We start from the raw sequence: 67,902 nt of genomic DNA on the forward strand, positions 1-67,902 counted from the left end.
GGAGAAAAACAACGGCTGTGCGTCTCTGTCGGCTTGATTCAGTTTAATGCAAGTATTCATTCTCCTCCTGGAAAATACAGCTTGCGAAAGATGAAATACAATTCTTGGCTTTTCTGGGTGAGTGCAGAAGAAATCCTGCCGGCTGGCAGAAGAATTCCAGCCTTTTTTACTCTTTAACCAGAAACTTGCGAATGATACAAAGCAAGCGGGGTGCGTTTCTGTGCAGCTGTTAACTGAACAGCTGCTGCTTCAAGCCCACCCAGGGCTCATTCCGATTTCAACATCATGCCCCCTGAAGGTAGACTGGATTTCTTTGCGAAGCATTCACCTTTTGGACGTTTCAGGAAAGGTGCGTGTCGATGCCAGACTTGAAAAGCTTTCCATACAAAGAAACAACATAGTGCTTTTGATTGATGGGAAACGGCAAGAGCGGTTTGAGCAGCTCCGGCCTCTCAACCGCTTTACAATGTGATCGGCACCTCGGTAGCCAGTTTAGAAGGCTGAAAAGGATGCTGGAAGCACAGCGACGTTCTAAAACCAGCGCTTGAAAAGCATCTGCATACATAAAATGTCCATTTCCCCAAAGCTGAATCTGCATCTTCAGAAGATTGTCAGCTATACGTTTTCGTTCTTTGTTTCCTTTTTTTACGACAAGCTTTCGAGAAATGAACTGTCTATTGTGATGAAGGCTGCATTAGAAATTGTGCATCTAGCTTAGTTCAATGAAATCGGGAGGTGCACCTGTCTCAAGCGGATGGCTCTTTGCAGGCACACTACGGAAACCTGCGGGCGCAAGTTGGGAGAAGTGACTCTTGCAGAGTGTTGAGCTTCGAGAAGAGGGCTCCGCTCAGGAAGATATTTCCACATGTTGAAGAGTCGCTTTTCGCCCTTTCTTTCCCACATTTTTCCAGTGCGGTTATTGATCGCGTTCAAAATGTTTTCCCAACGTACGTGTTACCTGCAAAATCACAGTGAAACTGTTATGGCGAAAAGATTCCTAATAGTTATTGTATTAGAATAGCTCTCCAATTTCTTAGCCTTCGTACACGCAATGTTTAAGGAAACGCTAGAGTAAATGAAACTGTAAATAGACAGGAGCTCTTCTTAGTTTTCATACAAGTTATGATGGCTGCAGCTCCTATCTGCGTCCGGGTGACCGGAGCCAAGGGATTATCTGCGGAACCTCTGATTTATCTCTCGGGCAAGGAGCTAGATACGCCCTTTTCATCTCGGTTTGATCGCACCTGTGCATTAAAACGCAGTGCTCGGTACCATCGAGGTGTAAGAGGTTCAAGGATGAGCGGGAAACTTTGTTAATAAGGAGACGGGCACCGCCCAACGTGGGGCTCGAACCCACGACCCTGAGATTAAGAGTCTCATGCTCTACCGACTGAGCTAGCCAGGCGCCGGTGGAGCTGGTGGTTAACTTGTCCCTGTTGACGGCAATTTGACAAGGTATACTTCCTGGCTTTTCATCATGTGCTGACCGGATTCGAGAGTAGCACACCCTGTTCTTTGTTGATTACTGTACCTCCAGCAGCGCAAATGTCAGTAATCATTGAAATGTACGACCTACAATCTCCTCAGCATGCCCGCGTGGACTCCTCAGTGATCATCCTTCTACGTTCTGCTGTAGTTTTCATGCAAGTGAAAACCGTGCTCCAAATAACAGCGGCACAGTTGTATCCTGCGGTAAGCATTCTTCTAATTCCATCGTTTTGCTCCAGGTAAAAGGTAGCGCATCATAGTGTTGATATTCCAAGGTTTCAGAGTCCGTATTGGATGGCTTGGATGCAGACATCGCTCAGAGCTCCCAGTATGATTTTCCCGAGTTCAGTTTTGCAGTGTTTTAGTGCTTTACTACTTCCAGTGGGCCTTTGAATGCTCTGCTAAGTAGAGACGTGACATAATTACTAATGCGACCGAGTGTGCTGGCTGTTCCTGGTTCGTAATGATTAACGCGAGAAATCAATATAAACATAACTGCTTCGATTTCGAGGTTCAGTTGAAGCTTTCAAAGAAACTATCAAAGACCTCAGAACAACCGAAGACACATTTGGTCATCTCCGTATTGGTGAAGATTAAAGAGTCCCGCAAGTGTCAAGCTTGCACAAACACACACGAGAGAGAAACTCAGGACAGAATTTAAAGAAAGGGAGATGCAGACTATTTGAAGGCACTTTGCTAACCCAATGGCATGCTTAGGAATCGTGCATAGGACACATGTAGCAGAGGATGGTTTCGATCCATCGACCTCTGGGTTATGGGCCCAGCACGCTTCCGCTGCGCCACTCTGCTGACGGCCTCTCTGCGTGTGGCGCACAACTGCTCTTTTTATTTCCTACATAAGTGATGAAAGTTGAAAGTTTCAACGACAAACGCAGACGTCACTTTGAGCGCTTGGTGTTGTAGCACAAATCATCACATGCTGCTCTACACTGGATTATAAAAGCCGACACATTTTCCAAACATTTTAATGCTGGAGTCACACTGTAGTATTAATAACAGTGCGATACTCGAGGAGCGTAGTGGGATCGCGGTGGCTCATCAGACCGCCCCGGGACAGGGGGTCCGCGTCAGGATGGCCGAGCGGTCTAAGGCGCTGCGTTCAGGTCGCAGTCTCCCCTGGAGGCGTGGGTTCGAATCCCACTCCTGACAAAAAGCTTGCTCAGTGCCGTCTCCAGTCGGGTGCAAATGGGTGCAAATGGGTGAAGCAGCCTGACGCAGGGAACGTGCGCCGATAGGCGTAGGTGTATCCCCTGCCTCTTCCGATTTAGCTCGTGCTCCATAGGATAGAAGCGGATGCTCTGGCTTTTTGACTCGAATATAACCTGATCACAACAGAAGGCCGTGCAGCCCAGTGCTGGTTTAAGAATGCCTCGTGTCTTCAGGCCCCTATTCCTTCAGGTTTCCCCTTTGGAACAGTCGTCCGAAAAAGACGGGAAAGGAAAAGCATGTAAGCTCCCACACACTGCGTTAGCATTAGCGGTTGGAATCTGATGGGAGAAAAGCAACCTGGCTCGCCGTCAAGCAATCCATCCCTGGTCTCCCACGTGACAGGCGGGGATACGCACCACTATACTAACGAGGAGCGCTTGCTTGGCGCTTGAAGACACTTCCTCTTGCGGCTACTACTGTTTCCGGTTTCGTCTTTTCTTTTCATTCCTCCCAGAGGAGCGCATGAAAACGTTTCCATCTGCGCCATCCTCACCCCTCCAATGCTATGGTCCCTGCTCCTCCTGGTGCACTGCAAACACTCATTCAGCCGGTTCTTTCAGTTTGAATAATTAGGTCTTCAAAGGCTGGAAGTAGGGCGCAAGACATGCCAATGCCAAAAGCGTGGCTGTGTGCTTCCAGCTGTGAAATGTCACTGGTGGATGTTGAAGACATTACTTCCAAGGCAGCAGGTCCAAGCGATTTAGCGTTTGTACAAGAAGCAGGAAGAGAGAAACAGCACTCCGCCTTTTTCTGGGCAGGCCGAAGCGACAGGAGAAGGGCGCCGTAGTCGGCAGGATTCGAGCCGACGCGGGGAGACCCCAATGGCTTTCTAGCCCATCGCCTTAACCGCTCGGCCACGACTACAGGGAGCGCCGCCGCCGCCGGCTTGCGATCATTTAACACGGAGGGCGAGGCGGCGGAGGTAACCTTTTTCAATGTCGCTCTCCGTTTCCCCAGAAAAAAAGCCAAATGACATGCTAGCACTCGGACACCCTTCAGAAGACTGAAGGGTGGCTTAAAGCTGGAAGGATTAGGTCTCCCCGTTCCGACGCGACAATCGAACTTCCTTAGGCAGAGAGAAAGCAACATCGAGGAGCGTCAACAAGACTTTAGAAGCTGCGCCACACGCCACTTTCAGTCGCAGACACAGCAGTTTTAAAGGCAGGAATCGCCTTTGCGAACGCCATGAGAAACAGAACGCAAGCTCAGGTCCTGCGGTTTAACAAACAGCCACGGCTTTCATGCGACTGGACATTTCTTTTCTGGAGCGAATTCACTTTCAACTTCAAGAAATTCACACAACTTGCGAAATACGAAATACAAATCTGGCTCATCGCTGCACAAGAAATACCGCCGGCTGGCAAGAAAATGACAACGGTGTTTTTCCTTAACGAAAAACTTCCCATGGAGAAAAACAACGGCTGTGCGTCTCTGTCGGCTTGATTCAGTTTAATGCAAGTATTCATTCTCCTCCTGGAAAATACAGCTTGCGAAAGATGAAATACAATTCTTGGCTTTTCTGGGTGAGTGCAGAAGAAATCCTGCCGGCTGGCAGAAGAATTCCAGCCTTTTTTACTCTTTAACCAGAAACTTGCGAATGATACAAAGCAAGCGGGGTGCGTTTCTGTGCAGCTGTTAACTGAACAGCTGCTGCTTCAAGCCCACCCAGGGCTCATTCCGATTTCAACATCATGCCCCCTGAAGGTAGACTGGATTTCTTTGCGAAGCATTCACCTTTTGGACGTTTCAGGAAAGGTGCGTGTCGATGCCAGACTTGAAAAGCTTTCCATACAAAGAAACAACATAGTGCTTTTGATTGATGGGAAACGGCAAGAGCGGTTTGAGCAGCTCCGGCCTCTCAACCGCTTTACAATGTGATCGGCACCTCGGTAGCCAGTTTAGAAGGCTGAAAAGGATGCTGGAAGCACAGCGACGTTCTAAAACCAGCGCTTGAAAAGCATCTGCATACATAAAATGTCCATTTCCCCAAAGCTGAATCTGCATCTTCAGAAGATTGTCAGCTATACGTTTTCGTTCTTTGTTTCCTTTTTTTACGACAAGCTTTCGAGAAATGAACTGTCTATTGTGATGAAGGCTGCATTAGAAATTGTGCATCTAGCTTAGTTCAATGAAATCGGGAGGTGCACCTGTCTCAAGCGGATGGCTCTTTGCAGGCACACTACGGAAACCTGCGGGCGCAAGTTGGGAGAAGTGACTCTTGCAGAGTGTTGAGCTTCGAGAAGAGGGCTCCGCTCAGGAAGATATTTCCACATGTTGAAGAGTCGCTTTTCGCCCTTTCTTTCCCACATTTTTCCAGTGCGGTTATTGATCGCGTTCAAAATGTTTTCCCAACGTACGTGTTACCTGCAAAATCACAGTGAAACTGTTATGGCGAAAAGATTCCTAATAGTTATTGTATTAGAATAGCTCTCCAATTTCTTAGCCTTCGTACACGCAATGTTTAAGGAAACGCTAGAGTAAATGAAACTGTAAATAGACAGGAGCTCTTCTTAGTTTTCATACAAGTTATGATGGCTGCAGCTCCTATCTGCGTCCGGGTGACCGGAGCCAAGGGATTATCTGCGGAACCTCTGATTTATCTCTCGGGCAAGGAGCTAGATACGCCCTTTTCATCTCGGTTTGATCGCACCTGTGCATTAAAACGCAGTGCTCGGTACCATCGAGGTGTAAGAGGTTCAAGGATGAGCGGGAAACTTTGTTAATAAGGAGACGGGCACCGCCCAACGTGGGGCTCGAACCCACGACCCTGAGATTAAGAGTCTCATGCTCTACCGACTGAGCTAGCCAGGCGCCGGTGGAGCTGGTGGTTAACTTGTCCCTGTTGACGGCAATTTGACAAGGTATACTTCCTGGCTTTTCATCATGTGCTGACCGGATTCGAGAGTAGCACACCCTGTTCTTTGTTGATTACTGTACCTCCAGCAGCGCAAATGTCAGTAATCATTGAAATGTACGACCTACAATCTCCTCAGCATGCCCGCGTGGACTCCTCAGTGATCATCCTTCTACGTTCTGCTGTAGTTTTCATGCAAGTGAAAACCGTGCTCCAAATAACAGCGGCACAGTTGTATCCTGCGGTAAGCATTCTTCTAATTCCATCGTTTTGCTCCAGGTAAAAGGTAGCGCATCATAGTGTTGATATTCCAAGGTTTCAGAGTCCGTATTGGATGGCTTGGATGCAGACATCGCTCAGAGCTCCCAGTATGATTTTCCCGAGTTCAGTTTTGCAGTGTTTTAGTGCTTTACTACTTCCAGTGGGCCTTTGAATGCTCTGCTAAGTAGAGACGTGACATAATTACTAATGCGACCGAGTGTGCTGGCTGTTCCTGGTTCGTAATGATTAACGCGAGAAATCAATATAAACATAACTGCTTCGATTTCGAGGTTCAGTTGAAGCTTTCAAAGAAACTATCAAAGACCTCAGAACAACCGAAGACACATTTGGTCATCTCCGTATTGGTGAAGATTAAAGAGTCCCGCAAGTGTCAAGCTTGCACAAACACACACGAGAGAGAAACTCAGGACAGAATTTAAAGAAAGGGAGATGCAGACTATTTGAAGGCACTTTGCTAACCCAATGGCATGCTTAGGAATCGTGCATAGGACACATGTAGCAGAGGATGGTTTCGATCCATCGACCTCTGGGTTATGGGCCCAGCACGCTTCCGCTGCGCCACTCTGCTGACGGCCTCTCTGCGTGTGGCGCACAACTGCTCTTTTTATTTCCTACATAAGTGATGAAAGTTGAAAGTTTCAACGACAAACGCAGACGTCACTTTGAGCGCTTGGTGTTGTAGCACAAATCATCACATGCTGCTCTACACTGGATTATAAAAGCCGACACATTTTCCAAACATTTTAATGCTGGAGTCACACTGTAGTATTAATAACAGTGCGATACTCGAGGAGCGTAGTGGGATCGCGGTGGCTCATCAGACCGCCCCGGGACAGGGGGTCCGCGTCAGGATGGCCGAGCGGTCTAAGGCGCTGCGTTCAGGTCGCAGTCTCCCCTGGAGGCGTGGGTTCGAATCCCACTCCTGACAAAAAGCTTGCTCAGTGCCGTCTCCAGTCGGGTGCAAATGGGTGCAAATGGGTGAAGCAGCCTGACGCAGGGAACGTGCGCCGATAGGCGTAGGTGTATCCCCTGCCTCTTCCGATTTAGCTCGTGCTCCATAGGATAGAAGCGGATGCTCTGGCTTTTTGACTCGAATATAACCTGATCACAACAGAAGGCCGTGCAGCCCAGTGCTGGTTTAAGAATGCCTCGTGTCTTCAGGCCCCTATTCCTTCAGGTTTCCCCTTTGGAACAGTCGTCCGAAAAAGACGGGAAAGGAAAAGCATGTAAGCTCCCACACACTGCGTTAGCATTAGCGGTTGGAATCTGATGGGAGAAAAGCAACCTGGCTCGCCGTCAAGCAATCCATCCCTGGTCTCCCACGTGACAGGCGGGGATACGCACCACTATACTAACGAGGAGCGCTTGCTTGGCGCTTGAAGACACTTCCTCTTGCGGCTACTACTGTTTCCGGTTTCGTCTTTTCTTTTCATTCCTCCCAGAGGAGCGCATGAAAACGTTTCCATCTGCGCCATCCTCACCCCTCCAATGCTATGGTCCCTGCTCCTCCTGGTGCACTGCAAACACTCATTCAGCCGGTTCTTTCAGTTTGAATAATTAGGTCTTCAAAGGCTGGAAGTAGGGCGCAAGACATGCCAATGCCAAAAGCGTGGCTGTGTGCTTCCAGCTGTGAAATGTCACTGGTGGATGTTGAAGACATTACTTCCAAGGCAGCAGGTCCAAGCGATTTAGCGTTTGTACAAGAAGCAGGAAGAGAGAAACAGCACTCCGCCTTTTTCTGGGCAGGCCGAAGCGACAGGAGAAGGGCGCCGTAGTCGGCAGGATTCGAGCCGACGCGGGGAGACCCCAATGGCTTTCTAGCCCATCGCCTTAACCGCTCGGCCACGACTACAGGGAGCGCCGCCGCCGCCGGCTTGCGATCATTTAACACGGAGGGCGAGGCGGCGGAGGTAACCTTTTTCAATGTCGCTCTCCGTTTCCCCAGAAAAAAAGCCAAATGACATGCTAGCACTCGGACACCCTTCAGAAGACTGAAGGGTGGCTTAAAGCTGGAAGGATTAGGTCTCCCCGTTCCGACGCGACAATCGAACTTCCTTAGGCAGAGAGAAAGCAACATCGAGGAGCGTCAACAAGACTTTAGAAGCTGCGCCACACGCCACTTTCAGTCGCAGACACAGCAGTTTTAAAGGCAGGAATCGCCTTTGCGAACGCCATGAGAAACAGAACGCAAGCTCAGGTCCTGCGGTTTAACAAACAGCCACGGCTTTCATGCGACTGGACATTTCTTTTCTGGAGCGAATTCACTTTCAACTTCAAGAAATTCACACAACTTGCGAAATACGAAATACAAATCTGGCTCATCGCTGCACAAGAAATACCGCCGGCTGGCAAGAAAATGACAACGGTGTTTTTCCTTAACGAAAAACTTCCCATGGAGAAAAACAACGGCTGTGCGTCTCTGTCGGCTTGATTCAGTTTAATGCAAGTATTCATTCTCCTCCTGGAAAATACAGCTTGCGAAAGATGAAATACAATTCTTGGCTTTTCTGGGTGAGTGCAGAAGAAATCCTGCCGGCTGGCAGAAGAATTCCAGCCTTTTTTACTCTTTAACCAGAAACTTGCGAATGATACAAAGCAAGCGGGGTGCGTTTCTGTGCAGCTGTTAACTGAACAGCTGCTGCTTCAAGCCCACCCAGGGCTCATTCCGATTTCAACATCATGCCCCCTGAAGGTAGACTGGATTTCTTTGCGAAGCATTCACCTTTTGGACGTTTCAGGAAAGGTGCGTGTCGATGCCAGACTTGAAAAGCTTTCCATACAAAGAAACAACATAGTGCTTTTGATTGATGGGAAACGGCAAGAGCGGTTTGAGCAGCTCCGGCCTCTCAACCGCTTTACAATGTGATCGGCACCTCGGTAGCCAGTTTAGAAGGCTGAAAAGGATGCTGGAAGCACAGCGACGTTCTAAAACCAGCGCTTGAAAAGCATCTGCATACATAAAATGTCCATTTCCCCAAAGCTGAATCTGCATCTTCAGAAGATTGTCAGCTATACGTTTTCGTTCTTTGTTTCCTTTTTTTACGACAAGCTTTCGAGAAATGAACTGTCTATTGTGATGAAGGCTGCATTAGAAATTGTGCATCTAGCTTAGTTCAATGAAATCGGGAGGTGCACCTGTCTCAAGCGGATGGCTCTTTGCAGGCACACTACGGAAACCTGCGGGCGCAAGTTGGGAGAAGTGACTCTTGCAGAGTGTTGAGCTTCGAGAAGAGGGCTCCGCTCAGGAAGATATTTCCACATGTTGAAGAGTCGCTTTTCGCCCTTTCTTTCCCACATTTTTCCAGTGCGGTTATTGATCGCGTTCAAAATGTTTTCCCAACGTACGTGTTACCTGCAAAATCACAGTGAAACTGTTATGGCGAAAAGATTCCTAATAGTTATTGTATTAGAATAGCTCTCCAATTTCTTAGCCTTCGTACACGCAATGTTTAAGGAAACGCTAGAGTAAATGAAACTGTAAATAGACAGGAGCTCTTCTTAGTTTTCATACAAGTTATGATGGCTGCAGCTCCTATCTGCGTCCGGGTGACCGGAGCCAAGGGATTATCTGCGGAACCTCTGATTTATCTCTCGGGCAAGGAGCTAGATACGCCCTTTTCATCTCGGTTTGATCGCACCTGTGCATTAAAACGCAGTGCTCGGTACCATCGAGGTGTAAGAGGTTCAAGGATGAGCGGGAAACTTTGTTAATAAGGAGACGGGCACCGCCCAACGTGGGGCTCGAACCCACGACCCTGAGATTAAGAGTCTCATGCTCTACCGACTGAGCTAGCCAGGCGCCGGTGGAGCTGGTGGTTAACTTGTCCCTGTTGACGGCAATTTGACAAGGTATACTTCCTGGCTTTTCATCATGTGCTGACCGGATTCGAGAGTAGCACACCCTGTTCTTTGTTGATTACTGTACCTCCAGCAGCGCAAATGTCAGTAATCATTGAAATGTACGACCTACAATCTCCTCAGCATGCCCGCGTGGACTCCTCAGTGATCATCCTTCTACGTTCTGCTGTAGTTTTCATGCAAGTGAAAACCGTGCTCCAAATAACAGCGGCACAGTTGTATCCTGCGGTAAGCATTCTTCTAATTCCATCGTTTTGCTCCAGGTAAAAGGTAGCGCATCATAGTGTTGATATTCCAAGGTTTCAGAGTCCGTATTGGATGGCTTGGATGCAGACATCGCTCAGAGCTCCCAGTATGATTTTCCCGAGTTCAGTTTTGCAGTGTTTTAGTGCTTTACTACTTCCAGTGGGCCTTTGAATGCTCTGCTAAGTAGAGACGTGACATAATTACTAATGCGACCGAGTGTGCTGGCTGTTCCTGGTTCGTAATGATTAACGCGAGAAATCAATATAAACATAACTGCTTCGATTTCGAGGTTCAGTTGAAGCTTTCAAAGAAACTATCAAAGACCTCAGAACAACCGAAGACACATTTGGTCATCTCCGTATTGGTGAAGATTAAAGAGTCCCGCAAGTGTCAAGCTTGCACAAACACACACGAGAGAGAAACTCAGGACAGAATTTAAAGAAAGGGAGATGCAGACTATTTGAAGGCACTTTGCTAACCCAATGGCATGCTTAGGAATCGTGCATAGGACACATGTAGCAGAGGATGGTTTCGATCCATCGACCTCTGGGTTATGGGCCCAGCACGCTTCCGCTGCGCCACTCTGCTGACGGCCTCTCTGCGTGTGGCGCACAACTGCTCTTTTTATTTCCTACATAAGTGATGAAAGTTGAAAGTTTCAACGACAAACGCAGACGTCACTTTGAGCGCTTGGTGTTGTAGCACAAATCATCACATGCTGCTCTACACTGGATTATAAAAGCCGACACATTTTCCAAACATTTTAATGCTGGAGTCACACTGTAGTATTAATAACAGTGCGATACTCGAGGAGCGTAGTGGGATCGCGGTGGCTCATCAGACCGCCCCGGGACAGGGGGTCCGCGTCAGGATGGCCGAGCGGTCTAAGGCGCTGCGTTCAGGTCGCAGTCTCCCCTGGAGGCGTGGGTTCGAATCCCACTCCTGACAAAAAGCTTGCTCAGTGCCGTCTCCAGTCGGGTGCAAATGGGTGCAAATGGGTGAAGCAGCCTGACGCAGGGAACGTGCGCCGATAGGCGTAGGTGTATCCCCTGCCTCTTCCGATTTAGCTCGTGCTCCATAGGATAGAAGCGGATGCTCTGGCTTTTTGACTCGAATATAACCTGATCACAACAGAAGGCCGTGCAGCCCAGTGCTGGTTTAAGAATGCCTCGTGTCTTCAGGCCCCTATTCCTTCAGGTTTCCCCTTTGGAACAGTCGTCCGAAAAAGACGGGAAAGGAAAAGCATGTAAGCTCCCACACACTGCGTTAGCATTAGCGGTTGGAATCTGATGGGAGAAAAGCAACCTGGCTCGCCGTCAAGCAATCCATCCCTGGTCTCCCACGTGACAGGCGGGGATACGCACCACTATACTAACGAGGAGCGCTTGCTTGGCGCTTGAAGACACTTCCTCTTGCGGCTACTACTGTTTCCGGTTTCGTCTTTTCTTTTCATTCCTCCCAGAGGAGCGCATGAAAACGTTTCCATCTGCGCCATCCTCACCCCTCCAATGCTATGGTCCCTGCTCCTCCTGGTGCACTGCAAACACTCATTCAGCCGGTTCTTTCAGTTTGAATAATTAGGTCTTCAAAGGCTGGAAGTAGGGCGCAAGACATGCCAATGCCAAAAGCGTGGCTGTGTGCTTCCAGCTGTGAAATGTCACTGGTGGATGTTGAAGACATTACTTCCAAGGCAGCAGGTCCAAGCGATTTAGCGTTTGTACAAGAAGCAGGAAGAGAGAAACAGCACTCCGCCTTTTTCTGGGCAGGCCGAAGCGACAGGAGAAGGGCGCCGTAGTCGGCAGGATTCGAGCCGACGCGGGGAGACCCCAATGGCTTTCTAGCCCATCGCCTTAACCGCTCGGCCACGACTACAGGGAGCGCCGCCGCCGCCGGCTTGCGATCATTTAACACGGAGGGCGAGGCGGCGGAGGTAACCTTTTTCAATGTCGCTCTCCGTTTCCCCAGAAAAAAAGCCAAATGACATGCTAGCACTCGGACACCCTTCAGAAGACTGAAGGGTGGCTTAAAGCTGGAAGGATTAGGTCTCCCCGTTCCGACGCGACAATCGAACTTCCTTAGGCAGAGAGAAAGCAACATCGAGGAGCGTCAACAAGACTTTAGAAGCTGCGCCACACGCCACTTTCAGTCGCAGACACAGCAGTTTTAAAGGCAGGAATCGCCTTTGCGAACGCCATGAGAAACAGAACGCAAGCTCAGGTCCTGCGGTTTAACAAACAGCCACGGCTTTCATGCGACTGGACATTTCTTTTCTGGAGCGAATTCACTTTCAACTTCAAGAAATTCACACAACTTGCGAAATACGAAATACAAATCTGGCTCATCGCTGCACAAGAAATACCGCCGGCTGGCAAGAAAATGACAACGGTGTTTTTCCTTAACGAAAAACTTCCCATGGAGAAAAACAACGGCTGTGCGTCTCTGTCGGCTTGATTCAGTTTAATGCAAGTATTCATTCTCCTCCTGGAAAATACAGCTTGCGAAAGATGAAATACAATTCTTGGCTTTTCTGGGTGAGTGCAGAAGAAATCCTGCCGGCTGGCAGAAGAATTCCAGCCTTTTTTACTCTTTAACCAGAAACTTGCGAATGATACAAAGCAAGCGGGGTGCGTTTCTGTGCAGCTGTTAACTGAACAGCTGCTGCTTCAAGCCCACCCAGGGCTCATTCCGATTTCAACATCATGCCCCCTGAAGGTAGACTGGATTTCTTTGCGAAGCATTCACCTTTTGGACGTTTCAGGAAAGGTGCGTGTCGATGCCAGACTTGAAAAGCTTTCCATACAAAGAAACAACATAGTGCTTTTGATTGATGGGAAACGGCAAGAGCGGTTTGAGCAGCTCCGGCCTCTCAACCGCTTTACAATGTGATCGGCACCTCGGTAGCCAGTTTAGAAGGCTGAAAAGGATGCTGGAAGCACAGCGACGTTCTAAAACCAGCGCTTGAAAAGCATCTGCATACATAAAATGTCCATTTCCCCAAAGCTGAATCTGCATCTTCAGAAGATTGTCAGCTATACGTTTTCGTTCTTTGTTTCCTTTTTTTACGACAAGCTTTCGAGAAATGAACTGTCTATTGTGATGAAGGCTGCATTAGAAATTGTGCATCTAGCTTAGTTCAATGAAATCGGGAGGTGCACCTGTCTCAAGCGGATGGCTCTTTGCAGGCACACTACGGAAACCTGCGGGCGCAAGTTGGGAGAAGTGACTCTTGCAGAGTGTTGAGCTTCGAGAAGAGGGCTCCGCTCAGGAAGATATTTCCACATGTTGAAGAGTCGCTTTTCGCCCTTTCTTTCCCACATTTTTCCAGTGCGGTTATTGATCGCGTTCAAAATGTTTTCCCAACGTACGTGTTACCTGCAAAATCACAGTGAAACTGTTATGGCGAAAAGATTCCTAATAGTTATTGTATTAGAATAGCTCTCCAATTTCTTAGCCTTCGTACACGCAATGTTTAAGGAAACGCTAGAGTAAATGAAACTGTAAATAGACAGGAGCTCTTCTTAGTTTTCATACAAGTTATGATGGCTGCAGCTCCTATCTGCGTCCGGGTGACCGGAGCCAAGGGATTATCTGCGGAACCTCTGATTTATCTCTCGGGCAAGGAGCTAGATACGCCCTTTTCATCTCGGTTTGATCGCACCTGTGCATTAAAACGCAGTGCTCGGTACCATCGAGGTGTAAGAGGTTCAAGGATGAGCGGGAAACTTTGTTAATAAGGAGACGGGCACCGCCCAACGTGGGGCTCGAACCCACGACCCTGAGATTAAGAGTCTCATGCTCTACCGACTGAGCTAGCCAGGCGCCGGTGGAGCTGGTGGTTAACTTGTCCCTGTTGACGGCAATTTGACAAGGTATACTTCCTGGCTTTTCATCATGTGCTGACCGGATTCGAGAGTAGCACACCCTGTTCTTTGTTGATTACTGTACCTCCAGCAGCGCAAATGTCAGTAATCATTGAAATGTACGACCTACAATCTCCTCAGCATGCCCGCGTGGACTCCTCAGTGATCATCCTTCTACGTTCTGCTGTAGTTTTCATGCAAGTGAAAACCGTGCTCCAAATAACAGCGGCACAGTTGTATCCTGCGGTAAGCATTCTTCTAATTCCATCGTTTTGCTCCAGGTAAAAGGTAGCGCATCATAGTGTTGATATTCCAAGGTTTCAGAGTCCGTATTGGATGGCTTGGATGCAGACATCGCTCAGAGCTCCCAGTATGATTTTCCCGAGTTCAGTTTTGCAGTGTTTTAGTGCTTTACTACTTCCAGTGGGCCTTTGAATGCTCTGCTAAGTAGAGACGTGACATAATTACTAATGCGACCGAGTGTGCTGGCTGTTCCTGGTTCGTAATGATTAACGCGAGAAATCAATATAAACATAACTGCTTCGATTTCGAGGTTCAGTTGAAGCTTTCAAAGAAACTATCAAAGACCTCAGAACAACCGAAGACACATTTGGTCATCTCCGTATTGGTGAAGATTAAAGAGTCCCGCAAGTGTCAAGCTTGCACAAACACACACGAGAGAGAAACTCAGGACAGAATTTAAAGAAAGGGAGATGCAGACTATTTGAAGGCACTTTGCTAACCCAATGGCATGCTTAGGAATCGTGCATAGGACACATGTAGCAGAGGATGGTTTCGATCCATCGACCTCTGGGTTATGGGCCCAGCACGCTTCCGCTGCGCCACTCTGCTGACGGCCTCTCTGCGTGTGGCGCACAACTGCTCTTTTTATTTCCTACATAAGTGATGAAAGTTGAAAGTTTCAACGACAAACGCAGACGTCACTTTGAGCGCTTGGTGTTGTAGCACAAATCATCACATGCTGCTCTACACTGGATTATAAAAGCCGACACATTTTCCAAACATTTTAATGCTGGAGTCACACTGTAGTATTAATAACAGTGCGATACTCGAGGAGCGTAGTGGGATCGCGGTGGCTCATCAGACCGCCCCGGGACAGGGGGTCCGCGTCAGGATGGCCGAGCGGTCTAAGGCGCTGCGTTCAGGTCGCAGTCTCCCCTGGAGGCGTGGGTTCGAATCCCACTCCTGACAAAAAGCTTGCTCAGTGCCGTCTCCAGTCGGGTGCAAATGGGTGCAAATGGGTGAAGCAGCCTGACGCAGGGAACGTGCGCCGATAGGCGTAGGTGTATCCCCTGCCTCTTCCGATTTAGCTCGTGCTCCATAGGATAGAAGCGGATGCTCTGGCTTTTTGACTCGAATATAACCTGATCACAACAGAAGGCCGTGCAGCCCAGTGCTGGTTTAAGAATGCCTCGTGTCTTCAGGCCCCTATTCCTTCAGGTTTCCCCTTTGGAACAGTCGTCCGAAAAAGACGGGAAAGGAAAAGCATGTAAGCTCCCACACACTGCGTTAGCATTAGCGGTTGGAATCTGATGGGAGAAAAGCAACCTGGCTCGCCGTCAAGCAATCCATCCCTGGTCTCCCACGTGACAGGCGGGGATACGCACCACTATACTAACGAGGAGCGCTTGCTTGGCGCTTGAAGACACTTCCTCTTGCGGCTACTACTGTTTCCGGTTTCGTCTTTTCTTTTCATTCCTCCCAGAGGAGCGCATGAAAACGTTTCCATCTGCGCCATCCTCACCCCTCCAATGCTATGGTCCCTGCTCCTCCTGGTGCACTGCAAACACTCATTCAGCCGGTTCTTTCAGTTTGAATAATTAGGTCTTCAAAGGCTGGAAGTAGGGCGCAAGACATGCCAATGCCAAAAGCGTGGCTGTGTGCTTCCAGCTGTGAAATGTCACTGGTGGATGTTGAAGACATTACTTCCAAGGCAGCAGGTCCAAGCGATTTAGCGTTTGTACAAGAAGCAGGAAGAGAGAAACAGCACTCCGCCTTTTTCTGGGCAGGCCGAAGCGACAGGAGAAGGGCGCCGTAGTCGGCAGGATTCGAGCCGACGCGGGGAGACCCCAATGGCTTTCTAGCCCATCGCCTTAACCGCTCGGCCACGACTACAGGGAGCGCCGCCGCCGCCGGCTTGCGATCATTTAACACGGAGGGCGAGGCGGCGGAGGTAACCTTTTTCAATGTCGCTCTCCGTTTCCCCAGAAAAAAAGCCAAATGACATGCTAGCACTCGGACACCCTTCAGAAGACTGAAGGGTGGCTTAAAGCTGGAAGGATTAGGTCTCCCCGTTCCGACGCGACAATCGAACTTCCTTAGGCAGAGAGAAAGCAACATCGAGGAGCGTCAACAAGACTTTAGAAGCTGCGCCACACGCCACTTTCAGTCGCAGACACAGCAGTTTTAAAGGCAGGAATCGCCTTTGCGAACGCCATGAGAAACAGAACGCAAGCTCAGGTCCTGCGGTTTAACAAACAGCCACGGCTTTCATGCGACTGGACATTTCTTTTCTGGAGCGAATTCACTTTCAACTTCAAGAAATTCACACAACTTGCGAAATACGAAATACAAATCTGGCTCATCGCTGCACAAGAAATACCGCCGGCTGGCAAGAAAATGACAACGGTGTTTTTCCTTAACGAAAAACTTCCCATGGAGAAAAACAACGGCTGTGCGTCTCTGTCGGCTTGATTCAGTTTAATGCAAGTATTCATTCTCCTCCTGGAAAATACAGCTTGCGAAAGATGAAATACAATTCTTGGCTTTTCTGGGTGAGTGCAGAAGAAATCCTGCCGGCTGGCAGAAGAATTCCAGCCTTTTTTACTCTTTAACCAGAAACTTGCGAATGATACAAAGCAAGCGGGGTGCGTTTCTGTGCAGCTGTTAACTGAACAGCTGCTGCTTCAAGCCCACCCAGGGCTCATTCCGATTTCAACATCATGCCCCCTGAAGGTAGACTGGATTTCTTTGCGAAGCATTCACCTTTTGGACGTTTCAGGAAAGGTGCGTGTCGATGCCAGACTTGAAAAGCTTTCCATACAAAGAAACAACATAGTGCTTTTGATTGATGGGAAACGGCAAGAGCGGTTTGAGCAGCTCCGGCCTCTCAACCGCTTTACAATGTGATCGGCACCTCGGTAGCCAGTTTAGAAGGCTGAAAAGGATGCTGGAAGCACAGCGACGTTCTAAAACCAGCGCTTGAAAAGCATCTGCATACATAAAATGTCCATTTCCCCAAAGCTGAATCTGCATCTTCAGAAGATTGTCAGCTATACGTTTTCGTTCTTTGTTTCCTTTTTTTACGACAAGCTTTCGAGAAATGAACTGTCTATTGTGATGAAGGCTGCATTAGAAATTGTGCATCTAGCTTAGTTCAATGAAATCGGGAGGTGCACCTGTCTCAAGCGGATGGCTCTTTGCAGGCACACTACGGAAACCTGCGGGCGCAAGTTGGGAGAAGTGACTCTTGCAGAGTGTTGAGCTTCGAGAAGAGGGCTCCGCTCAGGAAGATATTTCCACATGTTGAAGAGTCGCTTTTCGCCCTTTCTTTCCCACATTTTTCCAGTGCGGTTATTGATCGCGTTCAAAATGTTTTCCCAACGTACGTGTTACCTGCAAAATCACAGTGAAACTGTTATGGCGAAAAGATTCCTAATAGTTATTGTATTAGAATAGCTCTCCAATTTCTTAGCCTTCGTACACGCAATGTTTAAGGAAACGCTAGAGTAAATGAAACTGTAAATAGACAGGAGCTCTTCTTAGTTTTCATACAAGTTATGATGGCTGCAGCTCCTATCTGCGTCCGGGTGACCGGAGCCAAGGGATTATCTGCGGAACCTCTGATTTATCTCTCGGGCAAGGAGCTAGATACGCCCTTTTCATCTCGGTTTGATCACACCTGTGCATTAAAACGCAGTGCTCGGTACCATCGAGGTGTAAGAGGTTCAAGGATGAGCGGGAAACTTTGTTAATAAGGAGACGGGCACCGCCCAACGTGGGGCTCAAACCCACGACCCTGAGATCAAGAGTCTCATGCTCTACCGACTGAGCTAGCCGGGCGCCGGTGGAGCTGGTGGTTAACTTGTCCCTGTTGACGGCAATTTGACAAGGTATACTTCCTGGCTTTTCATCATGTGCTGACCGGATTCGAGAGTAGCACACCCTGTTCTTTGTTGATTACTGTACCTCCAGCAGCGCAAATGTCAGTAATCATTGAAATGTACGACCTACAATCTCCTCAGCATGCCCGCGTGGACTCCTCAGTGATCATCCTTCTACGTTCTGCTGTAGTTTTCATGCAAGTGAAAACCGTGCTCCAAATAACAGCGGCACATTTGTATCCTGCGGTAAGCATTCTTCTAATTCCATCGTTTTGCTCCAGGTAAAAGGTAGCGCATCATAGTGTTGATATTCCAAGGTTTCAGAGTCCGTATTGGATGGCTTGGATGCAGACATCGCTCAGAGCTCCCAGTATGATTTTCCCGAGTTCAGTTTTGCAGTGTTTTAGTGCTTTACTACTTCCAGTGGGCCTTTGAATGCTCTGCTAAGTAGAGACGTGACATAATTACTAATGCGACCGAGTGTGCTGGCTGTTCCTGGTTCGTAATGATTAACGCGAGAAATCAATATAAACATAACTGCTTCGATTTCGAGGTTCAGTTGAAGCTTTCAAAGAAACTATCAAAGACCTCAGAACAACCGAAGACACATTTGGTCATCTCCGTATTGGTGAAGATTAAAGAGTCCCGCAAGTGTCAAGCTTGCACAAACACACACGAGAGAGAAACTCAGGACAGAATTTAAAGAAAGGGAGATGCAGACTATTTGAAGGCACTTTGCTAACCCAATGGCATGCTTAGGAATCGTGCATAGGACACATGTAGCAGAGGATGGTTTCGATCCATCGACCTCTGGGTTATGGGCCCAGCACGCTTCCGCTGCGCCACTCTGCTGACGGCCTCTCTGCGTGTGGCGCACAACTGCTCTTTTTATTTCCTACATAAGTGATGAAAGAGTTGAAAGTTTCAACGACAAACGCAGACGTCACTTTGAGCGCTTGGTGTTGTAGCACAAATCATCACATGCTGCTCTACACTGGATTATAAAAGCCGACACATTTTCCAAACATTTTAATGCTGGAGTCACACTGTAGTATTAATAACAGTGCGATACTCGAGGAGCGTAGTGGGATCGCGGTGGCTCATCAGACCGCCCCGGGACAGGGGGCCCGCGTCAGGATGGCCGAGCGGTCTAAGGCGCTGCGTTCAGGTCGCAGTCTCCCCTGGAGGCGTGGGTTCGAATCCCACTCCTGACAAAAAGCTTGCTCAGTGCCGTCTCCAGTCGGGTGCAAATGGGTGAAGCAGCCTGACGCAGGGAACGTGCGCCGATAGGCGTAGGTGTATCCCCTGCCTCTTCCGATTTAGCTCGTGCTCCATAGGATGGAAGCGGATGCTCTGGCTTTTTGACTCGAATATAACCTGATCACAACAGAAGGCCGTGCAGCCCAGTGCTGGTTCAGGTTACCCCTTTGGAATTGTCGTCCGAAAAAGACGGGAAAGGAAAAGCATGTAAGCTCCCACACACTGCGTTAGCATTAGCGGTTGGAATCTGATGGGAGAAAAGCAACCTGGCTCGCCGTCAAGCAATCCATCCCTGGTCTCCCACGTGACAGGCGGGGATACGCACCACTATACTAACGAGGAGCGCTTGCTTGGCGCTTGAAGACACTTCCTCTTGCGGCTACTACTGTTTCCGGTTTCGTCTTTTCTTTTCATTCCTCCCAGAGGAGCGCATGAAAACGTTTCCATCTGCGCCATCCTCACCCCTCCAATGCTATGGTCCCTGCTCCTCCTGGTGCACTGCAAACACTCATTCAGCCGGTTCTTTCAGTTTGAATAATTAGGTCTTCAAAGGCTGGAAGTAGGGCGCAAGACATGCCAATGCCAAAAGCGTGGCTGTGTGCTTCCAGCTGTGAAATGTCACTGGTGGATGTTGAAGACATTACTTCCAAGGCAGCAGGTCCAAGCGATTTAGCGTTTGTACAAGAAGCAGGAAGAGAGAAACGGCACTCCGCCTTTTTCTGGGCAGGCCGAAGCGACAGGAGAAGGGCGCCGTAGTCGGCAGGATTCGAGCCGACGCGGGGAGACCCCAATGGCTTTCTAGCCCATCGCCTTAACCGCTCGGCCACGACTACAGGGAGCGCCGCCGCCGCCGGCTTGCGATCATTTAACACGGAGGGCGAGGCGGCGGAGGTAACCTTTTTCAATGTCGCTCTCCGTTTCCACAGAAAAAAAGCCAAATGACATGCTAGCACTCGGACACCCTTCAGAAGACTGAAGGGTGGCTTAAAGCTGGAAGGATTAGGTCTCCCCGTTCCGACGCGACAATCGAACTTCCTTAGGCAGAGAGAAAGCAACATCGAGGAGCGTCAACAAGACTTTAGAAGCTGCGCCACACGCCACTTTCAGTCGCAGACACAGCAGTTTTAAAGGCAGGAATCGCCTTTGCGAACGCCATGAGAAACAGAACGCAAGCTCAGGTCCTGCGGTTTAACAAACAGCCACGGCTTTCATGCGACTGGACATTTCTTTTCTGGAGCGAATTCACTTTCAACTTCAAGAAATTCACACAACTTGCGAAATACGAAATACAAATCTGGCTCATCGCTGCACAAGAAATACCGCCGGCTGGCAAGAAAATGACAACGGTGTTTTTCCTTAACGAAAAACTTCCCATGGAGAAAAACAACGGCTGTGCGTCTCTGTCGGCTTGATTCAGTTTAATGCAAGTATTCATTCTCCTCCTGGAAAATACAGCTTGCGAAAGATGAAATACAATTCTTGGCTTTTCTGGGTGAGTGCAGAAGAAATCCTGCCGGCTGGCAGAAGAATTCCAGCCTTTTTTACTCTTTAACCAGAAACTTGCGAATGATACAAAGCAAGCGGGGTGCGTTTCTGTGCAGCTGTTAACTGAACAGCTGCTGCTTCAAGCCCACCCAGGGCTCATTCCGATTTCAACATCATGCCCCCTGAAGGTAGACTGGATTTCTTTGCGAAGCATTCACCTTTTGGACGTTTCAGGAAAGGTGCGTGTCGATGCCAGACTTGAAAAGCTTTCCATACAAAGAAACAACATAGTGCTTTTGATTGATGGGAAACGGCAAGAGCGGTTTGAGCAGCTCCGGCCTCTCAACCGCTTTACAATGTGATCGGCACCTCGGTAGCCAGTTTAGAAGGCTGAAAAGGATGCTGGAAGCACAGCGACGTTCTAAAACCAGCGCTTGAAAAGCATCTGCATACATAAAATGTCCATTTCCCCAAAGCTGAATCTGCATCTTCAGAAGATTGTCAGCTATACGTTTTCGTTCTTTGTTTCCTTTTTTTACGACAAGCTTTCGAGAAATGAACTGTCTATTGTGATGAAGGCTGCATTAGAAATTGTGCATCTAGCTTAGTTCAATGAAATCGGGAGGTGCACCTGTCTCAAGCGGATGGCTCTTTGCAGGCACACTACGGAAACCTGCGGGCGCAAGTTGGGAGAAGTGACTCTTGCAGAGTGTTGAGCTTCGAGAAGAGGGCTCCGCTCAGGAAGATATTTCCACATGTTGAAGAGTCGCTTTTCGCCCTTTCTTTCCCACATTTTTCCAGTGCGGTTATTGATCGCGTTCAAAATGTTTTCCCAACGTACGTGTTACCTGCAAAATCACAGTGAAACTGTTATGGCGAAAAGATTCCTAATAGTTATTGTATTAGAATAGCTCTCCAATTTCTTAGCCTTCGTACACGCAATGTTTAAGGAAACGCTAGAGTAAATGAAACTGTAAATAGACAGGAGCTCTTCTTAGTTTTCATACAAGTTATGATGGCTGCAGCTCCTATCTGCGTCCGGGTGACCGGAGCCAAGGGATTATCTGCGGAACCTCTGATTTATCTCTCGGGCAAGGAGCTAGATACGCCCTTTTCATCTCGGTTTGATCACACCTGTGCATTAAAACGCAGTGCTCGGTACCATCGAGGTGTAAGAGGTTCAAGGATGAGCGGGAAACTTTGTTAATAAGGAGACGGGCACCGCCCAACGTGGGGCTCGAACCCACGACCCTGAGATTAAGAGTCTCATGCTCTACCGACTGAGCTAGCCGGGCGCCGGTGGAGCTGGTGGTTAACTTGTCCCTGTTGACGGCAATTTGACAAGGTATACTTCCTGGCTTTTCATCATGTGCTGACCGGATTCGAGAGTAGCACACCCTGTTCTTTGTTGATTACTGTACCTCCAGCAGCGCAAATGTCAGTAATCATTGAAATGTACGACCTACAATCTCCTCAGCATGCCCGCGTGGACTCCTCAGTGATCATCCTTCTACGTTCTGCTGTAGTTTTCATGCAAGTGAAAACCGTGCTCCAAATAACAGCGGCACAGTTGTATCCTGCGGTAAGCATTCTTCTAATTCCATCGTTTTGCTCCAGGTAAAAGGTAGCGCATCATAGTGTTGATATTCCAAGGTTTCAGAGTCCGTATTGGATGGCTTGGATGCAGACATCGCTCAGAGCTCCCAGTATGATTTTCCCGAGTTCAGTTTTGCAGTGTTTTAGTGCTTTACTACTTCCAGTGGGCCTTTGAATGCTCTGCTAAGTAGAGACGTGACATAATTACTAATGCGACCGAGTGTGCTGGCTGTTCCTGGTTCGTAATGATTAACGCGAGAAATCAATATAAACATAACTGCTTCGATTTCGAGGTTCAGTTGAAGCTTTCAAAGAAACTATCAAAGACCTCAGAACAACCGAAGACACATTTGGTCATCTCCGTATTGGTGAAGATTAAAGAGTCCCGCAAGTGTCAAGCTTGCACAAACACACACGAGAGAGAAACTCAGGACAGAATTTAAAGAAAGGGAGATGCAGACTATTTGAAGGCACTTTGCTAACCCAATGGCATGCTTAGGAATCGTGCATAGGACACATGTAGCAGAGGATGGTTTCGATCCATCGACCTCTGGGTTATGGGCCCAGCACGCTTCCGCTGCGCCACTCTGCTGACGGCCTCTCTGCGTGTGGCGCACAACTGCTCTTTTTATTTCCTACATAAGTGATGAAAGTTGAAAGTTTCAACGACAAACGCAGACGTCACTTTGAGCGCTTGGTGTTGTAGCACAAATCATCACATGCTGCTCTACACTGGATTATAAAAGCCGACACATTTTCCAAACATTTTAATGCTGGAGTCACACTGTAGTATTAATAACAGTGCGATACTCGAGGAGCGTAGTGGGATCGCGGTGGCTCATCAGACCGCCCCGGGACAGGGGGCCCGCGTCAGGATGGCCGAGCGGTCTAAGGCGCTGCGTTCAGGTCGCAGTCTCCCCTGGAGGCGTGGGTTCGAATCCCACTCCTGACAAAAAGCTTGCTCAGTGCCGTCTCCAGTCGGGTGCAAATGGGTGCAAATGGGTGAAGCAGCCTGACGCAGGGAACGTGCGCCGATAGGCGTAGGTGTATCCCCTGCCTCTTCCGATTTAGCTCGTGCTCCATAGGATAGAAGCGGATGCTCTGGCTTTTTGACTCGAATATAACCTGATCACAACAGAAGGCCGTGCAGCCCAGTGCTGGTTTAAGAATGCCTCGTGTCTTCAGGCCCCTATTCCTTCAGGTTTCCCCTTTGGAACAGTCGTCCGAAAAAGACGGGAAAGGAAAAGCATGTAAGCTCCCACACACTGCGTTAGCATTAGCGGTTGGAATCTGATGGGAGAAAAGCAACCTGGCTCGCCGTCAAGCAATCCATCCCTGGTCTCCCACGTGACAGGCGGGGATACGCACCACTATACTAACGAGGAGCGCTTGCTTGGCGCTTGAAGACACTTCCTCTTGCGGCTACTACTGTTTCCGGTTTCGTCTTTTCTTTTCATTCCTCCCAGAGGAGCGCATGAAAACGTTTCCATCTGCGCCATCCTCACCCCTCCAATGCTATGGTCCCTGCTCCTCCTGGTGCACTGCAAACACTCATTCAGCCGGTTCTTTCAGTTTGAATAATTAGGTCTTCAAAGGCTGGAAGTAGGGCGCAAGACATGCCAATGCCAAAAGCGTGGCTGTGTGCTTCCAGCTGTGAAATGTCACTGGTGGATGTTGAAGACATTACTTCCAAGGCAGCAGGTCCAAGCGATTTAGCGTTTGTACAAGAAGCAGGAAGAGAGAAACAGCACTCCGCCTTTTTCTGGGCAGGCCGAAGCGACAGGAGAAGGGCGCCGTAGTCGGCAGGATTCGAGCCGACGCGGGGAGACCCCAATGGCTTTCTAGCCCATCGCCTTAACCGCTCGGCCACGACTACAGGGAGCGCCGCCGCCGCCGGCTTGCGATCATTTAACACGGAGGGCGAGGCGGCGGAGGTAACCTTTTTCAATGTCGCTCTCCGTTTCCCCAGAAAAAAAGCCAAATGACATGCTAGCACTCGGACACCCTTCAGAAGACTGAAGGGTGGCTTAAAGCTGGAAGGATTAGGTCTCCCCGTTCCGACGCGACAATCGAACTTCCTTAGGCAGAGAGAAAGCAACATCGAGGAGCGTCAACAAGACTTTAGAAGCTGCGCCACACGCCACTTTCAGTCGCAGACACAGCAGTTTTAAAGGCAGGAATCGCCTTTGCGAACGCCATGAGAAACAGAACGCAAGCTCAGGTCCTGCGGTTTAACAAACAGCCACGGCTTTCATGCGACTGGACATTTCTTTTCTGGAGCGAATTCACTTTCAACTTCAAGAAATTCACACAACTTGCGAAATACGAAATACAAATCTGGCTCATCGCTGCACAAGAAATACCGCCGGCTGGCAAGAAAATGACAACGGTGTTTTTCCTTAACGAAAAACTTCCCATGGAGAAAAACAACGGCTGTGCGTCTCTGTCGGCTTGATTCAGTTTAATGCAAGTATTCATTCTCCTCCTGGAAAATACAGCTTGCGAAAGATGAAATACAATTCTTGGCTTTTCTGGGTGAGTGCAGAAGAAATCCTGCCGGCTGGCAGAAGAATTCCAGCCTTTTTTACTCTTTAACCAGAAACTTGCGAATGATACAAAGCAAGCGGGGTGCGTTTCTGTGCAGCTGTTAACTGAACAGCTGCTGCTTCAAGCCCACCCAGGGCTCATTCCGATTTCAACATCATGCCCCCTGAAGGTAGACTGGATTTCTTTGCGAAGCATTCACCTTTTGGACGTTTCAGGAAAGGTGCGTGTCGATGCCAGACTTGAAAAGCTTTCCATACAAAGAAACAACATAGTGCTTTTGATTGATGGGAAACGGCAAGAGCGGTTTGAGCAGCTCCGGCCTCTCAACCGCTTTACAATGTGATCGGCACCTCGGTAGCCAGTTTAGAAGGCTGAAAAGGATGCTGGAAGCACAGCGACGTTCTAAAACCAGCGCTTGAAAAGCATCTGCATACATAAAATGTCCATTTCCCCAAAGCTGAATCTGCATCTTCAGAAGATTGTCAGCTATACGTTTTCGTTCTTTGTTTCCTTTTTTTACGACAAGCTTTCGAGAAATGAACTGTCTATTGTGATGAAGGCTGCATTAGAAATTGTGCATCTAGCTTAGTTCAATGAAATCGGGAGGTGCACCTGTCTCAAGCGGATGGCTCTTTGCAGGCACACTACGGAAACCTGCGGGCGCAAGTTGGGAGAAGTGACTCTTGCAGAGTGTTGAGCTTCGAGAAGAGGGCTCCGCTCAGGAAGATATTTCCACATGTTGAAGAGTCGCTTTTCGCCCTTTCTTTCCCACATTTTTCCAGTGCGGTTATTGATCGCGTTCAAAATGTTTTCCCAACGTACGTGTTACCTGCAAAATCACAGTGAAACTGTTATGGCGAAAAGATTCCTAATAGTTATTGTATTAGAATAGCTCTCCAATTTCTTAGCCTTCGTACACGCAATGTTTAAGGAAACGCTAGAGTAAATGAAACTGTAAATAGACAGGAGCTCTTCTTAGTTTTCATACAAGTTATGATGGCTGCAGCTCCTATCTGCGTCCGGGTGACCGGAGCCAAGGGATTATCTGCGGAACCTCTGATTTATCTCTCGGGCAAGGAGCTAGATACGCCCTTTTCATCTCGGTTTGATCACACCTGTGCATTAAAACGCAGTGCTCGGTACCATCGAGGTGTAAGAGGTTCAAGGATGAGCGGGAAACTTTGTTAATAAGGAGACGGGCACCGCCCAACGTGGGGCTCGAACCCACGACCCTGAGATTAAGAGTCTCATGCTCTACCGACTGAGCTAGCCGGGCGCCGGTGGAGCTGGTGGTTAACTTGTCCCTGTTGACGGCAATTTGACAAGGTATACTTCCTGGCTTTTCATCATGTGCTGACCGGATTCGAGAGTAGCACACCCTGTTCTTTGTTGATTACTGTACCTCCAGCAGCGCAAATGTCAGTAATCATTGAAATGTACGACCTACAATCTCCTCAGCATGCCCGCGTGGACTCCTCAGTGATCATCCTTCTACGTTCTGCTGTAGTTTTCATGCAAGTGAAAACCGTGCTCCAAATAACAGCGGCACAGTTGTATCCTGCGGTAAGCATTCTTCTAATTCCATCGTTTTGCTCCAGGTAAAAGGTAGCGCATCATAGTGTTGATATTCCAAGGTTTCAGAGTCCGTATTGGATGGCTTGGATGCAGACATCGCTCAGAGCTCCCAGTATGATTTTCCCGAGTTCAGTTTTGCAGTGTTTTAGTGCTTTACTACTTCCAGTGGGCCTTTGAATGCTCTGCTAAGTAGAGACGTGACATAATTACTAATGCGACCGAGTGTGCTGGCTGTTCCTGGTTCGTAATGATTAACGCGAGAAATCAATATAAACATAACTGCTTCGATTTCGAGGTTCAGTTGAAGCTTTCAAAGAAACTATCAAAGACCTCAGAACAACCGAAGACACATTTGGTCATCTCCGTATTGGTGAAGATTAAAGAGTCCCGCAAGTGTCAAGCTTGCACAAACACACACGAGAGAGAAACTCAGGACAGAATTTAAAGAAAGGGAGATGCAGACTATTTGAAGGCACTTTGCTAACCCAATGGCATGCTTAGGAATCGTGCATAGGACACATGTAGCAGAGGATGGTTTCGATCCATCGACCTCTGGGTTATGGGCCCAGCACGCTTCCGCTGCGCCACTCTGCTGACGGCCTCTCTGCGTGTGGCGCACAACTGCTCTTTTTATTTCCTACATAAGTGATGAAAGTTGAAAGTTTCAACGACAAACGCAGACGTCACTTTGAGCGCTTGGTGTTGTAGCACAAATCATCACATGCTGCTCTACACTGGATTATAAAAGCCGACACATTTTCCAAACATTTTAATGCTGGAGTCACACTGTAGTATTAATAACAGTGCGATACTCGAGGAGCGTAGTGGGATCGCGGTGGCTCATCAGACCGCCCCGGGACAGGGGGCCCGCGTCAGGATGGCCGAGCGGTCTAAGGCGCTGCGTTCAGGTCGCAGTCTCCCCTGGAGGCGTGGGTTCGAATCCCACTCCTGACAAAAAGCTTGCTCAGTGCCGTCTCCAGTCGGGTGCAAATGGGTGCAAATGGGTGAAGCAGCCTGACGCAGGGAACGTGCGCCGATAGGCGTAGGTGTATCCCCTGCCTCTTCCGATTTAGCTCGTGCTCCATAGGATAGAAGCGGATGCTCTGGCTTTTTGACTCGAATATAACCTGATCACAACAGAAGGCCGTGCAGCCCAGTGCTGGTTTAAGAATGCCTCGTGTCTTCAGGCCCCTATTCCTTCAGGTTTCCCCTTTGGAACAGTCGTCCGAAAAAGACGGGAAAGGAAAAGCATGTAAGCTCCCACACACTGCGTTAGCATTAGCGGTTGGAATCTGATGGGAGAAAAGCAACCTGGCTCGCCGTCAAGCAATCCATCCCTGGTCTCCCACGTGACAGGCGGGGATACGCACCACTATACTAACGAGGAGCGCTTGCTTGGCGCTTGAAGACACTTCCTCTTGCGGCTACTACTGTTTCCGGTTTCGTCTTTTCTTTTCATTCCTCCCAGAGGAGCGCATGAAAACGTTTCCATCTGCGCCATCCTCACCCCTCCAATGCTATGGTCCCTGCTCCTCCTGGTGCACTGCAAACACTCATTCAGCCGGTTCTTTCAGTTTGAATAATTAGGTCTTCAAAGGCTGGAAGTAGGGCGCAAGACATGCCAATGCCAAAAGCGTGGCTGTGTGCTTCCAGCTGTGAAATGTCACTGGTGGATGTTGAAGACATTACTTCCAAGGCAGCAGGTCCAAGCGATTTAGCGTTTGTACAAGAAGCAGGAAGAGAGAAACAGCACTCCGCCTTTTTCTGGGCAGGCCGAAGCGACAGGAGAAGGGCGCCGTAGTCGGCAGGATTCGAGCCGACGCGGGGAGACCCCAATGGCTTTCTAGCCCATCGCCTTAACCGCTCGGCCACGACTACAGGGAGCGCCGCCGCCGCCGGCTTGCGATCATTTAACACGGAGGGCGAGGCGGCGGAGGTAACCTTTTTCAATGTCGCTCTCCGTTTCCCCAGAAAAAAAGCCAAATGACATGCTAGCACTCGGACACCCTTCAGAAGACTGAAGGGTGGCTTAAAGCTGGAAGGATTAGGTCTCCCCGTTCCGACGCGACAATCGAACTTCCTTAGGCAGAGAGAAAGCAACATCGAGGAGCGTCAACAAGACTTTAGAAGCTGCGCCACACGCCACTTTCAGTCGCAGACACAGCAGTTTTAAAGGCAGGAATCGCCTTTGCGAACGCCATGAGAAACAGAACGCAAGCTCAGGTCCTGCGGTTTAACAAACAGCCACGGCTTTCATGCGACTGGACATTTCTTTTCTGGAGCGAATTCACTTTCAACTTCAAGAAATTCACACAACTTGCGAAATACGAAATACAAATCTGGCTCATCGCTGCACAAGAAATACCGCCGGCTGGCAAGAAAATGACAACGGTGTTTTTCCTTAACGAAAAACTTCCCATGGAGAAAAACAACGGCTGTGCGTCTCTGTCGGCTTGATTCAGTTTAATGCAAGTATTCATTCTCCTCCTGGAAAATACAGCTTGCGAAAGATGAAATACAATTCTTGGCTTTTCTGGGTGAGTGCAGAAGAAATCCTGCCGGCTGGCAGAAGAATTCCAGCCTTTTTTACTCTTTAACCAGAAACTTGCGAATGATACAAAGCAAGCGGGGTGCGTTTCTGTGCAGCTGTTAACTGAACAGCTGCTGCTTCAAGCCCACCCAGGGCTCATTCCGATTTCAACATCATGCCCCCTGAAGGTAGACTGGATTTCTTTGCGAAGCATTCACCTTTTGGACGTTTCAGGAAAGGTGCGTGTCGATGCCAGACTTGAAAAGCTTTCCATACAAAGAAACAACATAGTGCTTTTGATTGATGGGAAACGGCAAGAGCGGTTTGAGCAGCTCCGGCCTCTCAACCGCTTTACAATGTGATCGGCACCTCGGTAGCCAGTTTAGAAGGCTGAAAAGGATGCTGGAAGCACAGCGACGTTCTAAAACCAGCGCTTGAAAAGCATCTGCATACATAAAATGTCCATTTCCCCAAAGCTGAATCTGCATCTTCAGAAGATTGTCAGCTATACGTTTTCGTTCTTTGTTTCCTTTTTTTACGACAAGCTTTCGAGAAATGAACTGTCTATTGTGATGAAGGCTGCATTAGAAATTGTGCATCTAGCTTAGTTCAATGAAATCGGGAGGTGCACCTGTCTCAAGCGGATGGCTCTTTGCAGGCACACTACGGAAACCTGCGGGCGCAAGTTGGGAGAAGTGACTCTTGCAGAGTGTTGAGCTTCGAGAAGAGGGCTCCGCTCAGGAAGATATTTCCACATGTTGAAGAGTCGCTTTTCGCCCTTTCTTTCCCACATTTTTCCAGTGCGGTTATTGATCGCGTTCAAAATGTTTTCCCAACGTACGTGTTACCTGCAAAATCACAGTGAAACTGTTATGGCGAAAAGATTCCTAATAGTTATTGTATTAGAATAGCTCTCCAATTTCTTAGCCTTCGTACACGCAATGTTTAAGGAAACGCTAGAGTAAATGAAACTGTAAATAGACAGGAGCTCTTCTTAGTTTTCATACAAGTTATGATGGCTGCAGCTCCTATCTGCGTCCGGGTGACCGGAGCCAAGGGATTATCTGCGGAACCTCTGATTTATCTCTCGGGCAAGGAGCTAGATACGCCCTTTTCATCTCGGTTTGATCACACCTGTGCATTAAAACGCAGTGCTCGGTACCATCGAGGTGTAAGAGGTTCAAGGATGAGCGGGAAACTTTGTTAATAAGGAGACGGGCACCGCCCAACGTGGGGCTCGAACCCACGACCCTGCGATTAAGAGTCTCATGCTCTACCGACTGAGCTAGCCGGGCGCCGGTGGAGCTGGTGGTTAACTTGTCCCTGTTGACGGCAATTTGACAAGGTATACTTCCTGGCTTTTCATCATGTGCTGACCGGATTCGAGAGTAGCACACCCTGTTCTTTGTTGATTACTGTACCTCCAGCAGCGCAAATGTCAGTAATCATTGAAATGTACGACCTACAATCTCCTCAGCATGCCCGCGTGGACTCCTCAGTGATCATCCTTCTACGTTCTGCTGTAGTTTTCATGCAAGTGAAAACCGTGCTCCAAATAACAGCGGCACAGTTGTATCCTGCGGTAAGCATTCTTCTAATTCCATCGTTTTGCTCCAGGTAAAAGGTAGCGCATCATAGTGTTGATATTCCAAGGTTTCAGAGTCCGTATTGGATGGCTTGGATGCAGACATCGCTCAGAGCTCCCAGTATGATTTTCCCGAGTTCAGTTTTGCAGTGTTTTAGTGCTTTACTACTTCCAGTGGGCCTTTGAATGCTCTGCTAAGTAGAGACGTGACATAATTACTAATGCGACCGAGTGTGCTGGCTGTTCCTGGTTCGTAATGATTAACGCGAGAAATCAATATAAACATAACTGCTTCGATTTCGAGGTTCAGTTGAAGCTTTCAAAGAAACTATCAAAGACCTCAGAACAACCGAAGACACATTTGGTCATCTCCGTATTGGTGAAGATTAAAGAGTCCCGCAAGTGTCAAGCTTGCACAAACACACACGAGAGAGAAACTCAGGACAGAATTTAAAGAAAGGGAGATGCAGACTATTTGAAGGCACTTTGCTAACCCAATGGCATGCTTAGGAATCGTGCATAGGACACATGTAGCAGAGGATGGTTTCGATCCATCGACCTCTGGGTTATGGGCCCAGCACGCTTCCGCTGCGCCACTCTGCTGACGGCCTCTCTGCGTGTGGCGCACAACTGCTCTTTTTATTTCCTACATAAGTGATGAAAGTTGAAAGTTTCAACGACAAACGCAGACGTCACTTTGAGCGCTTGGTGTTGTAGCACAAATCATCACATGCTGCTCTACACTGGATTATAAAAGCCGACACATTTTCCAAACATTTTAATGCTGGAGTCACACTGTAGTATTAATAACAGTGCGATACTCGAGGAGCGTAGTGGGATCGCGGTGGCTCATCAGACCGCCCCGGGACAGGGGGCCCGCGTCAGGATGGCCGAGCGGTCTAAGGCGCTGCGTTCAGGTCGCAGTCTCCCCTGGAGGCGTGGGTTCGAATCCCACTCCTGACAAAAAGCTTGCTCAGTGCCGTCTCCAGTCGGGTGCAAATGGGTGAAGCAGCCTGACGCAGGGAACGTGCGCCGATAGGCGTAGGTGTATCCCCTGCCTCTTCCGATTTAGCTCGTGCTCCATAGGATAGAAGCGGATGCTCTGGCTTTTTGACTCGAATATAACCTGATCACAACAGAAGGCCGTGCAGCCCAGTGCTGGTTTAAGAATGCCTCGTGTCTTCAGGCCCCTATTCCTTCAGGTTTCCCCTTTGGAACAGTCGTCCGAAAAAGACGGGAAAGGAAAAGCATGTAAGCTCCCACACACTGCGTTAGCATTAGCGGTTGGAATCTGATGGGAGAAAAGCAACCTGGCTCGCCGTCAAGCAATCCATCCCTGGTCTCCCACGTGACAGGCGGGGATACGCACCACTATACTAACGAGGAGCGCTTGCTTGGCGCTTGAAGACACTTCCTCTTGCGGCTACTACTGTTTCCGGTTTCGTCTTTTCTTTTCATTCCTCCCAGAGGAGCGCATGAAAACGTTTCCATCTGCGCCATCCTCACCCCTCCAATGCTATGGTCCCTGCTCCTCCTGGTGCACTGCAAACACTCATTCAGCCGGTTCTTTCAGTTTGAATAATTAGGTCTTCAAAGGCTGGAAGTAGGGCGCAAGACATGCCAATGCCAAAAGCGTGGCTGTGTGCTTCCAGCTGTGAAATGTCACTGGTGGATGTTGAAGACATTACTTCCAAGGCAGCAGGTCCAAGCGATTTAGCGTTTGTACAAGAAGCAGGAAGAGAGAAACAGCACTCCGCCTTTTTCTGGGCAGGCCGAAGCGACAGGAGAAGGGCGCCGTAGTCGGCAGGATTCGAGCCGACGCGGGGAGACCCCAATGGCTTTCTAGCCCATCGCCTTAACCGCTCGGCCACGACTACAGGGAGCGCCGCCGCCGCCGGCTTGCGATCATTTAACACGGAGGGCGAGGCGGCGGAGGTAACCTTTTTCAATGTCGCTCTCCGTTTCCCCAGAAAAAAAGCCAAATGACATGCTAGCACTCGGACACCCTTCAGAAGACTGAAGGGTGGCTTAAAGCTGGAAGGATTAGGTCTCCCCGTTCCGACGCGACAATCGAACTTCCTTAGGCAGAGAGAAAGCAACATCGAGGAGCGTCAACAAGACTTTAGAAGCTGCGCCACACGCCACTTTCAGTCGCAGACACAGCAGTTTTAAAGGCAGGAATCGCCTTTGCGAACGCCATGAGAAACAGAACGCAAGCTCAGGTCCTGCGGTTTAACAAACAGCCACGGCTTTCATGCGACTGGACATTTCTTTTCTGGAGCGAATTCACTTTCAACTTCAAGAAATTCACACAACTTGCGAAATACGAAATACAAATCTGGCTCATCGCTGCACAAGAAATACCGCCGGCTGGCAAGAAAATGACAACGGTGTTTTTCCTTAACGAAAAACTTCCCATGGAGAAAAACAACGGCTGTGCGTCTCTGTCGGCTTGATTCAGTTTAATGCAAGTATTCATTCTCCTCCTGGAAAATACAGCTTGCGAAAGATGAAATACAATTCTTGGCTTTTCTGGGTGAGTGCAGAAGAAATCCTGCCGGCTGGCAGAAGAATTCCAGCCTTTTTTACTCTTTAACCAGAAACTTGCGAATGATACAAAGCAAGCGGGGTGCGTTTCTGTGCAGCTGTTAACTGAACAGCTGCTGCTTCAAGCCCACCCAGGGCTCATTCCGATTTCAACATCATGCCCCCTGAAGGTAGACTGGATTTCTTTGCGAAGCATTCACCTTTTGGACGTTTCAGGAAAGGTGCGTGTCGATGCCAGACTTGAAAAGCTTTCCATACAAAGAAACAACATAGTGCTTTTGATTGATGGGAAACGGCAAGAGCGGTTTGAGCAGCTCCGGCCTCTCAACCGCTTTACAATGTGATCGGCACCTCGGTAGCCAGTTTAGAAGGCTGAAAAGGATGCTGGAAGCACAGCGACGTTCTAAAACCAGCGCTTGAAAAGCATCTGCATACATAAAATGTCCATTTCCCCAAAGCTGAATCTGCATCTTCAGAAGATTGTCAGCTATACGTTTTCGTTCTTTGTTTCCTTTTTTTACGACAAGCTTTCGAGAAATGAACTGTCTATTGTGATGAAGGCTGCATTAGAAATTGTGCATCTAGCTTAGTTCAATGAAATCGGGAGGTGCACCTGTCTCAAGCGGATGGCTCTTTGCAGGCACACTACGGAAACCTGCGGGCGCAAGTTGGGAGAAGTGACTCTTGCAGAGTGTTGAGCTTCGAGAAGAGGGCTCCGCTCAGGAAGATATTTCCACATGTTGAAGAGTCGCTTTTCGCCCTTTCTTTCCCACATTTTTCCAGTGCGGTTATTGATCGCGTTCAAAATGTTTTCCCAACGTACGTGTTACCTGCAAAATCACAGTGAAACTGTTATGGCGAAAAGATTCCTAATAGTTATTGTATTAGAATAGCTCTCCAATTTCTTAGCCTTCGTACACGCAATGTTTAAGGAAACGCTAGAGTAAATGAAACTGTAAATAGACAGGAGCTCTTCTTAGTTTTCATACAAGTTATGATGGCTGCAGCTCCTATCTGCGTCCGGGTGACCGGAGCCAAGGGATTATCTGCGGAACCTCTGATTTATCTCTCGGGCAAGGAGCTAGATACGCCCTTTTCATCTCGGTTTGATCACACCTGTGCATTAAAACGCAGTGCTCGGTACCATCGAGGTGTAAGAGGTTCAAGGATGAACGGGAAACTTTGTTAATAAGGAGACGGGCACCGCCCAACGTGGGGCTCGAACCCACGACCCTGAGATTAAGAGTCTCATGCTCTACCGACTGAGCTAGCCGGGCGCCGGTGGAGCTGGTGGTTAACTTGTCCCTGTTGACGGCAATTTGACAAGGTATACTTCCTGGCTTTTCATCATGTGCTGACCGGATTCGAGAGTAGCACACCCTGTTCTTTGTTGATTACTGTACCTCCAGCAGCGCAAATGTCAGTAATCATTGAAATGTACGACCTACAATCTCCTCAGCATGCCCGCGTGGACTCCTCAGTGATCATCCTTCTACGTTCTGCTGTAGTTTTCATGCAAGTGAAAACCGTGCTCCAAATAACAGCGGCACAGTTGTATCCTGCGGTAAGCATTCTTCTAATTCCATCGTTTTGCTCCAGGTAAAAGGTAGCGCATCATAGTGTTGATATTCCAAGGTTTCAGAGTCCGTATTGGATGGCTTGGATGCAGACATCGCTCAGAGCTCCCAGTATGATTTTCCCGAGTTCAGTTTTGCAGTGTTTTAGTGCTTTACTACTTCCAGTGGGCCTTTGAATGCTCTGCTAAGTAGAGACGTGACATAATTACTAATGCGACCGAGTGTGCTGGCTGTTCCTGGTTCGTAATGATTAACGCGAGAAATCAATATAAACATAACTGCTTCGATTTCGAGGTTCAGTTGAAGCTTTCAAAGAAACTATCAAAGACCTCAGAACAACCGAAGACACATTTGGTCATCTCCGTATTGGTGAAGATTAAAGAGTCCCGCAAGTGTCAAGCTTGCACAAACACACACGAGAGAGAAACTCAGGACAGAATTTAAAGAAAGGGAGATGCAGACTATTTGAAGGCACTTTGCTAACCCAATGGCATGCTTAGGAATCGTGCATAGGACACATGTAGCAGAGGATGGTTTCGATCCATCGACCTCTGGGTTATGGGCCCAGCACGCTTCCGCTGCGCCACTCTGCTGACGGCCTCTCTGCGTGTGGCGCACAACTGCTCTTTTTATTTCCTACATAAGTGATGAAAGAGTTGAAAGTTTCAACGACAAACGCAGACGTCACTTTGAGCGCTTGGTGTTGTAGCACAAATCATCACATGCTGCTCTACACTGGATTATAAAAGCCGACACATTTTCCAAACATTTTAATGCTGGAGTCACACTGTAGTATTAATAACAGTGCGATACTCGAGGAGCGTAGTGGGATCGCGGTGGCTCATCAGACCGCCCCGGGACAGGGGGCCCGCGTCAGGATGGCCGAGTGGTCTAAGGCGCTGCGTTCAGGTCGCAGTCTCCCCTGGAGGCGTGGGTTCGAATCCCACTCCTGACAAAAAGCTTGCTCAGTGCCGTCTCCAGTCGGGTGCAAATGGGTGCAAATGGGTGAAGCAGCCTGACGCAGGGAACGTGCGCCGATAGGCGTAGGTGTATCCCCTGCCTCTTCCGATTTAGCTCGTGCTCCATAGGATAGAAGCGGATGCTCTGGCTTTTTGACTCGAATATAACCTGATCACAACAGAAGGCCGTGCAGCCCAGTGCTGGTTTAAGAATGCCTCGTGTCTTCAGGCCCCTATTCCTTCAGGTTTCCCCTTTGGAACAGTCGTCCGAAAAAGACGGGAAAGGAAAAGCATGTAAGCTCCCACACACTGCGTTAGCATTAGCGGTTGGAATCTGATGGGAGAAAAGCAACCTGGCTCGCCGTCAAGCAATCCATCCCTGGTCTCCCACGTGACAGGCGGGGATACGCACCACTATACTAACGAGGAGCGCTTGCTTGGCGCTTGAAGACACTTCCTCTTGCGGCTACTACTGTTTCCGGTTTCGTCTTTTCTTTTCATTCCTCCCAGAGGAGCGCATGAAAACGTTTCCATCTGCGCCATCCTCACCCCTCCAATGCTATGGTCCCTGCTCCTCCTGGTGCACTGCAAACACTCATTCAGCCGGTTCTTTCAGTTTGAATAATTAGGTCTTCAAAGGCTGGAAGTAGGGCGCAAGACATGCCAATGCCAAAAGCGTGGCTGTGTGCTTCCAGCTGTGAAATGTCACTGGTGGATGTTGAAGACATTACTTCCAAGGCAGCAGGTCCAAGCGATTTAGCGTTTGTACAAGAAGCAGGAAGAGAGAAACAGCACTCCGCCTTTTTCTGGGCAGGCCGAAGCGACAGGAGAAGGGCGCCGTAGTCGGCAGGATTCGAGCCGACGCGGGGAGACCCCAATGGCTTTCTAGCCCATCGCCTTAACCGCTCGGCCACGACTACAGGGAGCGCCGCCGCCGCCGGCTTGCGATCATTTAACACGGAGGGCGAGGCGGCGGAGGTAACCTTTTTCAATGTCGCTCTCCGTTTCCCCAGAAAAAAAGCCAAATGACATGCTAGCACTCGGACACCCTTCAGAAGACTGAAGGGTGGCTTAAAGCTGGAAGGATTAGGTCTCCCCGTTCCGACGCGACAATCGAACTTCCTTAGGCAGAGAGAAAGCAACATCGAGGAGCGTCAACAAGACTTTAGAAGCTGCGCCACACGCCACTTTCAGTCGCAGACACAGCAGTTTTAAAGGCAGGAATCGCCTTTGCGAACGCCATGAGAAACAGAACGCAAGCTCAGGTCCTGCGGTTTAACAAACAGCCACGGCTTTCATGCGACTGGACATTTCTTTTCTGGAGCGAATTCACTTTCAACTTCAAGAAATTCACACAACTTGCGAAATACGAAATACAAATCTGGCTCATCGCTGCACAAGAAATACCGCCGGCTGGCAAGAAAATGACAACGGTGTTTTTCCTTAACGAAAAACTTCCCATGGAGAAAAACAACGGCTGTGCGTCTCTGTCGGCTTGATTCAGTTTAATGCAAGTATTCATTCTCCTCCTGGAAAATACAGCTTGCGAAAGATGAAATACAATTCTTGGCTTTTCTGGGTGAGTGCAGAAGAAATCCTGCCGGCTGGCAGAAGAATTCCAGCCTTTTTTACTCTTTAACCAGAAACTTGCGAATGATACAAAGCAAGCGGGGTGCGTTTCTGTGCAGCTGTTAACTGAACAGCTGCTGCTTCAAGCCCACCCAGGGCTCATTCCGATTTCAACATCATGCCCCCTGAAGGTAGACTGGATTTCTTTGCGAAGCATTCACCTTTTGGACGTTTCAGGAAAGGTGCGTGTCGATGCCAGACTTGAAAAGCTTTCCATACAAAGAAACAACATAGTGCTTTTGATTGATGGGAAACGGCAAGAGCGGTTTGAGCAGCTCCGGCCTCTCAACCGCTTTACAATGTGATCGGCACCTCGGTAGCCAGTTTAGAAGGCTGAAAAGGATGCTGGAAGCACAGCGACGTTCTAAAACCAGCGCTTGAAAAGCATCTGCATACATAAAATGTCCATTTCCCCAAAGCTGAATCTGCATCTTCAGAAGATTGTCAGCTATACGTTTTCGTTCTTTGTTTCCTTTTTTTACGACAAGCTTTCGAGAAATGAACTGTCTATTGTGATGAAGGCTGCATTAGAAATTGTGCATCTAGCTTAGTTCAATGAAATCGGGAGGTGCACCTGTCTCAAGCGGATGGCTCTTTGCAGGCACACTACGGAAACCTGCGGGCGCAAGTTGGGAGAAGTGACTCTTGCAGAGTGTTGAGCTTCGAGAAGAGGGCTCCGCTCAGGAAGATATTTCCACATGTTGAAGAGTCGCTTTTCGCCCTTTCTTTCCCACATTTTTCCAGTGCGGTTATTGATCGCGTTCAAAATGTTTTCCCAACGTACGTGTTACCTGCAAAATCACAGTGAAACTGTTATGGCGAAAAGATTCCTAATAGTTATTGTATTAGAATAGCTCTCCAATTTCTTAGCCTTCGTACACGCAATGTTTAAGGAAACGCTAGAGTAAATGAAACTGTAAATAGACAGGAGCTCTTCTTAGTTTTCATACAAGTTATGATGGCTGCAGCTCCTATCTGCGTCCGGGTGACCGGAGCCAAGGGATTATCTGCGGAACCTCTGATTTATCTCTCGGGCAAGGAGCTAGATACGCCCTTTTCATCTCGGTTTGATCACACCTGTGCATTAAAACGCAGTGCTCGGTACCATCGAGGTGTAAGAGGTTCAAGGATGAGCGGGAAACTTTGTTAATAAGGAGACGGGCACCGCCCAACGTGGGGCTCGAACCCACGACCCTGAGATTAAGAGTCTCATGCTCTACCGACTGAGCTAGCCGGGCGCCGGTGGAGCTGGTGGTTAACTTGTCCCTGTTGACGGCAATTTGACAAGGTATACTTCCTGGCTTTTCATCATGTGCTGACCGGATTCGAGAGTAGCACACCCTGTTCTTTGTTGATTACTGTACCTCCAGCAGCGCAAATGTCAGTAATCATTGAAATGTACGACCTACAATCTCCTCAGCATGCCCGCGTGGACTCCTCAGTGATCATCCTTCTACGTTCTGCTGTAGTTTTCATTCAAGTGAAAACCGTGCTCCAAATAACAGCGGCACAGTTGTATCCTGCGGTAAGCATTCTTCTAATTCCATCGTTTTGCTCCAGGTAAAAGGTAGCGCATCATAGTGTTGATATTCCAAGGTTTCAGAGTCCGTATTGGATGGCTTGGATGCAGACATCGCTCAGAGCTCCCAGTATGATTTTCCCGAGTTCAGTTTTGCAGTGTTTTAGTGCTTTACTACTTCCAGTGGGCCTTTGAATGCTCTGCTAAGTAGAGACGTGACATAATTACTAATGCGACCGAGTGTGCTGGCTGTTCCTGGTTCGTAATGATTAACGCGAGAAATCAATATAAACATAACTGCTTCGATTTCGAGGTTCAGTTGAAGCTTTCAAAGAAACTATCAAAGACCTCAGAACAACCGAAGACACATTTGGTCATCTCCGTATTGGTGAAGATTAAAGAGTCCCGCAAGTGTCAAGCTTGCACAAACACACACGAGAGAGAAACTCAGGACAGAATTTAAAGAAAGGGAGATGCAGACTATTTGAAGGCACTTTGCTAACCCAATGGCATGCTTAGGAATCGTGCATAGGACACATGTAGCAGAGGATGGTTTCGATCCATCGACCTCTGGGTTATGGGCCCAGCACGCTTCCGCTGCGCCACTCTGCTGACGGCCTCTCTGCGTGTGGCGCACAACTGCTCTTTTTATTTCCTACATAAGTGATGAAAGAGTTGAAAGTTTCAACGACAAACGCAGACGTCACTTTGAGCGCTTGGTGTTGTAGCACAAATCATCACATGCTGCTCTACACTGGATTATAAAAGCCGACACATTTTCCAAACATTTTAATGCTGGAGTCACACTGTAGTATTAATAACAGTGCGATACTCGAGGAGCGTAGTGGGATCGCGGTGGCTCATCAGACCGCCCCGGGACAGGGGGCCCACGTCAGGATGGGCGAGCGGTCTAAGGCGCTGCGTTCAGGTCGCAGTCTCCCCTGGAGGCGTGGGTTCGAATCCCACTCCTGACAAAAAGCTAGCTCAGTGCCGTCTCCAGTCGGGTGCAAATGGGTGAAGCAGCCTGACGCAGGGAACGTGCGCCGATAGGCGTAGGTGTATCCCCTGCCTCTTCCGATTTAGCTCGTGCTCCATAGGATAGAAGCGGATGCTCTGGCTTTTTGACTCGAATATAACCTGATCACAACAGAAGGCCGTGCAGCCCAGTGCTGGTTTAAGAATGCCTCGTGTCTTCAGGCCCCTATTCCTTCAGGTTTCCCCTTTGGAACAGTCGTCCGAAAAAGACGGGAAAGGAAAAGCATGTAAGCTCCCACACACTGCGTTAGCATTAGCGGTTGGAATCTGATGGGAGAAAAGCAACCTGGCTCGCCGTCAAGCAATCCATCCCTGGTCTCCCACGTGACAGGCGGGGATACGCACCACTATACTAACGAGGAGCGCTTGCTTGGCGCTTGAAGACACTTCCTCTTGCGGCTACTACTGTTTCCGGTTTCGTCTTTTCTTTTCATTCCTCCCAGAGGAGCGCATGAAAACGTTTCCATCTGCGCCATCCTCACCCCTCCAATGCTATGGTCCCTGCTCCTCCTGGTGCACTGCAAACACTCATTCAGCCGGTTCTTTCAGTTTGAATAATTAGGTCTTCAAAGGCTGGAAGTAGGGCGCAAGACATGCCAATGCCAAAAGCGTGGCTGTGTGCTTCCAGCTGTGAAATGTCACTGGTGGATGTTGAAGACATTACTTCCAAGGCAGCAGGTCCAAGCGATTTAGCGTTTGTACAAGAAGCAGGAAGAGAGAAACAGCACTCCGCCTTTTTCTGGGCAGGCCGAAGCGACAGGAGAAGGGCGCCGTAGTCGGCAGGATTCGAGCCGACGCGGGGAGACCCCAATGGCTTTCTAGCCCATCGCCTTAACCGCTCGGCCACGACTACAGGGAGCGCCGCCGCCGCCGGCTTGCGATCATTTAACACGGAGGGCGAGGCGGCGGAGGTAACCTTTTTCAATGTCGCTCTCCGTTTCCCCAGAAAAAAAGCCAAATGACATGCTAGCACTCGGACACCCTTCAGAAGACTGAAGGGTGGCTTAAAGCTGGAAGGATTAGGTCTCCCCGTTCCGACGCGACAATCGAACTTCCTTAGGCAGAGAGAAAGCAACATCGAGGAGCGTCAACAAGACTTTAGAAGCTGCGCCACACGCCACTTTCAGTCGCAGACACAGCAGTTTTAAAGGCAGGAATCGCCTTTGCGAACGCCATGAGAAACAGAACGCAAGCTCAGGTCCTGCGGTTTAACAAACAGCCACGGCTTTCATGCGACTGGACATTTCTTTTCTGGAGCGAATTCACTTTCAACTTCAAGAAATTCACACAACTTGCGAAATACGAAATACAAATCTGGCTCATCGCTGCACAAGAAATACCGCCGGCTGGCAAGAAAATGACAACGGTGTTTTTCCTTAACGAAAAACTTCCCATGGAGAAAAACAACGGCTGTGCGTCTCTGTCGGCTTGATTCAGTTTAATGCAAGTATTCATTCTCCTCCTGGAAAATACAGCTTGCGAAAGATGAAATACAATTCTTGGCTTTTCTGGGTGAGTGCAGAAGAAATCCTGCCGGCTGGCAGAAGAATTCCAGCCTTTTTTACTCTTTAACCAGAAACTTGCGAATGATACAAAGCAAGCGGGGTGCGTTTCTGTGCAGCTGTTAACTGAACAGCTGCTGCTTCAAGCCCACCCAGGGCTCATTCCGATTTCAACATCATGCCCCCTGAAGGTAGACTGGATTTCTTTGCGAAGCATTCACCTTTTGGACGTTTCAGGAAAGGTGCGTGTCGATGCCAGACTTGAAAAGCTTTCCATACAAAGAAACAACATAGTGCTTTTGATTGATGGGAAACGGCAAGAGCGGTTTGAGCAGCTCCGGCCTCTCAACCGCTTTACAATGTGATCGGCACCTCGGTAGCCAGTTTAGAAGGCTGAAAAGGATGCTGGAAGCACAGCGACGTTCTAAAACCAGCGCTTGAAAAGCATCTGCATACATAAAATGTCCATTTCCCCAAAGCTGAATCTGCATCTTCAGAAGATTGTCAGCTATACGTTTTCGTTCTTTGTTTCCTTTTTTTACGACAAGCTTTCGAGAAATGAACTGTCTATTGTGATGAAGGCTGCATTAGAAATTGTGCATCTAGCTTAGTTCAATGAAATCGGGAGGTGCACCTGTCTCAAGCGGATGGCTCTTTGCAGGCACACTACGGAAACCTGCGGGCGCAAGTTGGGAGAAGTGACTCTTGCAGAGTGTTGAGCTTCGAGAAGAGGGCTCCGCTCAGGAAGATATTTCCACATGTTGAAGAGTCGCTTTTCGCCCTTTCTTTCCCACATTTTTCCAGTGCGGTTATTGATCGCGTTCAAAATGTTTTCCCAACGTACGTGTTACCTGCAAAATCACAGTGAAACTGTTATGGCGAAAAGATTCCTAATAGTTATTGTATTAGAATAGCTCTCCAATTTCTTAGCCTTCGTACACGCAATGTTTAAGGAAACGCTAGAGTAAATGAAACTGTAAATAGACAGGAGCTCTTCTTAGTTTTCATACAAGTTATGATGGCTGCAGCTCCTATCTGCGTCCGGGTGACCGGAGCCAAGGGATTATCTGCGGAACCTCTGATTTATCTCTCGGGCAAGGAGCTAGATACGCCCTTTTCATCTCGGTTTGATCACACCTGTGCATTAAAACGCAGTGCTCGGTACCATCGAGGTGTAAGAGGTTCAAGGATGAGCGGGAAACTTTGTTAATAAGGAGACGGGCACCGCCCAACGTGGGGCTCGAACCCACGACCCTGAGATTAAGAGTCTCATGCTCTACCGACTGAGCTAGCCGGGCGCCGGTGGAGCTGGTGGTTAACTTGTCCCTGTTGACGGCAATTTGACAAGGTATACTTCCTGGCTTTTCATCATGTGCTGACCGGATTCGAGAGTAGCACACCCTGTTCTTTGTTGATTACTGTACCTCCAGCAGCGCAAATGTCAGTAATCATTGAAATGTACGACCTACAATCTCCTCAGCATGCCCGCGTGGACTCCTCAGTGATCATCCTTCTACGTTCTGCTGTAGTTTTCATGCAAGTGAAAACCGTGCTCCAAATAACAGCGGCACAGTTGTATCCTGCGGTAAGCATTCTTCTAATTCCATCGTTTTGCTCCAGGTAAAAGGTAGCGCATCATAGTGTTGATATTCCAAGGTTTCAGAGTCCGTATTGGATGGCTTGGATGCAGACATCGCTCAGAGCTCCCAGTATGATTTTCCCGAGTTCAGTTTTGCAGTGTTTTAGTGCTTTACTACTTCCAGTGGGCCTTTGAATGCTCTGCTAAGTAGAGACGTGACATAATTACTAATGCGACCGAGTGTGCTGGCTGTTCCTGGTTCGTAATGATTAACGCGAGAAATCAATATAAACATAACTGCTTCGATTTCGAGGTTCAGTTGAAGCTTTCAAAGAAACTATCAAAGACCTCAGAACAACCGAAGACACATTTGGTCATCTCCGTATTGGTGAAGATTAAAGAGTCCCGCAAGTGTCAAGCTTGCACAAACACACACGAGAGAGAAACTCAGGACAGAATTTAAAGAAAGGGAGATGCAGACTATTTGAAGGCACTTTGCTAACCCAATGGCATGCTTAGGAATCGTGCATAGGACACATGTAGCAGAGGATGGTTTCGATCCATCGACCTCTGGGTTATGGGCCCAGCACGCTTCCGCTGCGCCACTCTGCTGACGGCCTCTCTGCGTGTGGCGCACAACTGCTCTTTTTATTTCCTACATAAGTGATGAAAGAGTTGAAAGTTTCAACGACAAACGCAGACGTCACTTTGAGCGCTTGGTGTTGTAGCACAAATCATCACATGCTGCTCTACACTGGATTATAAAAGCCGACACATTTTCCAAACATTTTAATGCTGGAGTCACACTGTAGTATTAATAACAGTGCGATACTCGAGGAGCGTAGTGGGATCGCGGTGGCTCATCAGACCGCCCCGGGACAGGGGGCCCGCGTCAGGATGGCCGAGTGGTCTAAGGCGCTGCGTTCAGGTCGCAGTCTCCCCTGGAGGCGTGGGTTCGAATCCCACTCCTGACAAAAAGCTAGCTCAGTGCCGTCTCCAGTCGGGTGCAAATGGGTGCAAATGGGTGAAGCAGCCTGACGCAGGGAACGTGCGCCGATAGGCGTAGGTGTATCCCCTGCCTCTTCCGATTTAGCTCGTGCTCCATAGGATAGAAGCGGATGCTCTGGCTTTTTGACTCGAATATAACCTGATCACAACAGAAGGCCGTGCAGCCCAGTGCTGGTTTAAGAATGCCTCGTGTCTTCAGGCCCCTATTCCTTCAGGTTTCCCCTTTGGAACAGTCGTCCGAAAAAGACGGGAAAGGAAAAGCATGTAAGCTCCCACACACTGCGTTAGCATTAGCGGTTGGAATCTGATGGGAGAAAAGCAACCTGGCTCGCCGTCAAGCAATCCATCCCTGGTCTCCCACGTGACAGGCGGGGATACGCACCACTATACTAACGAGGAGCGCTTGCTTGGCGCTTGAAGACACTTCCTCTTGCGGCTACTACTGTTTCCGGTTTCGTCTTTTCTTTTCATTCCTCCCAGAGGAGCGCATGAAAACGTTTCCATCTGCGCCATCCTCACCCCTCCAATGCTATGGTCCCTGCTCCTCCTGGTGCACTGCAAACACTCATTCAGCCGGTTCTTTCAGTTTGAATAATTAGGTCTTCAAAGGCTGGAAGTAGGGCGCAAGACATGCCAATGCCAAAAGCGTGGCTGTGTGCTTCCAGCTGTGAAATGTCACTGGTGGATGTTGAAGACATTACTTCCAAGGCAGCAGGTCCAAGCGATTTAGCGTTTGTACAAGAAGCAGGAAGAGAGAAACAGCACTCCGCCTTTTTCTGGGCAGGCCGAAGCGACAGGAGAAGGGCGCCGTAGTCGGCAGGATTCGAGCCGACGCGGGGAGACCCCAATGGCTTTCTAGCCCATCGCCTTAACCGCTCGGCCACGACTACAGGGAGCGCCGCCGCCGCCGGCTTGCGATCATTTAACACGGAGGGCGAGGCGGCGGAGGTAACCTTTTTCAATGTCGCTCTCCGTTTCCCCAGAAAAAAAGCCAAATGACATGCTAGCACTCGGACACCCTTCAGAAGACTGAAGGGTGGCTTAAAGCTGGAAGGATTAGGTCTCCCCGTTCCGACGCGACAATCGAACTTCCTTAGGCAGAGAGAAAGCAACATCGAGGAGCGTCAACAAGACTTTAGAAGCTGCGCCACACGCCACTTTCAGTCGCAGACACAGCAGTTTTAAAGGCAGGAATCGCCTTTGCGAACGCCATGAGAAACAGAACGCAAGCTCAGGTCCTGCGGTTTAACAAACAGCCACGGCTTTCATGCGACTGGACATTTCTTTTCTGGAGCGAATTCACTTTCAACTTCAAGAAATTCACACAACTTGCGAAATACGAAATACAAATCTGGCTCATCGCTGCACAAGAAATACCGCCGGCTGGCAAGAAAATGACAACGGTGTTTTTCCTTAACGAAAAACTTCCCATGGAGAAAAACAACGGCTGTGCGTCTCTGTCGGCTTGATTCAGTTTAATGCAAGTATTCATTCTCCTCCTGGAAAATACAGCTTGCGAAAGATGAAATACAATTCTTGGCTTTTCTGGGTGAGTGCAGAAGAAATCCTGCCGGCTGGCAGAAGAATTCCAGCCTTTTTTACTCTTTAACCAGAAACTTGCGAATGATACAAAGCAAGCGGGGTGCGTTTCTGTGCAGCTGTTAACTGAACAGCTGCTGCTTCAAGCCCACCCAGGGCTCATTCCGATTTCAACATCATGCCCCCTGAAGGTAGACTGGATTTCTTTGCGAAGCATTCACCTTTTGGACGTTTCAGGAAAGGTGCGTGTCGATGCCAGACTTGAAAAGCTTTCCATACAAAGAAACAACATAGTGCTTTTGATTGATGGGAAACGGCAAGAGCGGTTTGAGCAGCTCCGGCCTCTCAACCGCTTTACAATGTGATCGGCACCTCGGTAGCCAGTTTAGAAGGCTGAAAAGGATGCTGGAAGCACAGCGACGTTCTAAAACCAGCGCTTGAAAAGCATCTGCATACATAAAATGTCCATTTCCCCAAAGCTGAATCTGCATCTTCAGAAGATTGTCAGCTATACGTTTTCGTTCTTTGTTTCCTTTTTTTACGACAAGCTTTCGAGAAATGAACTGTCTATTGTGATGAAGGCTGCATTAGAAATTGTGCATCTAGCTTAGTTCAATGAAATCGGGAGGTGCACCTGTCTCAAGCGGATGGCTCTTTGCAGGCACACTACGGAAACCTGCGGGCGCAAGTTGGGAGAAGTGACTCTTGCAGAGTGTTGAGCTTCGAGAAGAGGGCTCCGCTCAGGAAGATATTTCCACATGTTGAAGAGTCGCTTTTCGCCCTTTCTTTCCCACATTTTTCCAGTGCGGTTATTGATCGCGTTCAAAATGTTTTCCCAACGTACGTGTTACCTGCAAAATCACAGTGAAACTGTTATGGCGAAAAGATTCCTAATAGTTATTGTATTAGAATAGCTCTCCAATTTCTTAGCCTTCGTACACGCAATGTTTAAGGAAACGCTAGAGTAAATGAAACTGTAAATAGACAGGAGCTCTTCTTAGTTTTCATACAAGTTATGATGGCTGCAGCTCCTATCTGCGTCCGGGTGACCGGAGCCAAGGGATTATCTGCGGAACCTCTGATTTATCTCTCGGGCAAGGAGCTAGATACGCCCTTTTCATCTCGGTTTGATCACACCTGTGCATTAAAACGCAGTGCTCGGTACCATCGAGGTGTAAGAGGTTCAAGGATGAGCGGGAAACTTTGTTAATAAGGAGACGGGCACCGCCCAACGTGGGGCTCGAACCCACGACCCTGAGATTAAGAGTCTCATGCTCTACCGACTGAGCTAGCCGGGCGCCGGTGGAGCTGGTGGTTAACTTGTCCCTGTTGACGGCAATTTGACAAGGTATACTTCCTGGCTTTTCATCATGTGCTGACCGGATTCGAGAGTAGCACACCCTGTTCTTTGTTGATTACTGTACCTCCAGCAGCGCAAATGTCAGTAATCATTGAAATGTACGACCTACAATCTCCTCAGCATGCCCGCGTGGACTCCTCAGTGATCATCCTTCTACGTTCTGCTGTAGTTTTCATGCAAGTGAAAACCGTGCTCCAAATAACAGCGGCACAGTTGTATCCTGCGGTAAGCATTCTTCTAATTCCATCGTTTTGCTCCAGGTAAAAGGTAGCGCATCATAGTGTTGATATTCCAAGGTTTCAGAGTCCGTATTGGATGGCTTGGATGCAGACATCGCTCAGAGCTCCCAGTATGATTTTCCCGAGTTCAGTTTTGCAGTGTTTTAGTGCTTTACTACTTCCAGTGGGCCTTTGAATGCTCTGCTAAGTAGAGACGTGACATAATTACTAATGCGACCGAGTGTGCTGGCTGTTCCTGGTTCGTAATGATTAACGCGAGAAATCAATATAAACATAACTGCTTCGATTTCGAGGTTCAGTTGAAGCTTTCAAAGAAACTATCAAAGACCTCAGAACAACCGAAGACACATTTGGTCATCTCCGTATTGGTGAAGATTAAAGAGTCCCGCAAGTGTCAAGCTTGCACAAACACACACGAGAGAGAAACTCAGGACAGAATTTAAAGAAAGGGAGATGCAGACTATTTGAAGGCACTTTGCTAACCCAATGGCATGCTTAGGAATCGTGCATAGGACACATGTAGCAGAGGATGGTTTCGATCCATCGACCTCTGGGTTATGGGCCCAGCACGCTTCCGCTGCGCCACTCTGCTGACGGCCTCTCTGCGTGTGGCGCACAACTGCTCTTTTTATTTCCTACATAAGTGATGAAAGAGTTGAAAGTTTCAACGACAAACGCAGACGTCACTTTGAGCGCTTGGTGTTGTAGCACAAATCATCACATGCTGCTCTACACTGGATTATAAAAGCCGACACATTTTCCAAACATTTTAATGCTGGAGTCACACTGTAGTATTAATAACAGTGCGATACTCGAGGAGCGTAGTGGGATCGCGGTGGCTCATCAGACCGCCCCGGGACAGGGGGCCCGCGTCAGGATGGCCGAGCGGTCTAAGGCGCTGCGTTCAGGTCGCAGTCTCCCCTGGAGGCGTGGGTTCGAATCCCACTCCTGACAAAAAGCTTGCTCAGTGCCGTCTCCAGTCGGGTGCAAATGGGTGCAAATGGGTGAAGCAGCCTGACGCAGGGAACGTGCGCCGATAGGCGTAGGTGTATCCCCTGCCTCTTCCGATTTAGCTCGTGCTCCATAGGATAGAAGCGGATGCTCTGGCTTTTTGACTCGAATATAACCTGATCACAACAGAAGGCCGTGCAGCCCAGTGCTGGTTTAAGAATGCCTCGTGTCTTCAGGCCCCTATTCCTTCAGGTTACCCCTTTGGAACAGTCGTCCGAAAAAGACGGGAAAGGAAAAGCATGTAAGCTCCCACACACTGCGTTAGCATTAGCGGTTGGAATCTGATGGGAGAAAAGCAACCTGGCTCGCCGTCAAGCAATCCATCCCTGGTCTCCCACGTGACAGGCGGGGATACGCACCACTATACTAACGAGGAGCGCTTGCTTGGCGCTTGAAGACACTTCCTCTTGCGGCTACTACTGTTTCCGGTTTCGTCTTTTCTTTTCATTCCTCCCAGAGGAGCGCATGAAAACGTTTCCATCTGCGCCATCCTCACCCCTCCAATGCTATGGTCCCTGCTCCTCCTGGTGCACTGCAAACACTCATTCAGCCGGTTCTTTCAGTTTGAATAATTAGGTCTTCAAAGGCTGGAAGTAGGGCGCAAGACATGCCAATGCCAAAAGCGTGGCTGTGTGCTTCCAGCTGTGAAATGTCACTGGTGGATGTTGAAGACATTACTTCCAAGGCAGCAGGTCCAAGCGATTTAGCGTTTGTACAAGAAGCAGGAAGAGAGAAACAGCACTCCGCCTTTTTCTGGGCAGGCCGAAGCGACAGGAGAAGGGCGCCGTAGTCGGCAGGATTCGAGCCGACGCGGGGAGACCCCAATGGCTTTCTAGCCCATCGCCTTAACCGCTCGGCCACGACTACAGGGAGCGCCGCCGCCGCCGGCTTGCGATCATTTAACACGGAGGGCGAGGCGGCGGAGGTAACCTTTTTCAATGTCGCTCTCCGTTTCCCCAGAAAAAAAGCCAAATGACATGCTAGCACTCGGACACCCTTCAGAAGACTGAAGGGTGGCTTAAAGCTGGAAGGATTAGGTCTCCCCGTTCCGACGCGACAATCGAACTTCCTTAGGCAGAGAGAAAGCAACATCGAGGAGCGTCAACAAGACTTTAGAAGCTGCGCCACACGCCACTTTCAGTCGCAGACACAGCAGTTTTAAAGGCAGGAATCGCCTTTGCGAACGCCATGAGAAACAGAACGCAAGCTCAGGTCCTGCGGTTTAACAAACAGCCACGGCTTTCATGCGACTGGACATTTCTTTTCTGGAGCGAATTCACTTTCAACTTCAAGAAATTCACACAACTTGCGAAATACGAAATACAAATCTGGCTCATCGCTGCACAAGAAATACCGCCGGCTGGCAAGAAAATGACAACGGTGTTTTTCCTTAACGAAAAACTTCCCATGGAGAAAAACAACGGCTGTGCGTCTCTGTCGGCTTGATTCAGTTTAATGCAAGTATTCATTCTCCTCCTGGAAAATACAGCTTGCGAAAGATGAAATACAATTCTTGGCTTTTCTGGGTGAGTGCAGAAGAAATCCTGCCGGCTGGCAGAAGAATTCCAGCCTTTTTTACTCTTTAACCAGAAACTTGCGAATGATACAAAGCAAGCGGGGTGCGTTTCTGTGCAGCTGTTAACTGAACAGCTGCTGCTTCAAGCCCACCCAGGGCTCATTCCGATTTCAACATCATGCCCCCTGAAGGTAGACTGGATTTCTTTGCGAAGCATTCACCTTTTGGACGTTTCAGGAAAGGTGCGTGTCGATGCCAGACTTGAAAAGCTTTCCATACAAAGAAACAACATAGTGCTTTTGATTGATGGGAAACGGCAAGAGCGGTTTGAGCAGCTCCGGCCTCTCAACCGCTTTACAATGTGATCGGCACCTCGGTAGCCAGTTTAGAAGGCTGAAAAGGATGCTGGAAGCACAGCGACGTTCTAAAACCAGCGCTTGAAAAGCATCTGCATACATAAAATGTCCATTTCCCCAAAGCTGAATCTGCATCTTCAGAAGATTGTCAGCTATACGTTTTCGTTCTTTGTTTCCTTTTTTTACGACAAGCTTTCGAGAAATGAACTGTCTATTGTGATGAAGGCTGCATTAGAAATTGTGCATCTAGCTTAGTTCAATGAAATCGGGAGGTGCACCTGTCTCAAGCGGATGGCTCTTTGCAGGCACACTACGGAAACCTGCGGGCGCAAGTTGGGAGAAGTGACTCTTGCAGAGTGTTGAGCTTCGAGAAGAGGGCTCCCCTCAGGAAGATATTTCCACATGTTGAAGAGTCGCTTTTCGCCCTTTCTTTCCCACATTTTTCCAGTGCGGTTATTGATCGCGTTCAAAATGTTTTCCCAACGTACGTGTTACCTGCAAAATCACAGTGAAACTGTTATGCCCAAAAGATTCCTAATAGTTATTGTATTAGAATAGCTCTCCAATTTCTTAGCCTTCGTACACACAATGTTTAAGGAAACGCTAGAGTAAATGAAACTGTAAATAGACAGGAGCTCTTCTTAGTTTTCATACAAGTTATGATGGCTGCAGCTCCTATCTGCGTCCGGGTGACCGGAGCCAAGGGATTATCTGCGGAACCTTTGATTTATCTCTCGGGCAAGGAGCTAGATACGCCCTTTTCATCTCGGTTTGATCACACCTGTGCATTAAAACGCAGTGCTCGGTACCATCGAGGTGTAAGAGGTTCAAGGATGAGCGGGAAACTTTGTTAATAAGGAGACGGGCACCGCCCAACGTGGGGCTCGAACCCACGACCCTGAGATTAAGAGTCTCATGCTCTACCGACTGAGCTAGCCGGGCGCCGGTGGAGCTGGTGGTTAACTTGTCCCTGTTGACGGCAATTTGACAAGGTATACTTCCTGGCTTTTCATCATGTGCTGACCGGATTCGAGAGTAGCACACCCTGTTCTTTGTTGATTACTGTACCTCCAGCAGCGCAAATGTCAGTAATCATTGAAATGTACGACCTACAATCTCCTCAGCATGCCCGCGTGGACTCCTCAGTGATCATCCTTCTACGTTCTGCTGTAGTTTTCATGCAAGTGAAAACCGTGCTCCAAATAACAGCGGCACAGTTGTATCCTGCGGTAAGCATTCTTCTAATTCCATCGTTTTGCTCCAGGTAAAAGGTAGCGCATCATAGTGTTGATATTCCAAGGTTTCAGAGTCCGTATTGGATGGCTTGGATGCAGACATCGCTCAGAGCTCCCAGTATGATTTTCCCGAGTTCAGTTTTGCAGTGTTTTAGTGCTTTACTACTTCCAGTGGGCCTTTGAATGCTCTGCTAAGTAGAGACGTGACATAATTACTAATGCGACCGAGTGTGCTGGCTGTTCCTGGTTCGTAATGATTAACGCGAGAAATCAATATAAACATAACTGCTTCGATTTCGAGGTTCAGTTGAAGCTTTCAAAGAAACTATCAAAGACCTCAGAACAACCGAAGACACATTTGGTCATCTCCGTATTGGTGAAGATTAAAGAGTCCCACAAGTGTCAAGCTTGCACAAACACACACGAGAGAGAAACTCAGGACAGAATTTAAAGAAAGGGAGATGCAGACTATTTGAAGGCACTTTGCTAACCCAATGGCATGCTTAGGAATCGTGCATAGGACACATGTAGCAGAGGATGGTTTCGATCCATCGACCTCTGGGTTATGGGCCCAGCACGCTTCCGCTGCGCCACTCTGCTGACGGCCTCTCTGCGTGTGGCGCACAACTGCTCTTTTTATTTCCTACATAAGTGATGAAAGAGTTGAAAGTTTCAACGACAAACGCAGACGTCACTTTGAGCGCTTGGTGTTGTAGCACAAATCATCACATGCTGCTCTACACTGGATTATAAAAGCCGACACATTTTCCAAACATTTTAATGCTGGAGTCACACTGTAGTATTAATAACAGTGCGATACTCGAGGAGCGTAGTGGGATCGCGGTGGCTCATCAGACCGCCCCGGGACAGGGGGCCCGCGTCAGGATGGCCGAGCGGTCTAAGGCGCTGCGTTCAGGTCGCAGTCTCCCCTGGAGGCGTGGGTTCGAATCCCACTCCTGACAAAAAGCTTGCTCAGTGCCGTCTCCAGTCGGGTGCAAATGGGTGAAGCAGCCTGACGCAGGGAACGTGCGCCGATAGGCGTAGGTGTATCCCCTGCCTCTTCCGATTTAGCTCGTGCTCCATAGGATGGAAGCGGATGCTCTGGCTTTTTGACTCGAATATAACCTGATCACAACAGAAGGCCGTGCAGCCCAGTGCTGGTTTAAGAATGCCTCGTGTCTTCAGGCCCCTATTCCTTCAGGTTACCCCTTTGGAACAGTCGTCCGAAAAAGACGGGAAAGGAAAAGCATGTAAGCTCCCACACACTGCGTTAGCATTAGCGGTTGGAATCTGATGGGAGAAAAGCAACCTGGCTCGCCGTCAAGCAATCCATCCCTGGTCTCCCACGTGACAGGCGGGGATACGCACCACTATACTAACGAGGAGCGCTTGCTTGGCGCTTGAAGACACTTCCTCTTGCGGCTACTACTGTTTCCGGTTTCGTCTTTTCTTTTCATTCCTCCCAGAGGAGCGCATGAAAACGTTTCCATCTGCGCCATCCTCACCCCTCCAATGCTATGGTCCCTGCTCCTCCTGGTGCACTGCAAACACTCATTCAGCCGGTTCTTTCAGTTTGAATAATTAGGTCTTCAAAGGCTGGAAGTAGGGCGCAAGACATGCCAATGCCAAAAGCGTGGCTGTGTGCTTCCAGCTGTGAAATGTCACTGGTGGATGTTGAAGACATTACTTCCAAGGCAGCAGGTCCAAGCGATTTAGCGTTTGTACAAGAAGCAGGAAGAGAGAAACAGCACTCCGCCTTTTTCTGGGCAGGCCGAAGCGACAGGAGAAGGGCGCCGTAGTCGGCAGGATTCGAGCCGACGCGGGGAGACCCCAATGGCTTTCTAGCCCATCGCCTTAACCGCTCGGCCACGACTACAGGGAGCGCCGCCGCCGCCGGCTTGCGATCATTTAACACGGAGGGCGAGGCGGCGGAGGTAACCTTTTTCAATGTCGCTCTCCGTTTCCCCAGAAAAAAAGCCAAATGACATGCTAGCACTCGGACACCCTTCAGAAGACTGAAGGGTGGCTTAAAGCTGGAAGGATTAGGTCTCCCCGTTCCGACGCGACAATCGAACTTCCTTAGGCAGAGAGAAAGCAACATCGAGGAGCGTCAACAAGACTTTAGAAGCTGCGCCACACGCCACTTTCAGTCGCAGACACAGCAGTTTTAAAGGCAGGAATCGCCTTTGCGAACGCCATGAGAAACAGAACGCAAGCTCAGGTCCTGCGGTTTAACAAACAGCCACGGCTTTCATGCGACTGGACATTTCTTTTCTGGAGCGAATTCACTTTCAACTTCAAGAAATTCACACAACTTGCGAAATACGAAATACAAATCTGGCTCATCGCTGCACAAGAAATACCGCCGGCTGGCAAGAAAATGACAACGGTGTTTTTCCTTAACGAAAAACTTCCCATGGAGAAAAACAACGGCTGTGCGTCTCTGTCGGCTTGATTCAGTTTAATGCAAGTATTCATTCTCCTCCTGGAAAATACAGCTTGCGAAAGATGAAATACAATTCTTGGCTTTTCTGGGTGAGTGCAGAAGAAATCCTGCCGGCTGGCAGAAGAATTCCAGCCTTTTTTACTCTTTAACCAGAAACTTGCGAATGATACAAAGCAAGCGGGGTGCGTTTCTGTGCAGCTGTTAACTGAACAGCTGCTGCTTCAAGCCCACCCAGGGCTCATTCCGATTTCAACATCATGCCCCCTGAAGGTAGACTGGATTTCTTTGCGAAGCATTCACCTTTTGGACGTTTCAGGAAAGGTGCGTGTCGATGCCAGACTTGAAAAGCTTTCCATACAAAGAAACAACATAGTGCTTTTGATTGATGGGAAACGGCAAGAGCGGTTTGAGCAGCTCCGGCCACTCAACCGCTTTACAATGTGATCGGCACCTCGGTAGCCAGTTTAGAAGGCTGAAAAGGATGCTGGAAGCACAGCGACGTTCTAAAACCAGCGCTTGAAAAGCATCTGCATACATAAAATGTCCATTTCCCCAAAGCTGAATCTGCATCTTCAGAAGATTGTCAGCTATACGTTTTCGTTCTTTGTTTCCTTTTTTTACGACAAGCTTTCGAGAAATGAACTGTCTATTGTGATGAAGGCTGCATTAGAAATTGTGCATCTAGCTTAGTTCAATGAAATCGGGAGGTGCACCTGTCTCAAGCGGATGGCTCTTTGCAGGCACACTACGGAAACCTGCGGGCGCAAGTTGGGAGAAGTGACTCTTGCAGAGTGTTGAGCTTCGAGAAGAGGGCTCCGCTCAGGAAGATATTTCCACATGTTGAAGAGTCGCTTTTCGCCCTTTCTTTCCCACATTTTTCCAGTGCGGTTATTGATCGCGTTCAAAATGTTTTCCCAACGTACGTGTTACCTGCAAAATCACAGTGAAACTGTTATGCCCAAAAGATTCCTAATAGTTATTGTATTAGAATAGCTCTCCAATTTCTTAGCCTTCGTACACGCAATGTTTAAGGAAACGCTAGAGTAAATGAAACTGTAAATAGACAGGAGCTCTTCTTAGTTTTCATACAAGTTATGATGGCTGCAGCTCCTATCTGCGTCCGGGTGACCGGAGCCAAGGGATTATCTGCGGAACCTCTGATTTATCTCTCGGGCAAGGAGCTAGATACGCCCTTTTCATCTCGGTTTGATCACACCTGTGCATTAAAACGCAGTGCTCGGTACCATCGAGGTGTAAGAGGTTCAAGGATGAGCGGGAAACTTTGTTAATAAGGAGACGGGCACCGCCCAACGTGGGGCTCGAACCCACGACCCTGAGATTAAGAGTCTCATGCTCTACCGACTGAGCTAGCCGGGCGCCGGTGGAGCTGGTGGCTAACTTGTCCCTGTTGACGGCAATTTGACAAGGTATACTTCCTGGCTTTTCATCATGTGCTGACCGGATTCGAGAGTAGCACACCCTGTTCTTTGTTGATTACTGTACCTCCAGCAGCGCAAATGTCAGTAATCATTGAAATGTACGACCTACAATCTCCTCAGCATGCCCGCGTGGACTCCTCAGTGATCATCCTTCTACGTTCTGCTGTAGTTTTCATGCAAGTGAAAACCGTGCTCCAAATAACAGCGGCACAGTTGTATCCTGCGGTAAGCATTCTTCTAATTCCATCGTTTTGCTCCAGGTAAAAGGTAGCGCATCATAGTGTTGATATTCCAAGGTTTCAGAGTCCGTATTGGATGGCTTGGATGCAGACATCGCTCAGAGCTCCCAGTATGATTTTCCCGAGTTCAGTTTTGCAGTGTTTTAGTGCTTTACTACTTCCAGTGGGCCTTTGAATGCTCTGCTAAGTAGAGACGTGACATAATTACTAATGCGACCGAGTGTGCTGGCTGTTCCTGGTTCGTAATGATTAACGCGAGAAATCAATATAAACATAACTGCTTCGATTTCGAGGTTCAGTTGAAGCTTTCAAAGAAACTATCAAAGACCTCAGAACAACCGAAGACACATTTGGTCATCTCCGTATTGGTGAAGATTAAAGAGTCCCGCAAGTGTCAAGCTTGCACAAACACACACGAGAGAGAAACTCAGGACAGAATTTAAAGAAAGGGAGATGCAGACTATTTGAAGGCACTTTGCTAACCCAATGGCATGCTTAGGAATCGTGCATAGGACACATGTAGCAGAGGATGGTTTCGATCCATCGACCTCTGGGTTATGGGCCCAGCACGCTTCCGCTGCGCCACTCTGCTGACGGCCTCTCTGCGTGTGGCGCACAACTGCTCTTTTTATTTCCTACATAAGTGATGAAAGAGTTGAAAGTTTCAACGACAAACGCAGACGTCACTTTGAGCGCTTGGTGTTGTAGCACAAATCATCACATGCTGCTCTACACTGGATTATAAAAGCCGACACATTTTCCAAACATTTTAATGCTGGAGTCACACTGTAGTATTAATAACAGTGCGATACTCGAGGAGCGTAGTGGGATCGCGGTGGCTCATCAGACCGCCCCGGGACAGGGGGCCCGCGTCAGGATGGCCGAGCGGTCTAAGGCGCTGCGTTCAGGTCGCAGTCTCCCCTGGAGGCGTGGGTTCGAATCCCACTCCTGACAAAAAGCTTGCTCAGTGCCGTCTCCAGTCGGGTGCAAATGGGTGCAAATGGGTGAAGCAGCCTGACGCAGGGAACGTGCGCCGATAGGCGTAGGTGTATCCCCTGCCTCTTCCGATTTAGCTCGTGCTCCATAGGATAGAAGCGGATGCTCTGGCTTTTTGACTCGAATATAACCTGATCACAACAGAAGGCCGTGCAGCCCAGTGCTGGTTTAAGAATGCCTCGTGTCTTCAGGCCCCTATTCCTTCAGGTTTCCCCTTTGGAACAGTCGTCCGAAAAAGACGGGAAAGGAAAAGCATGTAAGCTCCCACACACTGCGTTAGCATTAGCGGTTGGAATCTGATGGGAGAAAAGCAACCTGGCTCGCCGTCAAGCAATCCATCCCTGGTCTCCCACGTGACAGGCGGGGATACGCACCACTATACTAACGAGGAGCGCTTGCTTGGCGCTTGAAGACACTTCCTCTTGCGGCTACTACTGTTTCCGGTTTCGTCTTTTCTTTTCATTCCTCCCAGAGGAGCGCATGAAAACGTTTCCATCTGCGCCATCCTCACCCCTCCAATGCTATGGTCCCTGCTCCTCCTGGTGCACTGCAAACACTCATTCAGCCGGTTCTTTCAGTTTGAATAATTAGGTCTTCAAAGGCTGGAAGTAGGGCGCAAGACATGCCAATGCCAAAAGCGTGGCTGTGTGCTTCCAGCTGTGAAATGTCACTGGTGGATGTTGAAGACATTACTTCCAAGGCAGCAGGTCCAAGCGATTTAGCGTTTGTACAAGAAGCAGGAAGAGAGAAACAGCACTCCGCCTTTTTCTGGGCAGGCCGAAGCGACAGGAGAAGGGCGCCGTAGTGGGCAGGATTCGAGCCGACGCGGGGAGACCCCAATGGCTTTCTAGCCCATCGCCTTAACCGCTCGGCCACGACTACAGGGAGCGCCGCCGCCGCCGGCTTGCGATCATTTAACACGGAGGGCGAGGCGGCGGAGGTAACCTTTTTCAATGTCGCTCTCCGTTTCCCCAGAAAAAAAGCCAAATGACATGCTAGCACTCGGACACCCTTCAGAAGACTGAAGGGTGGCTTAAAGCTGGAAGGATTAGGTCTCCCCGTTCCGACGCGACAATCGAACTTCCTTAGGCAGAGAGAAAGCAACATCGAGCAGCGTCAACAAGACTTTAGAAGCTGCGCCACACGCCACTTTCAGTCGCAGACACAGCAGTTTTAAAGGCAGGAATCGCCTTTGCGAACGCCATGAGAAACAGAACGCAAGCTCAGGTCCTGCGGTTTAACAAACAGCCACGGCTTTCATGCGACTGGACATTTCTTTTCTGGAGCGAATTCACTTTCAACTTCAAGAAATTCACACAACTTGCGAAATACGAAATACAAATCTGGCTCATCGCTGCACAAGAAATACCGCCGGCTGGCAAGAAAATGACAACGGTGTTTTTCCTTAACGAAAAACTTCCCATGGAGAAAAACAACGGCTGTGCGTCTCTGTCGGCTTGATTCAGTTTAATGCAAGTATTCATTCTCCTCCTGGAAAATACAGCTTGCGAAAGATGAAATACAATTCTTGGCTTTTCTGGGTGAGTGCAGAAGAAATCCTGCCGGCTGGCAGAAGAATTCCAGCCTTTTTTACTCTTTAACCAGAAACTTGCGAATGATACAAAGCAAGCGGGGTGCGTTTCTGTGCAGCTGTTAACTGAACAGCTGCTGCTTCAAGCCCACCCAGGGCTCATTCCGATTTCAACATCATGCCCCCTGAAGGTAGACTGGATTTCTTTGCGAAGCATTCACCTTTTGGACGTTTCAGGAAAGGTGCGTGTCGATGCCAGACTTGAAAAGCTTTCCATACAAAGAAACAACATAGTGCTTTTGATTGATGGGAAACGGCAAGAGCGGTTTGAGCAGCTCCGGCCTCTCAACCGCTTTACAATGTGATCGGCACCTCGGTAGCCAGTTTAGAAGGCTGAAAAGGATGCTGGAAGCACAGCGACGTTCTAAAACCAGCGCTTGAAAAGCATCTGCATACATAAAATGTCCATTTCCCCAAAGCTGAATCTGCATCTTCAGAAGATTGTCAGCTATACGTTTTCGTTCTTTGTTTCCTTTTTTTACGACAAGCTTTCGAGAAATGAACTGTCTATTGTGATGAAGGCTGCATTAGAAATTGTGCATCTAGCTTAGTTCAATGAAATCGGGAGGTGCACCTGTCTCAAGCGGATGGCTCTTTGCAGGCACACTACGGAAACCTGCGGGCGCAAGTTGGGAGAAGTGACTCTTGCAGAGTGTTGAGCTTCGAGAAGAGGGCTCCGCTCAGGAAGATATTTCCACATGTTGAAGAGTCGCTTTTCGCCCTTTCTTTCCCACATTTTTCCAGTGCGGTTATTGATCGCGTTCAAAATGTTTTCCCAACGTACGTGTTACCTGCAAAATCACAGTGAAACTGTTATGCCGAAAAGATTCCTAATAGTTATTGTATTAGAATAGCTCTCCAATTTCTTAGCCTTCGTACACACAATGTTTAAGGAAACGCTAGAGTAAATGAAACTGTAAATAGACAGGAGCTCTTCTTAGTTTTCATACAAGTTATGATGGCTGCAGCTCCTATCTGCGTCCGGGTGACCGGAGCCAAGGGATTATCTGCGGAACCTTTGATTTATCTCTCGGGCAAGGAGCTAGATACGCCCTTTTCATCTCGGTTTGATCACACCTGTGCATTAAAACGCAGTGCTCGGTACCATCGAGGTGTAAGAGGTTCAAGGATGAGCGGGAAACTTTGTTAATAAGGAGACGGGCACCGCCCAACGTGGGGCTCGAACCCACGACCCTGAGATTAAGAGTCTCATGCTCTACCGACTGAGCTAGCCGGGCGCCGGTGGAGCTGGTGGTTAACTTGTCCCTGTTGACGGCAATTTGACAAGGTATACTTCCTGGCTTTTCATCATGTGCTGACCGGATTCGAGAGTAGCACACCCTGTTCTTTGTTGATTACTGTACCTCCAGCAGCGCAAATGTCAGTAATCATTGAAATGTACGACCTACAATCTCCTCAGCATGCCCGCGTGGACTCCTCAGTGATCATCCTTCTACGTTCTGCTGTAGTTTTCATGCAAGTGAAAACCGTGCTCCAAATAACAGCGGCACAGTTGTATCCTGCGGTAAGCATTCTTCTAATTCCATCGTTTTGCTCCAGGTAAAAGGTAGCGCATCATAGTGTTGATATTCCAAGGTTTCAGAGTCCGTATTGGATGGCTTGGATGCAGACATCGCTCAGAGCTCCCAGTATGATTTTCCCGAGTTCAGTTTTGCAGTGTTTTAGTGCTTTACTACTTCCAGTGGGCCTTTGAATGCTCTGCTAAGTAGAGACGTGACATAATTACTAATGCGACCGAGTGTGCTGGCTGTTCCTGGTTCGTAATGATTAACGCGAGAAATCAATATAAACATAACTGCTTCGATTTCGAGGTTCAGTTGAAGCTTTCAAAGAAACTATCAAAGACCTCAGAACAACCGATGACACATTTGGTCATCTCCGTATTGGTGAAGATTAAAGAGTCCCACAAGTGTCAAGCTTGCACAAACACACACGAGAGAGAAACTCAGGACAGAATTTAAAGAAAGGGAGATGCAGACTATTTGAAGGCACTTTGCTAACCCAATGGCATGCTTAGGAATCGTGCATAGGACACATGTAGCAGAGGATGGTTTCGATCCATCGACCTCTGGGTTATGGGCCCAGCACGCTTCCGCTGCGCCACTCTGCTGACGGCCTCTCTGCGTGTGGCGCACAACTGCTCTTTTTATTTCCTACATAAGTGATGAAAGAGTTGAAAGTTTCAACGACAAACGCAGACGTCACTTTGAGCGCTTGGTGTTGTAGCACAAATCATCACATGCTGCTCTACACTGGATTATAAAAGCCGACACATTTTCCAAACATTTTAATGCTGGAGTCACACTGTAGTATTAATAACAGTGCGATACTCGAGGAGCGTAGTGGGATCGCGGTGGCTCATCAGACCGCCCCGGGACAGGGGGCCCGCGTCAGGATGGCCGAGCGGTCTAAGGCGCTGCGTTCAGGTCGCAGTCTCCCCTGGAGGCGTGGGTTCGAATCCCACTCCTGACAAAAAGCTTGCTCAGTGCCGTCTCCAGTCGGGTGCAAATGGGTGAAGCAGCCTGACGCAGGGAACGTGCGCCGATAGGCGTAGGTGTATCCCCTGCCTCTTCCGATTTAGCTCGTGCTCCATAGGATGGAAGCGGATGCTCTGGCTTTTTGACTCGAATATAACCTGATCACAACAGAAGGCCGTGCAGCCCAGTGCTGGTTTAAGAATGCCTCGTGTCTTCAGGCCCCTATTCCTTCAGGTTACCCCTTTGGAACAGTCGTCCGAAAAAGACGGGAAAGGAAAAGCATGTAAGCTCCCACACACTGCGTTAGCATTAGCGGTTGGAATCTGATGGGAGAAAAGCAACCTGGCTCGCCGTCAAGCAATCCATCCCTGGTCTCCCACGTGACAGGCGGGGATACGCACCACTATACTAACGAGGAGCGCTTGCTTGGCGCTTGAAGACACTTCCTCTTGCGGCTACTACTGTTTCCGGTTTCGTCTTTTCTTTTCATTCCTCCCAGAGGAGCGCATGAAAACGTTTCCATCTGCGCCATCCTCACCCCTCCAATGCTATGGTCCCTGCTCCTCCTGGTGCACTGCAAACACTCATTCAGCCGGTTCTTTCAGTTTGAATAATTAGGTCTTCAAAGGCTGGAAGTAGGGCGCAAGACATGCCAATGCCAAAAGCGTGGCTGTGTGCTTCCAGCTGTGAAATGTCACTGGTGGATGTTGAAGACATTACTTCCAAGGCAGCAGGTCCAAGCGATTTAGCGTTTGTACAAGAAGCAGGAAGAGAGAAACAGCACTCCGCCTTTTTCTGGGCAGGCCGAAGCGACAGGAGAAGGGCGCCGTAGTCGGCAGGATTCGAGCCGACGCGGGGAGACCCCAATGGCTTTCTAGCCCATCGCCTTAACCGCTCGGCCACGACTACAGGGAGCGCCGCCGCCGCCGGCTTGCGATCATTTAACACGGAGGGCGAGGCGGCGGAGGTAACCTTTTTCAATGTCGCTCTCCGTTTCCCCAGAAAAAAAGCCAAATGACATGCTAGCACTCGGACACCCTTCAGAAGACTGAAGGGTGGCTTAAAGCTGGAAGGATTAGGTCTCCCCGTTCCGACGCGACAATCGAACTTCCTTAGGCAGAGAGAAAGCAACATCGAGGAGCGTCAACAAGACTTTAGAAGCTGCGCCACACGCCACTTTCAGTCGCAGACACAGCAGTTTTAAAGGCAGGAATCGCCTTTGCGAACGCCATGAGAAACAGAACGCAAGCTCAGGTCCTGCGGTTTAACAAACAGCCACGGCTTTCATGCGACTGGACATTTCTTTTCTGGAGCGAATTCACTTTCAACTTCAAGAAATTCACACAACTTGCGAAATACGAAATACAAATCTGGCTCATCGCTGCACAAGAAATACCGCCGGCTGGCAAGAAAATGACAACGGTGTTTTTCCTTAACGAAAAACTTCCCATGGAGAAAAACAACGGCTGTGCGTCTCTGTCGGCTTGATTCAGTTTAATGCAAGTATTCATTCTCCTCCTGGAAAATACAGCTTGCGAAAGATGAAATACAATTCTTGGCTTTTCTGGGTGAGTGCAGAAGAAATCCTGCCGGCTGGCAGAAGAATTCCAGCCTTTTTTACTCTTTAACCAGAAACTTGCGAATGATACAAAGCAAGCGGGGTGCGTTTCTGTGCAGCTGTTAACTGAACAGCTGCTGCTTCAAGCCCACCCAGGGCTCATTCCGATTTCAACATCATGCCCCCTGAAGGTAGACTGGATTTCTTTGCGAAGCATTCACCTTTTGGACGTTTCAGGAAAGGTGCGTGTCGATGCCAGACTTGAAAAGCTTTCCATACAAAGAAACAACATAGTGCTTTTGATTGATGGGAAACGGCAAGAGCGGTTTGAGCAGCTCCGGCCTCTCAACCGCTTTACAATGTGATCGGCACCTCGGTAGCCAGTTTAGAAGGCTGAAAAGGATGCTGGAAGCACAGCGACGTTCTAAAACCAGCGCTTGAAAAGCATCTGCATACATAAAATGTCCATTTCCCCAAAGCTGAATCTGCATCTTCAGAAGATTGTCAGCTATACGTTTTCGTTCTTTGTTTCCTTTTTTTACGACAAGCTTTCGAGAAATGAACTGTCTATTGTGATGAAGGCTGCATTAGAAATTGTGCATCTAGCTTAGTTCAATGAAATCGGGAGGTGCACCTGTCTCAAGCGGATGGCTCTTTGCAGGCACACTACGGAAGCCTGCGGGCGCAAGTTGGGAGAAGTGACTCTTGCAGAGTGTTGAGCTTCGAGAAGAGGGCTCCGCTCAGGAAGATATTTCCACATGTTGAAGAGTCGCTTTTCGCCCTTTCTTTCCCACATTTTTCCAGTGCGGTTATTGATCGCGTTCAAAATGTTTTCCCAACGTACGTGTTACCTGCAAAATCACAGTGAAACTGTTATGCCGAAAAGATTCCTAATAGTTATTGTATTAGAATAGCTCTCCAATTTCTTAGCCTTCGTACACACAATGTTTAAGGAAACGCTAGAGTAAATGAAACTGTAAATAGACAGGAGCTCTTCTTAGTTTTCATACAAGTTATGATGGCTGCAGCTCCTATCTGCGTCCGGGTGACCGGAGCCAAGGGATTATCTGCGGAACCTTTGATTTATCTCTCGGGCAAGGAGCTAGATACGCCCTTTTCATCTCGGTTTGATCACACCTGTGCATTAAAACGCAGTGCTCGGTACCATCGAGGTGTAAGAGGTTCAAGGATGAGCGGGAAACTTTGTTAATAAGGAGACGGGCACCGCCCAACGTGGGGCTCGAACCCACGACCCTGAGATTAAGAGTCTCATGCTCTACCGACTGAGCTAGCCGGGCGCCGGTGGAGCTGGTGGTTAACTTGTCCCTGTTGACGGCAATTTGACAAGGTATACTTCCTGGCTTTTCATCATGTGCTGACCGGATTCGAGAGTAGCACACCCTGTTCTTTGTTGATTACTGTACCTCCAGCAGCGCAAATGTCAGTAATCATTGAAATGTACGACCTACAATCTCCTCAGCATGCCCGCGTGGACTCCTCAGTGATCATCCTTCTACGTTCTGCTGTAGTTTTCATGCAAGTGAAAACCGTGCTCCAAATAACAGCGGCACAGTTGTATCCTGCGGTAAGCATTCTTCTAATTCCATCGTTTTGCTCCAGGTAAAAGGTAGCGCATCATAGTGTTGATATTCCAAGGTTTCAGAGTCCGTATTGGATGGCTTGGATGCAGACATCGCTCAGAGCTCCCAGTATGATTTTCCCGAGTTCAGTTTTGCAGTGTTTTAGTGCTTTACTACTTCCAGTGGGCCTTTGAATGCTCTGCTAAGTAGAGACGTGACATAATTACTAATGCGACCGAGTGTGCTGGCTGTTCCTGGTTCGTAATGATTAACGCGAGAAATCAATATAAACATAACTGCTTCGATTTCGAGGTTCAGTTGAAGCTTTCAAAGAAACTATCAAAGACCTCAGAACAACCGAAGACACATTTGGTCATCTCCGTATTGGTGAAGATTAAAGAGTCCCACAAGTGTCAAGCTTGCACAAACACACACGAGAGAGAAACTCAGGACAGAATTTAAAGAAAGGGAGATGCAGACTATTTGAAGGCACTTTGCTAACCCAATGGCATGCTTAGGAATCGTGCATAGGACACATGTAGCAGAGGATGGTTTCGATCCATCGACCTCTGGGTTATGGGCCCAGCACGCTTCCGCTGCGCCACTCTGCTGACGGCCTCTCTGCGTGTGGCGCACAACTGCTCTTTTTATTTCCTACATAAGTGATGAAAGAGTTGAAAGTTTCAACGACAAACGCAGACGTCACTTTGAGCGCTTGGTGTTGTAGCACAAATCATCACATGCTGCTCTACACTGGATTATAAAAGCCGACACATTTTCCAAACATTTTAATGCTGGAGTCACACTGTAGTATTAATAACAGTGCGATACTCGAGGAGCGTAGTGGGATCGCGGTGGCTCATCAGACCGCCCCGGGACAGGGGGCCCGCGTCAGGATGGCCGAGCGGTCTAAGGCGCTGCGTTCAGGTCGCAGTCTCCCCTGGAGGCGTGGGTTCGAATCCCACTCCTGACAAAAAGCTTGCTCAGTGCCGTCTCCAGTCGGGTGCAAATGGGTGAAGCAGCCTGACGCAGGGAACGTGCGCCGATAGGCGTAGGTGTATCCCCTGCCTCTTCCGATTTAGCTCGTGCTCCATAGGATGGAAGCGGATGCTCTGGCTTTTTGACTCGAATATAACCTGATCACAACAGAAGGCCGTGCAGCCCAGTGCTGGTTTAAGAATGCCTCGTGTCTTCAGGCCCCTATTCCTTCAGGTTACCCCTTTGGAACAGTCGTCCGAAAAAGACGGGAAAGGAAAAGCATGTAAGCTCCCACACACTGCGTTAGCATTAGCGGTTGGAATCTGATGGGAGAAAAGCAACCTGGCTCGCCGTCAAGCAATCCATCCCTGGTCTCCCACGTGACAGGCGGGGATACGCACCACTATACTAACGAGGAGCGCTTGCTTGGCGCTTGAAGACACTTCCTCTTGCGGCTACTACTGTTTCCGGTTTCGTCTTTTCTTTTCATTCCTCCCAGAGGAGCGCATGAAAACGTTTCCATCTGCGCCATCCTCACCCCTCCAATGCTATGGTCCCTGCTCCTCCTGGTGCACTGCAAACACTCATTCAGCCGGTTCTTTCAGTTTGAATAATTAGGTCTTCAAAGGCTGGAAGTAGGGCGCAAGACATGCCAATGCCAAAAGCGTGGCTGTGTGCTTCCAGCTGTGAAATGTCACTGGTGGATGTTGAAGACATTACTTCCAAGGCAGCAGGTCCAAGCGATTTAGCGTTTGTACAAGAAGCAGGAAGAGAGAAACAGCACTCCGCCTTTTTCTGGGCAGGCCGAAGCGACAGGAGAAGGGCGCCGTAGTCGGCAGGATTCGAGCCGACGCGGGGAGACCCCAATGGCTTTCTAGCCCATCGCCTTAACCGCTCGGCCACGACTACAGGGAGCGCCGCCGCCGCCGGCTTGCGATCATTTAACACGGAGGGCGAGGCGGCGGAGGTAACCTTTTTCAATGTCGCTCTCCGTTTCCCCAGAAAAAAAGCCAAATGACATGCTAGCACTCGGACACCCTTCAGAAGACTGAAGGGTGGCTTAAAGCTGGAAGGATTAGGTCTCCCCGTTCCGACGCGACAATCGAACTTCCTTAGGCAGAGAGAAAGCAACATCGAGGAGCGTCAACAAGACTTTAGAAGCTGCGCCACACGCCACTTTCAGTCGCAGACACAGCAGTTTTAAAGGCAGGAATCGCCTTTGCGAACACCATGAGAAACAGAACGCAAGCTCAGGTCCTGCGGTTTAACAAACAGCCACGGCTTTCATGCGACTGGACATTTCTTTTCTGGAGCGAATTCACTTTCAACTTCAAGAAATTCACACAACTTGCGAAATACGAAATACAAATCTGGCTCATCGCTGCACAAGAAATACCGCCGGCTGGCAAGAAAATGACAACGGTGTTTTTCCTTAACGAAAAACTTCCCATGGAGAAAAACAACGGCTGTGCGTCTCTGTCGGCTTGATTCAGTTTAATGCAAGTATTCATTCTCCTCCTGGAAAATACAGCTTGCGAAAGATGAAATACAATTCTTGGCTTTTCTGGGTGAGTGCAGAAGAAATCCTGCCGGCTGGCAGAAGAATTCCAGCCTTTTTTACTCTTTAACCAGAAACTTGCGAATGATACAAAGCAAGCGGGGTGCGTTTCTGTGCAGCTGTTAACTGAACAGCTGCTGCTTCAAGCCCACCCAGGGCTCATTCCGATTTCAACATCATGCCCCCTGAAGGTAGACTGGATTTCTTTGCGAAGCATTCACCTTTTGGACGTTTCAGGAAAGGTGCGTGTCGATGCCAGACTTGAAAAGCTTTCCATACAAAGAAACAACATAGTGCTTTTGATTGATGGGAAACGGCAAGAGCGGTTTGAGCAGCTCCGGCCTCTCAACCGCTTTACAATGTGATCGGCACCTCGGTAGCCAGTTTAGAAGGCTGAAAAGGATGCTGGAAGCACAGCGACGTTCTAAAACCAGCGCTTGAAAAGCATCTGCATACATAAAATGTCCATTTCCCCAAAGCTGAATCTGCATCTTCAGAAGATTGTCAGCTATACGTTTTCGTTCTTTGTTTCCTTTTTTTACGACAAGCTTTCGAGAAATGAACTGTCTATTGTGATGAAGGCTGCATTAGAAATTGTGCATCTAGCTTAGTTCAATGAAATCGGGAGGTGCACCTGTCTCAAGCGGATGGCTCTTTGCAGGCACACTACGGAAGCCTGCGGGCGCAAGTTGGGAGAAGTGACTCTTGCAGAGTGTTGAGCTTCGAGAAGAGGGCTCCGCTCAGGAAGATATTTCCACATGTTGAAGAGTCGCTTTTCGCCCTTTCTTTCCCACATTTTTCCAGTGCGGTTATTGATCGCGTTCAAAATGTTTTCCCAACGTACGTGTTACCTGCAAAATCACAGTGAAACTGTTATGCCGAAAAGATTCCTAATAGTTATTGTATTAGAATAGCTCTCCAATTTCTTAGCCTTCGTACACACAATGTTTAAGGAAACGCTAGAGTAAATGAAACTGTAAATAGACAGGAGCTCTTCTTAGTTTTCATACAAGTTATGATGGCTGCAGCTCCTATCTGCGTCCGGGTGACCGGAGCCAAGGGATTATCTGCGGAACCTTTGATTTATCTCTCGGGCAAGGAGCTAGATACGCCCTTTTCATCTCGGTTTGATCACACCTGTGCATTAAAACGCAGTGCTCGGTACCATCGAGGTGTAAGAGGTTCAAGGATGAGCGGGAAACTTTGTTAATAAGGAGACGGGCACCGCCCAACGTGGGGCTCGAACCCACGACCCTGAGATTAAGAGTCTCATGCTCTACCGACTGAGCTAGCCGGGCGCCGGTGGAGCTGGTGGTTAACTTGTCCCTGTTGACGGCAATTTGACAAGGTATACTTCCTGGCTTTTCATCATGTGCTGACCGGATTCGAGAGTAGCACACCCTGTTCTTTGTTGATTACTGTACCTCCAGCAGCGCAAATGTCAGTAATCATTGAAATGTACGACCTACAATCTCCTCAGCATGCCCGCGTGGACTCCTCAGTGATCATCCTTCTACGTTCTGCTGTAGTTTTCATGCAAGTGAAAACCGTGCTCCAAATAACAGCGGCACAGTTGTATCCTGCGGTAAGCATTCTTCTAATTCCATCGTTTTGCTCCAGGTAAAAGGTAGCGCATCATAGTGTTGATATTCCAAGGTTTCAGAGTCCGTATTGGATGGCTTGGATGCAGACATCGCTCAGAGCTCCCAGTATGATTTTCCCGAGTTCAGTTTTGCAGTGTTTTAGTGCTTTACTACTTCCAGTGGGCCTTTGAATGCTCTGCTAAGTAGAGACGTGACATAATTACTAATGCGACCGAGTGTGCTGGCTGTTCCTGGTTCGTAATGATTAACGCGAGAAATCAATATAAACATAACTGCTTCGATTT

General features: G+C 48.8%; 25 non-coding genes across 25 annotated transcripts; 14 read left to right on the forward strand and 11 right to left on the reverse strand.

The window, feature by feature from the left end:
- The first annotated feature begins 6,699 nt into the window (after positions 1 to 6,699).
- Positions 6,700 to 6,782, forward strand: trnal-cag (transfer RNA leucine (anticodon CAG)). The gene has a single exon. It is a non-coding gene; the product is annotated as a tRNA-Leu (tRNA).
- Positions 6,783 to 10,823: 4,041 nt separating this feature from the next.
- trnal-cag (transfer RNA leucine (anticodon CAG)) lies at positions 10,824 to 10,906 on the forward strand. The gene has a single exon. It is a non-coding gene; the product is annotated as a tRNA-Leu (tRNA).
- Positions 10,907 to 14,947: 4,041 nt separating this feature from the next.
- trnal-cag (transfer RNA leucine (anticodon CAG)) lies at positions 14,948 to 15,030 on the forward strand. The gene has a single exon. It is a non-coding gene; the product is annotated as a tRNA-Leu (tRNA).
- Positions 15,031 to 19,073: 4,043 nt separating this feature from the next.
- Positions 19,074 to 19,156, forward strand: trnal-cag (transfer RNA leucine (anticodon CAG)). The gene has a single exon. It is a non-coding gene; the product is annotated as a tRNA-Leu (tRNA).
- A 2,753-nt stretch (positions 19,157 to 21,909) lies between these two features.
- trnak-cuu (transfer RNA lysine (anticodon CUU)) lies at positions 21,910 to 21,982 on the reverse strand. The gene has a single exon. It is a non-coding gene; the product is annotated as a tRNA-Lys (tRNA).
- Positions 21,983 to 23,152: 1,170 nt separating this feature from the next.
- Positions 23,153 to 23,235, forward strand: trnal-cag (transfer RNA leucine (anticodon CAG)). The gene has a single exon. It is a non-coding gene; the product is annotated as a tRNA-Leu (tRNA).
- Positions 23,236 to 26,033: 2,798 nt separating this feature from the next.
- Positions 26,034 to 26,106, reverse strand: trnak-cuu (transfer RNA lysine (anticodon CUU)). Its single transcript has one exon. It is a non-coding gene; the product is annotated as a tRNA-Lys (tRNA).
- Positions 26,107 to 27,276: 1,170 nt separating this feature from the next.
- On the forward strand, positions 27,277 to 27,359 carry trnal-cag (transfer RNA leucine (anticodon CAG)). Its single transcript has one exon. It is a non-coding gene; the product is annotated as a tRNA-Leu (tRNA).
- A 4,041-nt stretch (positions 27,360 to 31,400) lies between these two features.
- Positions 31,401 to 31,483, forward strand: trnal-cag (transfer RNA leucine (anticodon CAG)). The gene has a single exon. It is a non-coding gene; the product is annotated as a tRNA-Leu (tRNA).
- A 2,788-nt stretch (positions 31,484 to 34,271) lies between these two features.
- On the reverse strand, positions 34,272 to 34,344 carry trnak-cuu (transfer RNA lysine (anticodon CUU)). Its single transcript has one exon. It is a non-coding gene; the product is annotated as a tRNA-Lys (tRNA).
- A 1,172-nt stretch (positions 34,345 to 35,516) lies between these two features.
- On the forward strand, positions 35,517 to 35,599 carry trnal-cag (transfer RNA leucine (anticodon CAG)). Its single transcript has one exon. It is a non-coding gene; the product is annotated as a tRNA-Leu (tRNA).
- Positions 35,600 to 38,397: 2,798 nt separating this feature from the next.
- Positions 38,398 to 38,470, reverse strand: trnak-cuu (transfer RNA lysine (anticodon CUU)). The gene has a single exon. It is a non-coding gene; the product is annotated as a tRNA-Lys (tRNA).
- Positions 38,471 to 42,513: 4,043 nt separating this feature from the next.
- Positions 42,514 to 42,586, reverse strand: trnak-cuu (transfer RNA lysine (anticodon CUU)). The gene has a single exon. It is a non-coding gene; the product is annotated as a tRNA-Lys (tRNA).
- A 1,172-nt stretch (positions 42,587 to 43,758) lies between these two features.
- trnal-cag (transfer RNA leucine (anticodon CAG)) lies at positions 43,759 to 43,841 on the forward strand. The gene has a single exon. It is a non-coding gene; the product is annotated as a tRNA-Leu (tRNA).
- A 2,798-nt stretch (positions 43,842 to 46,639) lies between these two features.
- On the reverse strand, positions 46,640 to 46,712 carry trnak-cuu (transfer RNA lysine (anticodon CUU)). Its single transcript has one exon. It is a non-coding gene; the product is annotated as a tRNA-Lys (tRNA).
- Positions 46,713 to 47,884: 1,172 nt separating this feature from the next.
- trnal-cag (transfer RNA leucine (anticodon CAG)) lies at positions 47,885 to 47,967 on the forward strand. Its single transcript has one exon. It is a non-coding gene; the product is annotated as a tRNA-Leu (tRNA).
- Positions 47,968 to 50,765: 2,798 nt separating this feature from the next.
- On the reverse strand, positions 50,766 to 50,838 carry trnak-cuu (transfer RNA lysine (anticodon CUU)). Its single transcript has one exon. It is a non-coding gene; the product is annotated as a tRNA-Lys (tRNA).
- Positions 50,839 to 52,010: 1,172 nt separating this feature from the next.
- trnal-cag (transfer RNA leucine (anticodon CAG)) lies at positions 52,011 to 52,093 on the forward strand. Its single transcript has one exon. It is a non-coding gene; the product is annotated as a tRNA-Leu (tRNA).
- Positions 52,094 to 54,881: 2,788 nt separating this feature from the next.
- trnak-cuu (transfer RNA lysine (anticodon CUU)) lies at positions 54,882 to 54,954 on the reverse strand. The gene has a single exon. It is a non-coding gene; the product is annotated as a tRNA-Lys (tRNA).
- Positions 54,955 to 56,126: 1,172 nt separating this feature from the next.
- Positions 56,127 to 56,209, forward strand: trnal-cag (transfer RNA leucine (anticodon CAG)). Its single transcript has one exon. It is a non-coding gene; the product is annotated as a tRNA-Leu (tRNA).
- Positions 56,210 to 59,007: 2,798 nt separating this feature from the next.
- On the reverse strand, positions 59,008 to 59,080 carry trnak-cuu (transfer RNA lysine (anticodon CUU)). Its single transcript has one exon. It is a non-coding gene; the product is annotated as a tRNA-Lys (tRNA).
- A 1,172-nt stretch (positions 59,081 to 60,252) lies between these two features.
- On the forward strand, positions 60,253 to 60,335 carry trnal-cag (transfer RNA leucine (anticodon CAG)). Its single transcript has one exon. It is a non-coding gene; the product is annotated as a tRNA-Leu (tRNA).
- Positions 60,336 to 63,123: 2,788 nt separating this feature from the next.
- trnak-cuu (transfer RNA lysine (anticodon CUU)) lies at positions 63,124 to 63,196 on the reverse strand. Its single transcript has one exon. It is a non-coding gene; the product is annotated as a tRNA-Lys (tRNA).
- Positions 63,197 to 64,368: 1,172 nt separating this feature from the next.
- Positions 64,369 to 64,451, forward strand: trnal-cag (transfer RNA leucine (anticodon CAG)). The gene has a single exon. It is a non-coding gene; the product is annotated as a tRNA-Leu (tRNA).
- A 2,788-nt stretch (positions 64,452 to 67,239) lies between these two features.
- trnak-cuu (transfer RNA lysine (anticodon CUU)) lies at positions 67,240 to 67,312 on the reverse strand. Its single transcript has one exon. It is a non-coding gene; the product is annotated as a tRNA-Lys (tRNA).
- Positions 67,313 to 67,902: the final 590 nt, after the last annotated feature.

The sequence above is a fragment of the Lepisosteus oculatus genome, unplaced genomic scaffold (assembly GCF_040954835.1).
Source record: "Lepisosteus oculatus isolate fLepOcu1 unplaced genomic scaffold, fLepOcu1.hap2 HAP2_SCAFFOLD_39, whole genome shotgun sequence".
Lineage (NCBI taxonomy): Eukaryota > Metazoa > Chordata > Actinopteri > Semionotiformes > Lepisosteidae > Lepisosteus > Lepisosteus oculatus.